Genomic DNA, 72089 nt, shown 5'->3' with positions numbered 1-72089 from the left:
GTTCAAGAGATAAAAAATAACATAACTAATAGACACTCCATGCCTAGGCTACTAGGCAAGTGCCTCACACTTGTGAGAAAACATGGATCTTGGACATGGCTGTAGCTATGGAGTTTGAAAAGTGGTGACTAGAATCATTGCAACATGGACAAATGACACTAACTATTACTTGAATGAATTAGGTTCCAAGATTGAATGCTTGGACTCATAAACACAATCTCAAGTAGGATGTGGCAATGACACAAAGTGTAGTACAAAGTATGATAGCATTGCATTGAAAGTGAATCAAGAACATGTCTTTATAGCATTCCAGCTTTGCCACTATCCTCATTATGCATATGGGATTCAAGACATCTCTTCTTGGAGTATACATCATTTGTTATTTCTCAATACCCCCCCTCAAATGATGAGTCCCTACACTTGCTAGCTTTTGCCCCCCCCTATAGATAACCTAGCCCGAGAGACTAGCTCATGGGCAACCTAGTCAAGATAAAGCTTGAGACTTTACATCTTTGGCAAGGGTTTTTACAAAGTAAATCCACTATGGGAACAAATTTCCTTAGAACAATCTATCAGAGTTGTTGATGGTAACAGAAGCATCTTCTTATTCTTCTTCATTCATGAATTGACTTTGGTGGTGGTCATTCTACATCTACTGTGCTCTTTTCTTATGAAAGCATTCACTAGAAATATGACTAGTCTTACCACAGTAATGACATGTCATCTGACTTTTGTTATCGGTGTTGAATCCTTGACCTCTTCCTTTGGGTCCAGTAGCTCCCTTGGTGTATAGGAGATTTTCCCTTGAGCTTGTCTCTTATACATCTCTGCTTTAAATTTGCTTTCTCCATCAAGTAGTGAGTGCTCAACATCTTTGAGTGAGAGATCGAAAACATTACTTAGTGTTGAAACAAGGTTCTCATACAGTTCATGATTAACACTAGCAAGTAGCACTGATATTGTCTCATCTTCATCAATGTTCTTTTTAAGAGTTGCTACCTGAGTTTTAAGGCTCTTGAACATATTGATGTGTATAGTCATAGATGAACTATCTTTTATATCCAACTTATAAAACTGCATAAGTAATTTTACATTCGAGTTCTTTGCTTGTGTACCAAAGATCTTGTCAAGTTCTTCCCATGCTTCTTTGCATCCCTGATGCCACAGATGTGGTGTAATACATCATCAGATAGACCCTAGGCAATAATACCTAGAGCTTTGTTGTTCATCTTCTTCCATGCCTTTGTTTTAGGCCAGTCTTTTGCAGCATCTTCCTCTTTCTCATTGTCATCGGCATCATCTTCCTCAAAGAGATCCCAAAGGTCTTTCCTCATGAGATGGTACATGGTTTTCTCCTTCCAGACATGAAAGCCTTCACCGTTGAACTTTGCTATTTGCTCAAAATTTGTCATGCTCATCAGCTTCAAACAACCAGCAAAAAGTTGTAGGTCAATGTGTCAAGAGACACAAGAAGATCAATGTCAAATGACACTAGTTGAGTATCAATGGATACTATTCTTGAGCTTAGTGATGGATGTCAATGCTTGGTCTACCTCTTGCTTGTGTTAATTTGATGTGATGATCTTGCTGGGAATTGGGTTCAGACTCAAATTAGAGTGCAGTGAGTTCATGTACTGAGGGGAGTGAGAAAATGAAGTGGGAAAGGAGCTTGATGTTGAAAGCTATGGCTTCCAGTTCTAGGGTTTCTACAACAGCCTGGTTTTTTACTTACAACAGATGGAGGAAGGGATCATTTGGCATGAAACTTCAATGGAAGGTAGCTTGGTTAGTGACCTTTGAAAGCCCTATGGTGGCTGCCATGATTGTGCTATGTACCATGAGCACAACTGTACGAACTGTCACGCCGTTGCAAACTGCGCTATTTCTAGAAATCGCATAAAGCCACCTTCTGGGAAGACCAATGTCGAGGTTCAACATGCCAGTGAGAAGCCCAAAGTTAGGAAGCTAGCCACATAAGAAAGTTTGTGAAGATATGGCCTGTAGTGTGAGATCCAGGAGCTCAAAGATGACGAGGTTTGGCTAGCTATGGCAACAGACAAAAGTAGAGAGTGTGAAGATGAAGTAGGAGATGAACTCAAATGCTTAAACTGAGTTGACCAGAGATTGTGATGGACTGAGAGAACAGTGAGGAAAGCTAGACCATGCCTACCATGGCTTTGATACCATGTGAGAAAACATGGATCTTGGACATGGCTGCAGCTATAGAGGTTGAAAAGTGGTGACTAGAATCATTGCAACATGGACAAATGACATTAGCTGTTACTTGAGTGAATTAGGTTCCAAGATTGAATGCTTGGACTCATAAACACAATCTCAAGTAGGATGTGACAATGACACAGAGTGTAGTACAAAGTATGATAGCATTGCATTGAAAAGTGAATCAAGTACATGTCTTTATAACATTCCAGCTTCTCCACTATACTCACTGTGCATATGGGATTCAGGACATCTCTTCGTGGAATATACATCATTTGTTATTTCTCAACAACACTGATGTTACTAATACTTAGGATGCCTCTTATCCTAAAAGGCATGCTTCATTTTGTAAGAGGGTTCACACATAAGCATTGTATTTTGATTTTATGTTACTAATAGTTAGGATGCTTCCTATCCTAAAAGTCATGCTTCATTTTGTAAGAGGGTTCACACACACAAGCATTGTATTTTGATTTTATGGATCACACATTAAATTAGATATATGTGCTCCTAATCATTACAAAGTTTACTTCTCACAATGTGATAGAATGACTACAATGCCCTTCACACATAAGGTGTGTGGCAAAAGAATCTCTATCTCTCCAAGAGGAAGGTGTATGGATGTATGAGTGCATGTGCAATCAAAAAAAAGCTTTTTCTAGAGAGTGGTCCAAGTACAATAGCTAAGAACGTTCTTTCCTTTATTGCTAATGTGTTGTTTGCATCTTCCCTAGGCTTTAATGGCCATGTTTTTATGTATGTGTGTGTGATCTTGCTATGCTCTTTTTAATTACCTAGCTTATTCTTCAAACGAGAGAAGTAAGGACTTTATATTATTCTTTTGATGAAAGGTAAGGACTTTAGATCGTGGTTCTTCAAGCACAAACATTATAAGGGTGAAGAATTTTGAAATTGATGGAGCAGCATAGATGAAGGCCATCTTTGACTAAAAATTGAAACCCTAACTTATACTATGTGAATCCCTTCTTTGTTTGTGTATTTGTTCTCTCTCTCTCTCTCTCTCTCTCTCTCTCTCTCTCTCTCTCTCTCTCTCTCTCTCTCTCTCTCTCTCTCTCTCTCTCTCTCTCTCTCTCTCTCTCTCTCTCTCTCTCTCTCTCTCTCTCTCTCTCTCTCTCTCTCTCTCTCTCTCTCTCTCTCTCTCTCATATCTAAGAGTGGCTTTAAAGGGGAAAACTTTGTCAATCGATAAAATTTGTTAAAGTAAACCTAATATAATTTTAAATTTGTGTATGCTATAATTTATGCTCCCCTTCATCCATCTCCTCCTAAAACCTATCGTGCTCCACGCCTAGGTAGTGTTATAGGGGTGGGAGGTGTAACCAAGCCAGCACAAAGCGGCACATAGTACCTCACCTAAATTGAGTACAATCACATTGTCGTGCGAAATCAAGGTGATTGCAACATGCCCAAGGTGCTAAAAATGGCATAGAGTGAGGTCTTCCTACCATCATAGTTCTCCCCTCATCGTCCTAGACTTCTCACCAATTAATCCTCGCCCTCAGTAGTTGAAAACTGTGTTTTGTGGTAGTATGGATATTTTGGACCCTGCCTTAGCCAGCCTCCTTAGTAGGTGGCCTAGCGACACCGGCCATAACCTCTATTATCTCTCAGCATCTCCTCTCACCTCATGGTAGCCTCTCCATGAGCAGCAAAACAGAGCCAAAATGGTAGCAAAGTAGGGTGGTCATGCAACGCTAGTGCGAGGGTAGTGCAAACAAAGTGGCAAGTGGCAAAGGTGAAAGAGTAAGGGGTGGAGGCAGAGAGGGCCAGTGGTGCTATAGGCATGTGTGTGTGTGAGAGAGAGAGAGTGTGTGTGTGTGTGTATGTATGTGCACGCATCTCAAATTTTGTTCGCTTTTAATTGGAAGGCACCTTTATCTAGCTTTATTTGTGATTGCCCTTAGCAATAATGTACACACATAGGTTGCTCACTTGAGCTCAAGGGCTAAATTATGGTGGATTGAAAAGGTGTTAACTATGGTGAAATCTCTATTTCATTGCGTGCACATGTAAATAGTTATGCAGACCTGTAAAATGAGCTAAAATGATTGCAAACAAAGCTTCAACTACCTACCAATCTTTTACACCAGGTAGTCATTGCATAGTTGAATTGTCTATGCAAGCTAACATAGAAATTTCCATGGATTTCAAAAGATATCACTATTTAACTATTATGGAGAAGATTCTGTTGCCATGTTAAAAAGTGCAAACTGTGGTAGCTTTGTTTTTCACCACAAGAGGTCATGTATGGAGGCTCACACACACACACACACACACACACACACAAAAAGCCATTATTATTTTTTTACATTTATCTAATTGTAGCTTGCCTAAATCTAGCCCTTTTTATTGTTTTTAGTAGAGAGAGAGAGAGAGAGAGGGAGGGAGAGAGAGAGAGAGTTACCACAATAGAAGTTAAACCATCTCCACACCCTTCAATGAAAACATTGCAAACCACACCTCTCTCCTTCTACTATATAATCTTGGGACATTTCTCATTGGTTTGGAATCCCCCAACCAAAGCTCTAAATAATAGCTAGAATAGATAAAAGAGGATATCAAAAGAAGAATAATAGCTAGAATAGACTAGAATAATACCAAACCTGCCTTCTTCTAAGATACGAGGCATTTCTCATTGGTTTGGAATCCCATAACCAAAGCTTTGAGTAATAGCTAGAATTAGAACTACAATAGACTAAGATAGATAAAAGATAAAAGATAAAAAAAGTACTCAAAAGAGATGCGTTCTAAAGCACCAATGAGTGGGAACAAGAGTCAGTGGGATCCTGGATTGTTTTAAGTCGCAACCCTCAGCACTATGCACCACAGGGTGGTGAGAGTTGGAATTAGTGATCGAGGGTGAGCGTGGATCATGGGGACGATCTAGGCCACTCCTTTTTTGCCAAAGTAAACCCGTCCACAAAAGTAAAACTAGCCCGACATGTAAACCCAACCCATCGGAAAGGTGGGATGTCGGAAAAGGTGGCAAGTCACATAGCACATGGATGGGCCCCGCGATTTTCGCCGAGGCACATTACATGCACTACAAGGGAATGGGGCAATAGCGACGGCCATTTGTGACGCAAAAAGGCGGTGTCGCTAAAAGCGTCGCTATTAGCGTCGCTATTTGTGTCGCTATTTGTGTCGCTAATATTAGCGACGCCAATAGAAACGCAAATAGCGACGCTAATAGAGACGCAAATAGCGACGCAAATAGAGACGCAAATAGCGACGCATATAGCGACGTCGGTCTGGGGAAAATTTTTCGAAAACCCGAGCGTAACATTCGTCGAGAGAACATTTGCGAGAAAGAATGAAAGAGAGAGCGAGAGAGCTTAAAGCTTTGAGAGAGAGAGAGAGAGAGAGAGAGAGAGAGAGAGAGAGAGAGAGAGAGAGAGAGAGAGAGAGAGAGAGAGAGAGAGAGAGAGAGAGAGAGAGAGAGAGAGGGAGCTCATCACCATGCCGCCGCCGCTATATATGAAGAAGAAAGAGAAGTGTGCAATGGAGAAGGGAGGGAAGGTGCAAAGAGAAGGTACAAAGGGTTTCATCTTCAAGTCTTTGAGGTAGGTACATTGCCTCTTCTTGCTTTATTTTTGTGTTATCTTGTTTTCTTTTTTTGTTTTTCTTTGCAAAGAGATACATGGAAAGAGAGGGAGGGAGGAAAGAAGGGAGAAGAATGAAGGGAGAGAAAGAGAGAAAAAGGTAGAGAAAGGAAATAAAGAGAGAGAGGAAGAGAGAAATGAGAGATGAAGGGAGGGATAGAGGATGAGTGAGAGAAACAACGAGAGAGAGGGGAAAAAACAAAGAGAGAGGAAACAAAGAAAGGGAAATAGAGAGAGGGGGAGAGAAATAGAGAGAGGGAGAGGGGAGGGGGAGAGAAATAGAGAGAGGGAGAGGGAAGGAAGAGAGGAGGAGGACGTAGAAAAGAAGGGTGAGGTAAAGAGAGGAAGGAGAGTGAAAAGAAGAGAGAGAGAGAGGGAGAAAGAGAGATAGAGAGAAAAAATAGAGAGCGAGAGAGAAATAGAAAAACAATGAGAGAATGAGAGAGAAGGTTAATAAAGAAAAGTAAAGGGAGAGGGGGAGAGAGAGATAAAGAGAGGTGGGGTGACATTTCTTTCAATATCTTTGTTTCTTAAGCTTTTTATTTTCTATATTTGATTGTCTTTGCAATGAGATGAGTCGAGTGAGAGTGGGGAGGGAAGGAGGGAGAGAAATAGAGAGAAGAATGGAGGGGAAGGAAGAGAGAGATGGAGAGAAATAAAAAATAGGAGAGAGAGGGGCTTCATAAAAATTTGTCAAAACCCGAGCATGGCATTTTACAGGTTTGTAAACAAGCAAGAGAGAGAGGCCGTTCCCACTGCCACCATCCATGAAGAGGGAGGAGACAAGCGTAAAGGAGAAGGAAGGAACTCCCGAATAAGAAAAAAATGAGAGAAGTACGAAGGGATTCTTCTTCAAGCTTTGAGGTAAGTGCATTATCTATTCTCTCTTTGTTTTTCTCTTTTCTTTACTTCTCTCTTTCTTTTTGTTGATGAGTGTATTGAGAGAAGAAGTGAGAGAGATCAACATGTACAAGGGAGATTGAGAGAGAGAGAGAGAGAGAGAGAGAGAGAGAGAGAGAGAGGCCACCGCCAATCCACCACAAAAAGAGAGGGGACAACTGCAAAGAAGAAGGAGGGAGCCCGTGAAGGAGAAGAAGAAGAAGGAGAGTAGCGTGAAGGGATTCTTCTTCAAGCTTTGAGGTAAGTGCATTATCTATTCTCTCTTTGTTTTTCTCTTTGAGATAAGTGCATTATCTATTCTCTCTTTGTTTTTCTCTTTGTTCTTCAAGCTTTGAGGTAAGTGCATTATCTCTTCTCTCTTTGTTTTTCTCTTTTCTTTACTTCTCTCTTTCCTTTTGTTGATGAAGAGTGTATAGAGAGAAGAAGTGAGAGAGATCAACATGCGCAAGGGAGATTGAGAGAGAGAGAGAGAGGTTGCTGCCACCACCAACCCACCACAAAAAGAGAGGGAACAACTGCAAAGAAGAAGGAGGGAACCCGTGAAGGAGAAGAAGAAGAAGGAGAGTAGCACGAAGGGATTCTTCTTCAAGCTTGAGGTAAGTGCATTATCTATTCTCTCTTTGTTTTTCTCTTTTCTTTACTTCTCTCTTTCTTTTTGTTGATGAAGAGTGTATAGAGAGAAAAAGTGAGAGAGATCAACATGCACAAGGGAGATTGAGAGAGAGAGAGAGAGAGAGAGAGGTCACTGCCACCACCAATCCACCACAAAAATAGAGGGGACAACTGCAAAGAAGAATGAGGGAACCCGTGAAGGAGAAGAAGAAGAAGGAGAGAAGCGCGAAAGGATTCTTCTTCAAGCTTTGAGGTAAATTTATTATATCTTCTCTCTTTGTTTTTCTCTTTTATTTACTTCTCTTTTTATTTTTGTTGATGAAGAGATGTATAAAGAGAAGAAGGGAGACAAATCAACACAAGGGAGATTGAGAGAGAGGGAGAGAGAGAGAGAGAAGCTGCCATTGCCACTACCATTGCCACCACATCCACTAAAAGAGAGGGGATAACTACAAAGGAGAAGCCAACCTCTGTCTCTTCTCCATCTTGCCCTCCTCGAGCTTGCATGGTAGGCACCAAGCAAGCATGTCCCCGTTTCTCGGCCATGGAGAGGCCTCATGCCAAAGCCTGCCACCTAGAGTACAAGGTGGAGCCTCCTCTAGTGCAGCAACAGGTACTCCCCATAGAGCACAATGACCACTAGAGAAGAAGAGGAGATGGAAACCAGGCACAAGTGTGAGACAGCTCACCAGTAGGAAGGTAGACTGCTACAGCTATGACGATAGAAAGAAGAGCCTACATGATGTACTACGTGTACCTTCTATTACCAAGAATCTATTGTCGATTGGACAGATGGCAGAACGAAATTTGCAAGAATCTAGTGTCAGTTGGATAGATGATTTCAACTGATACACATGGCTGTACATTCGGAAGTACAAGGATGAGGTACTCGATGTCTTTAAGCAAATGGGTTTATAAAGAGAAATGCAAGTCAGATGGTTCATTGGAAATGTATAAAGCCCGGCTCGTTACAAACGGATATGCACATCAATACAGCCTAGATTATGAGGAGACTTTCAGCTCGGTTGCTAAGATGGAAATGGTGAGAATAGTCATTGCATTAGTGGCTTCTATATATGGATACTAACTAGCAACCCCGTCTATCATGCTAGATCCAAACACATAGAGATTCATTACGATTTCATCAGAGAAATGATACTTGTAGGACAGATTGATCTACTTCATGTGAAGACACAAGACCAGGTAGCTGATATCTTTACCAAATCACTTGGTAAAGAGAAATTTGTTTGTTTCATGGATCTACTTGGAGTACAGTAACTAATCTGAGCTCAAGAAATGGAGTTTGAGAAGGGGGAGAATAAGTTGAAGTAAGCAGAAGATCAATGGGACTTATTCATACCTTAGGGTTCTGACTATAATGAAAGCTTGAAGTGAAGCTCTTCTTCTTGGGTCTAACAAGTGATAAAAAAGCTGCTTGATTAATACTTTTTTGAATTGATTATATCTAGCTTTTGTAATCACAATCTCTTTTTCTTCTCGGGCCTAAGCAAGTGATGAAAAAGCTCCTTGAGAAATACCTTTTCGAATTAATTATATCTTGCTTTTGCAATCAAAGGATTCTGTTTTTTTAAAATAATCTGATACACAATTTTTAGACATTAGATGTAGCTGACATTGGCAAATGAATTATGCAAGAATATTTAGTGCATATAGCTAGAAGGGTGGCAGGGCTGTATGCCCTGCCACCTATTTTTTTCCCCCTCTGTAACCGTCGCTATTTGCGTCGCAAATTTACTCTGCAACCGTCGCTATTAGCATCGCTATATGCGTCGCTATATGCATCGTTATTTGCATCGCTAATTGGATTAGCGACGCAAATAGCGACGCATATAGCGACAAATCGATCGCGTCGCTAATAGCGACGCGAATAGCGATGACGGGAATAATTTTTTCCATGAATAATTTCGTCGCTTTAAACGTCGCTATTGGGTCGATAAGTTGTAGTGATGGGGCAAGGTAATCACGACAACGGAAGGGGAGATGACAAATTCAATGGATATGGTGGGTCTCGAGTTATTATATGGTTGCTGTGGGGTGAATGGTGGATTAAAGACAAGACATTTGCGCATCTAAGCTCAATAGAATGGCGTGGGGAGTCCCTTGTTCATATGACTTCCAAAGTAGACCAACCCAGTTGGAATAGTAAAGCTGGCCAATGAAAACACGAGCAGAGCAGGAAACTGTCAATGCAAAAAATGCTCTCAGTATTACCCACATAATATCTCAGCATGCAATGCATATTGAAGGAATCTTTGTGTAGGAGTTTTGAGGTCCACGTGGCAACCATACATGGGCATCACAAGTTGAAATCTTTGCGATCCATTGGTCATGGCTTCCCCATCAAGGTACACATAGCTCTATCTCTTTCTCTTATGTTTGCAATGGATGCATTGTGACATTGTGATGATGTTCTCATGATATATGGGTGATATGTGCTCGTATAGTCAACGACTATGGATTATGGAGAGTGATCCTGAGATTGAGGAAGTTGACACCGATGAAGAAACATCAGATAAATCATCAAGAGATGAGGTTGAGATGATTGACTTCTTTGCTAAAGGCAACGATTCAACAATACAAGAAAGCAGTGGCATTGCACCAAGTGTGCTTAATTTCACCTCATCAAAGTACTTCTCATTTGATAGGGAGAGCTATGGTTTGATGGTAAATGACTTGAATGGAGAAAAAGCCTTCACATTGGGGGTGCTCAAGCAATACGACCAAAGGGAGCTATTAGACCTAAAGAAGTGGATAAGGATCAAAGAAAGTCTTTGCACGGGGAGAAACGATGATGGACAAGTTGTGCTAGCCCTTAAATTAGAGCCATCATTGCACATTGCATGTATAGAGGACTGGGAGAGTATTTTTCATGCAAATCAAATAAATAGGGTTACACGTGCTCATGCATGCATCAATGCCACAATTGACTCCATCAAATCCAATTGGTGTACGGACATGAGAAAGCATGGCATCCCTCTCGCGTATGTGAAAGAGCTCATCGGTGCTTGTACTTACAAGGCATCCACAAAGCCCCAATCTTGGAGCCTACCTCAAACATATCTCTTGTGGAGTTCCGACTTCAAGAGATCATGGTTCAACACAAAGCCATGCTAGTCAAGGTGCGCTCAACCAAAACGCATGGTTTAGGGAAGACAATAGTGGAATATGCATGTCATCGTGGTGGCAACGCAATTCCCAAAGGCTCCCAAATTCACAGATTGAGAACCTCGAAGAAATATGGTTGCCCATTCAAGGTGCAAATCGAGTATAAAGATGGTCTCCATGAGGTTACTCTACGGGTACATGCTCTACACGAGGGCCATACACCTGGTTCTCATAGTGATTTGTATCACTTGCCAGTGCATCCATGTGTGGTTGATTGTTGCAAGGACGGTCTGTTTGATGTGGGGACATGGCACCACATCGCCAAGATAAGCTTGATGAAAGAGCAATTTCATTTCAAAAATGTCTCTCCATTAGATCGTGTGACATGTAGGTTCTTCATGATTCGAAGAGAGGTGCAAACACTATCTTACCAAATGTGAAATGAAGGTATGTTTTCATCTTTTAAGCTATTGTTTGATGGTCTTGGGCTGCCTTGAGCATCAACGTTATTGGTATCTTGCAGGAAAACTTTCTAAGGATGATTGGACCTCGATGTACTTGGAGGTGATTCATCTACGAGACCAAAACAAGGTACTTGTCATATTTCTCTCAATGTTTATATCTTATAGTGATTAGTACATCTATTTGATAAAGCAATCTTGGGTCCTTTAGGTGCTATATTGCCAACCATATAATCCACATGCGAAAGAGGACAAGGATAGACCATTCATATTGGTTGTCTAAGATGAATGGATGCTAGAAATGAGCAAGAGGTTCTCAAAGAAAAGTACTTGGATGATTGATAGCACGTTTAAGACCAATGTGTTTGGCCTTCCTTTCTATGTGGTGGTTTTACCAAACCACCATGGAATGGGCATTCCTATTTGGTTTTGTGTTGTGCACATGTGACAATGGGTCGAACCAAGAGGTCATCACTTTGCAGATCACAATGAAAATAGTTCTCTCTAGAATGGGTGACATTCACCCTTCTGTACTTGTCATCAATAAGTCTCAACAAGAGTTGGAGGCACTCTCAAAGGTTGTCTTCGATGATCCTCATTGCTAGACCGCCAATTGCCTCGATGGCACTAGACACCAAGTTGCATGCCATATTATTCTCTGTTGGTTGTTTTGGTTTTAAGCTCTCAAAGGTTGTCTTCGATGATCCTCATTGCTAGACCGCCAATTGCCTCGATGGCACTAGACACCAAGTTGCATGCCATATTATTCTCTGTTGGTTGTTTTGGTTTTAAGAACTACTTTTTGTGTGTTTCAATGAGCTTGGTAGTGATTAATGTCCCATGTGCTTGTGGATCAAGGTTCCATCAGATGAGTGTGATCATGTATATGCATCCTTGTCCAATCTCATGCAATGTCCAATAGTTTTGCAATTTCACGAGTTCTTTCAGCAACTACTGCACTGCTACTCCTCTCATCCAAATGTGGTACGATACATTACCAATGAATGGTGTGGAAAAGATTGTATATGGTGTACAAGATGGCCCAATTTTGGTTGCATGTTTCTGCATGATAATGTTGACACCACCAATCTAATTGAGAGACTATGACAATACGTCAAGTACACTCGATGCCAAGATCAATAGGTCTATATTGGATCTATTGTACGCCCTTGTTGGCAACTCGTTTATCATGATCAAAAATGGGTGGAACCGCACTTGAGTTCTTCAAACAGAAGTAGGAGATAGGTAAAGTGCTTGATTTTGATTTGGAATGTTATTTATCATTTTGTTGTGATACATTATGTTCTTGAAAGTGACTATTTTCTGGCAATTGACTTTGAGCTCTTCAAAGTCTAAGGGTCAAGCAAGAGCCACACAACTAGATTGGCGGTAGGGGAGAGGATACTCTAGCAGTACGAGGTCAATCCCTTGTCTCTTCAAGTCATTAACGAGGGAACCAAACAAGACAAATGGTATAATGTAAGCGTCCAAGCAAACTATTGTGATTGTGCTGATTGGGTTGCAGATTGTAAACATCTCTATGGCTTGCAACTCATCTTGAGGAGATATTTTTCTCACCTTCATGAGGTTTTGCCCATCATCAATAGTGCACAAGCCTTTGATGACACACCACGTAGTCCTTATGGTGATGAAAATCCAGCCTTGGAGAGGCCATGCCCCGATCTAGGTGTGCAAAAAGAGGATCTTGTGTCCTCTATTGAGGATTTCAGAGGGATCCTCAAATGCATTGAGGTTGAGGTTTTGTCCTACACCTCAACACAAAGGGAAGTTTGTATGCACCAATTGCAAAGTGCGAGGGAGTCTCTTGTTTGCATGTTTGCCCCACATGAGATTGATATGCCTGCAAAGGGTGGAATCTATCAAGTCCAGGAAAATGTCACACAGACACACTTGGGACATGGCAAGAGTGACCATCCTCATCCAAACGAGGAATGTGGATCCTCCTTGCAATCCAAGTGTCCCCACACCACAGGTGTATTGAGATGCAAGCATCAGCGAGCGACGAGGAAGGGGCCGCGTGAGGTTCAATGCAAAACCATGCATATATTGTCCTCACTACTACACCAAAACATTCTTGGTGGACCCTTTGGCTATTTTTTCATGTCACACTTGCCATGCATTACTTCCCCTTACCGTACGGTATGCACCACATACAACAGCATCTTTCCTGATTGGCAGGATGGTGCAACTCTACGACAAGAGTTACATGGGCATCTGCACTATTTCTGATTGTGCATATAATAATGAGAATGAGGAGCACCCGTTCACTCTCTCATTTCCCAACGGGTCAGTGGTGACACGTGTGTTTGGCTTCTAGACTCAGGATGTTGGTATTGTACTCATGAGTAGCACACTCTTGAGCATGATGTAGTGCGATACTCTCTTTGGAATTTGGATAGTCCTCAATACACATATCCTTTGGTGTTTGAGTAAACCTTGCTATGTGGATCATTCACTTACATTGCAAATTCATCGCATATTTTGTTTTTATGACTCGTGTATAACAAATAGGACAACACATAATTTTTGGCATGACACATGTGTGTTTCATCTAGGTGGGCGAGGCATTCTAGTCAACATGCATGCTAATTTTGTTGCCTACTTGTAGTTACCAAGCATGCAAATGACATGTAAGAGTGAATACAATGTCATGGGTGTTGAATGTTTACAAGCTTGAAAGTGCTTCCAAGCAAGGGGGTGGCCAAGTTTTGGATACATAGTTAACCCTTGTGTAAGGATTTCAAGTGGGTTCTTAGTTCTTGATTGGTACCCCTTAATTAGATATGCAACCCAAAATGAACAAGACTTGAATGTACGCAATTATATCAAGTTGATTTTACACGGGGAGCTAAGCTTGAGTAAACATTCATTTCACACATTAAGCATGCAAGACACACTAACTTTGTGCAATCTTGAAATTGGCAATATAGTGGAGCATATGCATCTATCAATTTGAAGCATATTGGTACCTAGATTAAGTTACTTGAATGTAAAAATGAGCTTATTGGTGGGCTGATATAGCAATGTGGTTCCAACAAAGTAGATGGATGGTTAGTATTGATTAGTACTTGTCAAATAATTGTGGCATTGTTATGGATGATCACAAGACTTCTTCATGTGGGCGATGCAAGTGATCTTAACGTAGATATGGACCTACTGATTTGCACGGAATGATTAGTGGCAAAAATGTCAAAAGTGTGAGTAGCATGCTACATTGGACGCTACCTGACAATAGACTAAGAAATGTCTAATGTGAGAGACCACGGGCTTGGTGAGGAAGGCTCGGTTGCATGACAGAATTATTTGGAAGCAAGCTATTCTTGGTAATAGGGGCAACTTAAATGTTGAGTTGGAGAATACATGGAACTTGTTTAGGACAAATATCATAAAGAATAATGAAGTGAACTCTAACAAAGAGATACAAATAATCAATCATGCAAGCATTCATGTATCATAGGTATGCCACTAGAAACCAATTATTTTGCAAACAACAATTTCAACCACAGTGCTACCCCTCGTTTTTGCAAGTGGATGGTTGGAAATAACCTAGTTTTTAAAAGACCTTGAAGTCATTGGCAATCTTAGTGGAGCTTACTTATGCAAGGCGAAGCAAAGTACAAAGTTATAAGCAACATGTGCCATGTTAGGCTCCTAAATAAAGTTTTCTCTTCCAATGACAAAATCATCCAATGTAACTCATGTTTTGAATTAGCAAGAGATAATAGCATTTGCAAACTAACCTATGTAAAAAATGCATGGAGGAAATTACTAACTTGCATAGGTTTTTGGAGAATAAACATGTAAACTTAATGAAAATGTATGACATGGGAATGCAACTCCATTATCCATGTGAAAAAACAAAACCTAGATTAGAATATGTCAACTCTTTGCATTGATTAAATATCAAAAAAATTTCCCCAACCAAAAAACTTCCTCGAAAATGAATCCCCTCTTTGATTTCAATAAGCGAAGAGCGAGATGTTTTCATTGATGAGTTTTTAATCTACGACTTAAGCCAATGATGTGTTAGCTTTTTGCACATAATGTCATTTTCTTCAAAAGCTCTCCTCTTTAACATCAAATTCTAGGTTGCTAATAGGGAAAGAGAAGTATCCCTATGCAACATGTCAAGCAATTGACTATTAAGTAATACATTCTTAAGTTAGAGTTTGTAAATTCCTTTTGTGATTTTCTTTTTGCAACATATAAAGAGCCATATGCATTCATTATAAAATACAAATACTATGTCATTGTGCTAATGTTTGAATGAAGGTTCTTACTCAACCTCTCTGTTTGTTACCAATGATATTCTTAAGATAAGCATATTGAGGTTTATAAAAAATGATCAATTTTGGAAGCCAATAGAAGTTTACAAGCTCTTTATTGTGACCATCTCTTCCAAAGGTCTTTAGAGGTTTCCTGAACTTGCTTTCACAAGTATAAAGTAAGTCCTCCCTTTATATTTTAGAATGATGTGAGCATACCACTTTGCATTAAGGTGCCCTCAAAAAAACATTCACCCACCTACCAACATTTATGTAGACCATTGGACATAAAATATCAGTGCCATAATAATGAAACACAAGTAGTCAATATAAGTACGTGAACTTAAGCATTGTGGAGGACTATCATTGGCTTGACATTTATATCTAGGAGCACATGAGACCTAAACTGTTTATTATATACATAGAAAAGCTAGTATGTTAATCATGTTTTATTTATTCAAAGCTACAATCCTCTCCTCCCACTTACAATGACTAATATTTTTGTTGCAACCATGGTGTATCACATCTAAACAATGGCGTAATTTGCTCTACTTCTAAGTTAATACAACACCAACCCCATGAAAAGGACACAATTTTTTAGGTGAGAAGTCACTCATCATGTATAAAGAGCTAAATACAAAGGAATTATACTAGAGGAGGAAACACATGGTAGTTTTTGAGAACCGTCAAGAGTTCTACAAACCCATTGGGTCTCTTGAAGTTGAGAAGAGTATTGTGATTGTAAACTAAATAACTTTTATATGTGTTACATGTAACAAGCCTAAGTAAATCCTATGCATGAAGTGGGAGTAACATGCTGCATAAGGATCAAGAATGGTCTTTTCCTATAGTTATGAAACATGCAATCAACTATATCCACTGAAATGTTGAAACCCCATCAAATTGTACTTTCAATGCTTCCAAGGCATGCAACCATCTATTTTTAGGACATGTTAAAACTAATATAGTATTATTAGTTTCTCGAACAAAAGAGTTCTCAACCTTTTTGTAACACGAAGAGGAATTATTGAGGAAAAGGTAAGTTATTCCCAACTCTAAGCATTAATCACCTCAGGTAGCAAGCAACTCTCTATTGTTCAAGAATCATGTGCTTGATCAAATTATGTTCTAAATGTGTCCATCTTTTTGGGAGATGTGCTGTGTGTGTCAAAGATCCTATATGTCATAGAAATGGTGTGGTAGAAATGTACAACTCAGCCCATGTTCTCTCCATCATGCCCAAGTCACACAAAGCAATGTAAACACGGTGGCAAGACATTGCATAAGACAATCCATCTAAGCATGCCAAAAGACAATCCATATGAGCATAAGATAATGCCTTATCTCGAACTTCTTTATACACCTTGAGAGAAAAATGTCACAAAAAGTCACACCCTGCCAAACTTCTCAAGACACCATGAGAGCAAAAACCTAGAACAATACTCACCAAGTACATGGCACAATGTGAAAGAAACCTAGAACAATTTTCCATCACCACATCCTCAATTTGCTAGCATGTCAAGAGACCACTTGTGAAGGTCCTCTCTGATCTTGGCCACATGGCCACATACCTACTATCGAACTATGTCCTCCTTAGCTGCAATGAGCAAAGGCTAATGTAACTAAGCAAGGCAAGCTACAAATCCAAAAGTAAAAATATACTAAAAAACAAGTAATGCATACCTAGTTCCTCATTGGCTTCCCCACCACACCACCGTCAATAAAGGCCTTCATGTATGCCATCACATAAAACCCACAATCAACCGCATTTGTTTGCTAGGGGGACCTGTGAATGAAACTATAAGACGACGCCTTAGCGAAAAGTAAAGCAACAGACAATGTTGGTGAGCTTTATGCCATGCTTTAGTTGCAGGACCTTTATATTGATCAACTTCATCTCATCAATTGAAGATAATGTCTTGAAACACTCTACGTCTAGACAGCCCTTTGACAAGGCAATGATGGCCCTGACACGTAGACATATTAGAGAAAATATTCATCCATGACAATAATGCATGCTATGTGGATGTGTATAGGGTTGAAGGTACCTCTTCACGGTTCACAGACACTCCATGGCATCTGTACATCCCAAGGAGTCAAGGTACATGATCACACCTTGATCAACTGGATAGTCGGTGGTTCACTCTTTTGATGCATGGATTATGAACCACGTATAGGCTCCAATGCCCTCTGGAATTGAAACATATATTAACATTGCAAACCCTAAATACTTATGAAACCAACTGAGCCATGTGCAAGTAAGCGCAAGATGCAAGCCCTAAGCTCATATGTAGCCAATTGAGTCACGTGAATGTAAAAGCACATTGCAACCCTTAAGAAACATGAAAGTATTTCAATCACATGAGCCACGAGTGCAATTAGACCATGCAAAAGTAGAACGCAATTGAGCCATGTGCACCTCAAGACCATTGGCAGGAAGATAAATATCGCTCGCGTAGAGTCAGTGCCACCAAAGTAGTTCTGTAATGCCACATCCTCGTCCTTTTCCTCGATCATGTTCAAATATTGATACCAAAGAGAATCAATGAAGCAAACATAAAAAACGTGCTCTCTTGGGAGCACGTACTCCATCCAACTATGAAAGGAAACATAATTTAGTACCATAAACTTTTGAAGCCTAAAGCCGAAAACATTGCACTATGCCTAAACCCTTACTTACATGGCAAATAAATTCATGGTCCTGGTACTCACCTCTTTTGCACTCACCTATGCAGTTATCAAGCCATTGTCAATGTCCATGCGAAGCTTCGACACACAAGCTACGAACTCTGTGTGCACACCACGATCCAACCTGAAATGCAAAAAAACCAAAACTGATTACAAAACGGAACTTAGGCTATCGTAAGCAACATACCTACTAGGTACACACCTTGAAGTGGCACTCTTTTTGCCCCCATGTATTTGCGGGGGATCTATCCTTGATCATGTCAATGGTGCTACCCCTAATCGTGAACACACAATGGGAGGGGGGGACTTATCGGCTCGAGAGGGGAAGAGACAGTGATAGGGGATGGTCGTGGTGATAAGAGGTGTGATGTGTACTGCTTCTCCTCACCCTGCAATGCCATGCATTATATTTTCATAACACAATGCAACCAATAAAATGCAACATGATGCCAAAAAGTATTAGACCATTTCGAAAGCATAAGCAACACATTTCACAACAAACCTACAATGCAACATGCTCAATAGCGTGGGGGGACCCATCCTTGAGTAAGCCATCCAAATCCATCTCAGGGTGATGTTCCATCGTATGCAACTCACGATGAGGGTCGATGGCATGACCCTCACTGTGAGCCGCCTCCTCAATCTCAACCTGTGCCCTCTCCTGTGTGCGAGGTTGTTTCTGAGGCAGAGAAATTATTCACAAATGCATATATGTGAGAAGAAGTTATATCTGGGGTTTCAACAATATATTACACTATTCATGCAAGAAAAAAGAGATTAGACACTATTCATGTGAGAAAAAAGAGACAATCCATGCGAGACAATCCATATATGATTTTTAAAAAAATCACAATACTCATGCGAGATAAAGAGATTAGATACTTACATGCGCTCCATACGCCTCGACAATACACCTTTTCGTGCACTCGATGCGATGCTCTCTCTTCCAATTGTACTTGACTAATACTTTTCTCACAAATGCATGGACATACTCCTCATGTGTCACGGTGTGCTCTGTCTCCTCCAATAGGCCCACAACCGCTAGGCTCAGGGATATTGAGCTCTCTCATACTTTCTCCTCGCTAGCTCTAGCTTTCTCTCTAGATTGCCAATTTGTGCCTCTGTCTTCCATTGCCATGCACCGACAGTGGTGTGGGCACGCGACGTACTAATTGGGTGACTTGTCTTCCTATGGGGAATGTGGCACTCTATGCCATGCTCAACTCTCAGATGCTCAACCATCCGTGCCCTCCTTACAATGTTGGCGTGCTGCTTTGAGCACAAGATGTATGCATGGGATTGGCAGGCTATATTGCCGTCGGGTAGAGTAATGTCTACATAGGATGCATAACCATATGTAAGCACACATGTGTAGTGAGTGCCGCTGCTATCTTACACCATGAAAATTCAATGAAAAAAGAGAATCACACTTTCACAGCATTTGCTCTATAAGCATGCTCTTATTGAGGGGTTGGAGAGGTCAATATCGTCATTTGTTTGGGATACAGTGTCCCCGTGAGAACCTCTGCGTACCCGATGGAAAAACGATGAAACCTAAAAAGAACACAAATTGAAACACTTGAAATGGAAACAATCTAGAGAAACTATTGCATGCGATCCATATTCCAAAAGAAACAAGGGAACCTAGCCTCTTCTTCGCACGTATGATTGAAGCACCCACTGAGAACTGCGCATGCGACGAGGTCTGACTTCTCGTACTCGGAGCCATACAAACAACCTACCAAAAAATTAGTGTACATTTGAAAAACCATATTGCGAATGGGGGTTGGGTGACGTGTTAAGGTGCTCAAACTATCATTTATACTAGAGACCAAGAATGTATTGAATGTAAAGCAATGAAAAGAAGTGGATCATACTCAATTTTCAAACAACAAACAATGTGTACAAAGGTATCAAATTCACTTTCAACTATATGTACAACTCACATTATTAAACAACAAACAAAACTATAATTAAATTTTACATTTAGTATGCACACTAACCCAATTTCAAACAATTATGGAGCATTAGTCACTGCAAGTTGATTGCATTTGTGAGTTATATCGTCAACCAATTCAAGATGTGTGGAATTCATTCCTGCCTTCTCTATGAAAAGGAGTTATAAACAAACTTTTTGCAAAGCATAACATAAGCATATCAATTAGATGCACGTGGCTACTTCATTGGATGCACCATTAAAGTGTGCATGTACAACATCATTGTTAGATATCATTAAAGCATGGTGTCACTATTTATTAAATGTTGGAATGATATTTTTTTCATAAGACGCAACTAATATGGATCAAAATGGGGATTGCCATTATGTATCTAGACGAGATGCAAACTTCCAAAAGACAAGATACTGAAGCAAAGATTAAGTGAGTGACTATTACCTGAGTAACAATATAAAACTCATGCAAGAATAAATACATTGCTAGCGTATGAGAAAGCCCAAGTGAACAACACTTGTTCCATGTAGCTTGATGGTTTATGACTCCTCAACAAAGACATATTCAAAGATAAAGGTGCTCGATATCCTACGCATATCTCTATACAACTTGAAAAAAGAATTTATTTGCTAAATTCGAATCTTGTTCACGTGTGCTCTCTTCAAACTTTTAAACGGACCCTCGTTTCCAAGTGAGATGCATGAAGGTGTAGTTGATCATATTATACATAATTGGTTGTCCTAACGAAGAATGCACAATATCATTTAGAAAATGTCAAGCCAATCCAGAGTTTCGTAAGATGTTATCAAGATGCTTTGATGGTTTTAGTGATATATTTGCCATTTTGTGCGTCATAAATCACCAAACAAAGATACAAAGAGATCTTAGCTTTATTGTTGCTTGTCAAGATCCTTGATTCTATGAGATATTCTATGCCTTGAAAACAATTGAAAGTATCTGTTTTGATTGGATTAAATAGGATGACCACCTACGTCCACATGGTTTTCTTATGATTGTGAATGCATTGCCATGATACATATACATCTAAAATTACACATGTATAGCTTGATGCCTTATGCGTGATGAAATTGGTATGCATTCCATGCCTTGAAAACAATTGAAAGTATCCATTTTGATTGGTCTTAATATTGCTGATTAATACATTTGAAGTAATTAAGACATGCATGGGCATCGATACAATTGACACCTTCAAAGCGATCATCTATGCACAATTATCTCACCAATTCATGCATGGTTCTGAGATACCTTCGATACGCTCGGGGATGGCCTTTGAGGGATTGTCTTCAACATTGCACTTCTCCTCTCTGCGTTGTTGAGGTTGCACGATCACCCGTCAAGGCTTGATGATGTTGATCCCCTGGGCGATGGCTGCGCGATGACCCGAACCACCAACCTTAGAACCTCGTCAACTCGCTTAGGACCCTCCATAAGCACAAAAAAAAAAACACGCAGGACATGGCAAGGTAAACAAAGCCCCTCCAATTTTGGTTGAGGTGCAATTTTGGTCATGTAGAGGGGCAGTGGTTCTTCATATCCCCACTAACCCTCATTTTTGAGTCATCTGGCCTTCAATTTTGGGCAAGGTTCCAATCCCCCAGATGAGTTTACTTTGGCCAAAAAGCAGTAGCCCAACTCGTCCCTGCGATCCACGGTCGCCCTCGAGCGTCGATACGGACCCTCACCACCTCAGCCCGTGGCACATAGTGCTGAGGTCCAGGAGTCGCAACCTAGAACTGTTATTTAGTGTAAGGTGAATCTACCGTTAGCATCCGTATCCTCATACTGAACTCACGGTCATAGAGCAACAACATGATCAAGCGGCAGTTCTATGCGCTTGAGCATCGTTCTCACGGGGACGAAGCATCTGCATCCTCTTCGTCCTCTTCAGAAGAGAAGGACGAAATTTCCGCTTCATCACGTCCCGAAGAAGAAGAAGAAGAGGAGGAGGAGGCAGAGGTCTCGTCGCCAGGTACCCTTGCTCTTGCCGTTTTTTAAATATTTTCACAATGCAGTTCCTTCTTCAGCCTGTTTACGGTTCACTTCTCAGCTTCTAGTGAGGACAAGTTTCATGGCTCGGCTGATGAGGAGGACGAGAATGTTGCGAAAGTCTCAGGTATGGTATCCTTTTGTTTCATTTTTCCGTGTTTGATCAGTTTTACTAGTGTGCATTTTTAGACAGACATTCCATAGCCAGAGCTGCACATCGAGCTTCCAAAACATGTTTTCTCTGCATTCGCACCTCTCTTAGCAAGGCTTGAGTTCCCTTATAACAAAAGGACATTGAAATAGTGGCGTGTTTCGGTTATTAGACGAAGATGATGACAGGGATTCTCCAAAACATGTTTCAAAACAAACCTTCCAAAACAGACAACTCATTCCGAAGTCCAAGTTATCAAATCAATGGGCCGATGCGGTTGAAGAAACGATCAACGACAGAGTTGTTGATTTCAGTGAAGAATCTGTTATTGTCTGCAAGAATGTGTTGAAATGTAGGCTTTGCCCAAAGACAATCTGCCTATCAGGTGAAACCATGCAAGTGCACTTATCTTCCAAGGTGTGTTTCAAGTGGCCTCCTTTTTTGGAATTTTCTGTGTAGCTTATTCACTGAAAAATTTGTCCATTTTGAAAACATGCAAAAATAAGCCTAATGCAGTTTTGATATTTTTTCTACTAAAATAGAAACACAGACGGTCAGTCAAGCAACTAAATGAGGGAAAGCTGAAGGTCATACTAAATAGTGATGGAGAAGAGGAGGAGCAAGGTGAAACTCATGCTGAAAGATATGCGAGAATCATAGCCTTCTCAAAGGTTAATATGCACTTGTCATATATGTTTTTTGAAGTTATATGTATTTTTCTTTGAAAGATATCATTGTATTGTGGTTTTGTGTACATCAATGCTTTATTTTACTGATCCATCAATGACATATTTTTTTGGATGGGGGTTGGAGAGAGTGTGTCTTAACTATATCCCTATTTTGTATCCAAAAAATTGTCATGAAGGAAAAATACTTTGATATTTTTGTACTTTAGAATCATGCTAATTTTATACTCATTAATTTTCAGCCTTGTAAATTTAGCCCTTGCCTATGTAAATGTGCCCTTAACTTTAAAAATGAGTGTTGCCCATATTGGAAGGTTGTTCATGGTATCCTTGATGTTGTCCATACATAGGAATATTAAATGGTGGTTGCTGTCCACTGTTTTGTTGAGGCCAATCATGATTGGATAAGAGACTTGGTCTATTAGATTAAACTTGAGTATGAGAATTGTGTTGTTGCTGTCCATATGAGTTCGGGAGTGAATTCACATGCCCTTATTCATACCCACCAATATTTGGTCGAGGATAGAATTGTTTATAAAATGGATTGCAACCGTGGATGTCCTCTTCATGCCTAGAGCTTGCTTGAACCTTATCATGTGGATCTTGTCCATATGGCTGAGAATAGGCCTTGGATTGATGGGGTTGAGGTTGAAATGAAGTGGGCTGAATAAAATCTTTAGCCTTTGACAATTCCTTAATCTCAAATTGTCCTACCACCTTTGGAGTAGAGGGATTGGGTTGCTCTTTAGCCAAAGGAGGAATTTGGAACATTAGGACGAGTTGTAGGCAACATTTTTTTACTAAAGATAGCTACTAACTTGTCAATACCCATCCTCATACCATCAAGGTCTGATTTCATATCATTAATATTATTTGAGAGTTGTTGTAGACTGTTAGAGTTCATGGAAGCATGGGACATCTCAACTCCGTTCGTTGGTTGATTGATAAGAGAATGAGTGAAGCTTATATCAACCTTTTCATTCTCATAATGCATGCAGTGTATAGCTTCTTGAGGGCTTTCATATTCATGTTCATGTTGGTATTTTCTCAGCTCTTTATTGATGGTCTCCAAAATAAATCACTTTTCTTATTTCTTGCCATAAGTAACTTCCTGTCTTGTATATACAGCAGAAGAAAAACTAAAATATCTTGAGTTCTAGTGCTCCGAATAACAAACTCTTTGGCATTGTTTGAAGCTTGAGAAGTCCCCTTTTTAACGAGCTATCAAGTATTGAAAGTAGTTGAATATAGAAAATTCTGTAAGCAGTTTACTGTAGCTGTTTGGAAATTCCTGCAACATCTGTCAATACTGAAAATAACCCCCAATTAACAAATGCCAACAATAGTATTCATAATGCTCAGTATAACTCTGTCCACAATTGTCACTTGCATTGCATTATGTTGCTATGTATTTGCTTTTACATCATGTAATCGTGTACCAAATATACCATGATGAAGGCTGAATTGTTATTCCCTTGAGTGGTACCTGTATCTGAACTTAAATGCGTGGAATCCGAGACTTAAGGGGTGCGTAAATTTCCCTCTTAAGCTGGCTTGTGTTCCCCTTTAGGGTCCTTGTTAGTAGGGGAGGGTCACCTCTCTTTTGTCCTACCAACTCGCCCGGCATCCACTTTTTCTTGTGGGTATATACATGGTAGTTCAATGCTAGGCTCTAAAAATCAGCATGAAATACATGGAATGAAAATAATTTGATTGTCCTTTTATGCTATGCAAGAACTCCAATGAAATGGATTGAAATTTAAATGGAGATAGGTAAGGGATAATCTTAGTAGTGACTCATTGCTTAACAATTCTTATTCCACTTACCATTGGGTAAAATTTCACACTGACAATGAAACAAATAGGCAAACAATTCAATATCAGGGTTAGGTAAATGAAATGAGAATTTGAGGCACTTGAAAGTGATTATTTTAGTGAATGAGAGTGATTATGCAATGATCAATCCCTAAGATAGCTCTATAGATTTCCCATCCAATTCAATATCAGGGTTAGGTAAATGAAATGAGAATTTGAGGCACTTGGAAGTGATTATTTCAGTGAATGAGAGTGATTATGCAATGATCAATCACTAAGATAGCTCTATGGATTTTCCATCCATTCTATCAAATACATTTCATGGAAAATCCATAGAGCTATCTTAGTGATTGATCATTGCATAATCACTCTCATTCACTGAAATAATCACTTCCAAGTACCTCAAATTCTCATTTCATTTATCTAACCCTGATATTGAATTGTTTGCCTATTTATTTCATTGTTCTGAGTAAAATTTTATCCAATGGTAAGTGAAATAAGAATTGTTAAGCAATGAGTCACTGCTGAGGCTATTTCTTACCTATCCCCATTTAAATTTCAGCCCATTTCATTCGAGTTTTTGCATATCATAAAAGGGCAATGAAATTCTTTTCATTTCATGCATTTCATGTTGATTTTTAGAGCCTAGCATTGAACTGCCATGTATATACCCACGAGGAAAAGTGGATGCTGTGCGAGTTGGTAGGACAAAAGAGAGGTGACCCTTCCCTACTGACAAGGACTCTGAAGGGGAGCACAAACTGGCTTGAGAGGGAAATTTGCACATTCCTTAAGTCTCGGATCGCACGCATTTAAGTTCAGATGCAGGCGTACCACTCAAGGGAACAAGAATTCAGTCTTCATCATGGTATATTTGACACGAAATTACACGATGCAAAAGCAAATGTATGGCAACATAATGCAATGCAAGTGGCAATTGTGGATAGAGTTATGCTGAGCATAATGAATGCTATTGTTGGCATTTGTTAATTAGGGGTTATTTTCAGTATTGGCAGATGTTGCAGGAATTTTCAGACAACTAAAGTAAACTGTTTATAGAATTTTCTGTATTCAACTACTTTCAACACTTGATAGCTCGTTGAAAAGAGGACTTCTCAAGCTTCAATCAACGCCAAAGAGTTTGTTATTCGGAGCACTAGAACTCAAGATATTTTAGTTTTTTTTCTGCTGTATATACAGTACAGGAAGTTACTCATGGCAAGAAATAAGAAAAGGGATCCTATTTTGGAGACCATCTATGAAGAGTTGAGAGAATATCAATATAAACATGAAGATAAAAGTCCTCAAGAAGCTATACACCGCATGCATTATGAGAATGAAGAGGTTGATATAAGCTCCACTCATTCTCTTGTCAATCAACCAACGAACGGAGTTGAGATGTCCCATGCTTCTATGAACTCTAACAGTCTACAACAACTCTCAAATGATATTAAAGACATGAAATGAGGCCTTGATGGTATGAGGATGGGTATTGACAAGTTAGTGGCTATCTTTAGTGAAAAGATGTTGCCTACAACTGGTCCTAATGTTCCAAATCCTCCTTTGGCTAAAGAGCAACCACAACCCTCTATTCCAAAGGTGGTAGGACAATTTGAGATTGGGGAATCGTCAAAGGCTAAAGATTTTATGCAGCCCACTTCATTTCAACCTCAGCCCCATCAATCCAAGGCCTATTCTCAGCCACATGGGCAAGATCCACATGATAGGGTTCAAGCAAGCTCTAGGCATGAAGATGATATCCACGGTTGCAATCCATTTTATAAACAATTCTATCCTCAACCAAATATTGGTGGGCATGAACAAGGGCATGTGAATTCACCCCCAAACTCATATGGACAGCAACAATACAATTTTCATACTCAAGTTCAGTCTAATAGACCAAGTCCCTTATCTAATCATGGTTGGCCTCAACAAAACAGTGGGCAGCAACTACCGTTTAATATTTCTATGCATGGATAACATCAAGGGTACCATGGACAACCTTCCAATATGGGCAACACTCATTTTCAGCTTCAAGGACATTATTTTCAGCCACAAGGTTATGGTATGCAGTATGGACAGTAAACCCCATATGCACAAGGAACTTGAAATAATGAATTTCCTAGGCAAGGTTCAATTGGTAACTCTTTTGGACAGCAATACCATAATGGACAGCAGCACTACAATGGGCAGCCACCTCAATATGAGAGAGAGTATAAAGAGAAAATTGTCATTTCAAATTTCAAAGGAGAGAATCCTTCACCCACGGAGTTGGAGGAGTGGTTTGACAAATTGGAGATGTACTTTTTCCTTTATCCAAGGCCCAAAAATGCCAAAGTGAAGTTTGCAGCCTTTTATTTAGAAGGCTATGCACATACTTAGTGGAGATATATGACAAGAATCGGGCATGACTTCTTATCTTGGGAAGCACTAAAGAATGCTATGATTGAAGTTTTTGTCTCTCCCATTGAAAAAGAGTGCTTGGAAAAGAAATGGTATGCCCTTGAGCAACGTGGTCTCTCGGTTAGAGAGTATCCAAATCAGTTTTTAAACCTCTCAATGTATGTTCATGGAGTCTCCGATAGTGCCAAATTGAACAAGTATATATTTGGTTTGGAGTCTACCTTATCATCCGAAGTTGGAGCTATGAAGCCTACATCTTTGCAACCTGCCATTCAATTTGCTGAGCGTTATGGACAGAAATACAAGAGTTTCCAGCCAAAAACAGGGCATTTATTTCAGCCTACACAGTCCCCAAAGACATCAGGCCATTATGGGCATGTAAGGTCTGATTTTCAGCATGTTGGGAAGCTAATAAATGTTCATAGCAATACCTACAGCAAGATACCAACTTTCCCCACTGTTTATAGACTAAAGCAGGGCAACAATTTCAGATCTAATGCTGAAAATAAGTTTGATAGAAAAATGATTGATATTAGTGTCAAAATTTTAGCCCCTATCCAAGGCAAGCATATGTCTAATGACAAGCTCAAAGAAATGTATGCCAAAGGACTATGCTTTAAGTGCGGGGAGAAATGGTCATCGGACCATAAGTCCAAGTGCAAGGCTAAGAATTTGAAGGTTAGCATGATTTATGAAGATGATTCTGATGCTGAACCTATTGAGGGGAGTCTTGCACAGCTTGAAGGCTCTACTACTCAAGAAGAGATGCATGAAAATGAAGGGAGTATCCATTATGAGTTTGTGACCCAATGGATGGCTTTCCTTTTGATCCGGGCGGTCATTACATGGATGATTCTTGGACTGATTTACATCCTTCGCTATGTTTCATATCAAATGATGCATGGAGTGGTTCAAGATGGGACAATACTCTACGCCTCAAAGGCCAAATTAAGGGAATGACCGCTCACATACTCATTGATACGGGCAGCACACATAGCTTCAATTCCAAATCACTCCAATGGGCTGAAATTGAGTACACATGATATGCCTTATTCTCTCAAAATCCAAGTGGCAAATGGAGACTTTGAAAATAGCAATCAATGCCGCCCAAATGTTCCTATTACTCTATCTCCATTATGTATTACATCAGTGAGTTTGGTCGCATTAGAAATGGGTCCCATTGACATTATACTTGGCTACAATTGGCTGAAATCTTTGGGCAGATTTGCCATGGATCTTAACAAGCTGGAAATGGAATTTCAATGGTGTGGATGGCAAGTAACTCTACATGGTGTTGAGAAGAAGAAAATGGAGGTGATCAGCTCCAAGAAGATAAAAAAAGAGATAAATGCAAAGGCATGCATGTTCACTATTCTTCTTTCAAAGATTGATGAGGATCAGCCCTCTCCTCCTACCAATGACATAGATCCATGTCTTTGCAAGTTGCTGAAGGATTATGATGATATTTTTCAGCCACCTACTTCCCTTCCTCCCAAAAGAGAAGTGGATCATCCAAACCACCATATCGCCTCTCCAAAGTGGAAAGGGAAGAGGTAGAGCGCCAAGTGAAAGAGCTATTAGAAATGGGTCTCATCAAGGCAAGCCAATTGCCTTTTGCCTCTCCGGTCCTTCTTGTAAAGAAGAAAGATGGCTCTTTTCGCATGTGTATCGACTATCGCGATCTTAACAAGGTCACTATTAAGAATAGGTATCCAATACCTAGAATAGATGACCTCCTAGATGAATTGAAGGATGCTAAGGTGTTTTCCAAGATTGACTTGAGATCGGGGTATCATCAAATACGCATGAAGGAAGGGGATGAGTTTAAAATAGCCTTTAGGACGGAAAGATGCCTCTATCAATTCATGGTTATGCCTTTTGGTTTATCCAATGCTCCGGCTACATTCCAATTTCTTATGAATAAGATATTTCAGCCTTTGCTATTTCGGATAGTTTTGGTGTTCTTTGATGACATTTTGATCTATAGCAAGAACAAAGAGGACCATTTATAGCATGTAAAAGAGATATTTGATATATTGAGGAAGCACAAACTATTTGCCAAGGCAACTAAGTGTTCATTCATGACAAAGGAAGTTGAATACTTGGGTCATATAGTGGGAGAAGATGGAATCAAAGTGGATCCTAAGAAGGTGCAATGCGTCAAAGAATGACTTACTTCAACTAATGCCACTTCTTTAAGAGGCTTTCTTGGGTTATCATCTTTTTAATGTAGGTTTATGAAGAATTATGCTCATATTGCAGCTCCTCTTACTGATCGGCTGAAAAAAGAGGCATTCTTTTGGGACGAAATCGCCGACAAGAGCTTTAATGAGCTGAAGCAATTGCTTGTTTCAGCACCAATACTAGTTTGCCCTGATTTTTCCAAGACTTTTACCATCTATGCGGATGCTAGTGGTAGAGGTTTAAGGGTTGTTTTGGTTCAGGAGTATGGTGCCATTGCATTTGAGAGCAGAAAATTCGATAATAAAGAGAGGGAGATGCATGTGTATAAGCAAGAGATGCTTGCTATTCTACATGCGATCAAGAAATGGCATCATTATCTCTATGGAACACATTTTAAAGTCAAAAGCGATCATAGGGCGTTGAGGTATTTCTCTTACAGCCCAACCTTTCTCCCAAGCAAAAGAGATGGCTGGCTACCTTGCAGTCATATGATTTTGAAATAGCATACATGGCTGGAAAGGATAACGTTGTGGTTGATGCGTTATCTAGAATGTGGGCAAGCAGTTTATCTATAGTGTCTACAATTTATAAGGATTGGATAAACGATATCCAAGAAGAATATGTGCTGGATGAGCATGCTGTCTAGATTTTACAGAAATTACAGCAAGGACATGATGAAGAATTTCCAAATTTCAAAGGGCATAATGGACTCTTATGGTTTAAGGGTAAAGTGAACTTGGTTCCTAACAGTAAATTCAAGCTGAAAGTGCTCCATGAGATGCACTCATCACCAATGGGTGGTCATTTGGGTCTTTTCAGGACCTTTGACAAGGTCCATAAAAGTTTTTATTAGAAGGGTTTATGGAAGGACGTCAAGGAGGATGTATCTAAGTGTTTAGAGTGCCAACAAATTAAGGATTCCACCTTATTACCAGCCAGACTCCTTCAGCCTTTACCTATTCCTACGGGCAAATGGACCCACATTTCCATGGACTTTATAACGGGATTACCTACTACTAGTCATGGATGGAATAGTATCTATGTGGTTGTTGATGATTGACTAAATCAGCCCACTTTATTCCAACCAAAATACAATATTCAGCAAGGCAAGTGGTTGAGCAATTTATGGAAGGTGTGTTCAAGCTACATGGTATGCCAATGAGAATAGTATCGGATAGAGATATAAAATTCATGAGCAACTTTTGGAAAATTCTATTCTCTTCTATGGGTACTTTTCTCACTTCTAGTACAGCCTATCACCCCCAAACCGATGGGCAAACGGAGAGAGTCAATCACTTCGTGGAAGTATACCTTAGGCATTATTGTCATGACACACAAGCTTTATGAGATCGTTGGATCCACCTTGCTGGATTTTGCTATAACAACACGTATCACATGAGCATAGGTATGTCTCCATTTGAAGCACTTTATGGGTACAAAGTTCAAATTCCATCAGTTTTGTTTCATGAAGATATTAACCCCCAAACAAAGGAAGAGTTGGAAAGGATGGAGATGCTTAGGAGATAATGCAAGGACAGCATAAGGAAAGCACAAGAAGTAATGAAAGCTTATGCCAATGAGAAGAGAAGACATTTGGATTTCAAAGTTGGAGATTGGGTGTTTCTTAAAGTACCCAAAACACAGTATGCTTCATTGAAGGGTGGGAACACTAAGCTTGCTCACAGATTTTATGGACCATATTTGATAGTGGACAAAGTTGGAGAGCTTGCTTATAAGTTCCAACTACCTTCCTCCACTAGAATACATGATGTATTTCATGTTTCACAGCTTAAGAAGTATGTTGGACCTGATGTGCAGGTATTGGAAGAGTTGCCACCAATGGATGAAGCAGGATTTGTCATATATGAACCTGAAAGCATTATTGGAAAGAGAGAAAAAGTGCTTAGAAATCGTACTCTTACTGAGTACCTCATTAAGTGGAAGAGTCTACCTATAGAAGAATATTCTTGGCAACCATCCACTTATGTGAATGATTTTCCTTGGTTATTACAGGATGATACATGACAGACTGTGCATGGACTGTGCAGGGATAGCTTGCTGTGAGATATTACTGTCGGCAATAAAACTGTCCTGACTTTATCAAAAATTGATTTTGATGTTATGGGGTGATACTAGGGATTATATACTTCATTTCTATACCTCATATGTGTCATTTGGACCACTCTATCAAAAGTTATGACAGTTTTTGTTAATTAGCCCTGTTTAGACAGCAGCCAGTATACTCACAGTTTGGTATACATACAGGTCTCTCTTTCATGGAAAGTGCTTTCCTATCATATCGGAGCTACATGGGCATGATTACTATCATCCTTGGCATGGATTTGGTCCATTTATCCTTGGTTTTGAGGACAAAACCATCTTAGAATGGGATGGTTTGCCATGAAGGAAAATTACTTTGATATTTTTGTACTTTGGAATCATGCTAATTCCATACCTAGTAATTTCCAGCCTCGTAAATTCAGCCCTTGCCTATGTAAATGTGCCCTTAACTTTGGGAATGAGGGGTTAGGATAAAGAAGGCAAGAGGCTAGGAGAAGACATCTTTTGGCTCATTCACTAAGTTTTGTTGTTTACTTTCTTGATGTTAGCTTCCTTCTTGCTAGATGAAGCATCAGCCATGGCTATTATGTATTTTTGGAACCTCTCATCATTAACACATAGCAAGATGTCTTGGTGCAATATTTCTCTTGTTATTTTATGTCTGTTTCAGTTTATAGTTAGATTTCTTTTCTTGGTAGAATGCTTCATTACAGAAACTTCTCGTCAAACTTGTGCTTCAACATCATGTCAGCCCATTTCTAGAGATTCTTGTAGCGATAAAAAATCACATGATTTAAGAAGTCCTACAATTCTTGCATTCGACTTTGTCCATGTAAGACTCATAGTCCTAATGCACAACTCAACAAAAGATGAGAGAACATAAGAAAGGACAAAGAGATCCTCAAATCTTAATTACAAATTACAATAGTTTAATAGAGATTTATACGAGTATGAATCCTGAGAGTCTAAGTATGACCCAACATTTTGAACACAAAGTCTACTAATTATTCATTTGGCAACTTGTCCATTTGAAGAAGATACAAGCTTGATCCATGAACCACCACAACATCGAAAGAGTTCGGCTATAGCCCTATTTTGTGCAGTTTGACCATGCGTTTAGTCAACCTATCTGTTAGTTGCAATAAGCCAACCCTTTATTGTACTCGTCACTTGAATATTAAATTAGGTTGACTTTATAAAGTGCCATGCCAATAGATTTTAATGTTCACCTTAGGAAGGAATGTCACCTTAGCCAAGTGTAACTAGGGATGACTTGCTTTTCACAATGAGCAAGCAATGATCTATTGCCATGATTTGCCTCGAAGAGTCTTTATCTTGATCAAGCCACGGATACTCTGGCTTGCCTCAATCTTAGGTTTTGTTTGGCACATAGGTGGACTGACTCTTTGTTTCTCCTCGCAACTTGGCACAAACAAAATGAGCTGAAGATATGATCCTGATCCATAAATCATCATGGCTGTAATAGCTAAGCTACAGTTATGTTTTATCTAGCTTAATCATATGTGTAGCCAACTGGTTTATTAATCGCAATTAGCCAACACTTTATTTTAGTTGCCACTTGAATATTAAATCAGTATGACTTTATAAAGTGCCACATTAGTAACATTTAATGTTCACCTTAGGAAAAAATGCTACCTCAGCCAAGTGCAACGATTGACAAATGTGCCTTTCGCAATGAACAAGCGATGATCTACTGCCACAATCATGTGAGTGTGCACATTAGAAAGGAAAGTAAATACCTAGTCAATATAGAAGGAGACTAAGAGAAGCACAGTAGAATAAAGGAGCAAATCGGCAAAAAGATTGAATGATACAAGTTTGCAATCCTGCAATAGTTAACTTGGACTCGTAGCTTGGAGTGTCAATGTGGAGTGCCACATAAAGTTAGAAGATGAGACAGAAGAATGAGGATGGCAGGCTGAATGAACAATGAATGAATGGAGTGAGAGGAAAGGCTGCCTATATGTAGCTAGACTGATGCCATAATTAGCACATTAAGTGAACATGGGTCTAAATATGACTGTCTAGGTCAGCGTGCCCAAAGTTAGAGTGTCCATCCTCCTAGAAATGAAATGCAGTGGTGTGACCTCCACCTAAAGTGTTTAGGACACATGATGGAGAAACACGAAGTGAGAGCTCTAAATGCCCTTATTCAAAGTGAGAGAGAAGGAGCCCCAAATAGCTATGATAAGCTTTTCAAATGAGTAACTAATTGCTTCTTAATTAGATATTGTTTTTGATTACCGAGGTAATCAATGACTTAGTCATTAATCATAAGTGAGTTGCTCGTTGATCCAAACTTAAGCTCAAGGCTTACTTTATAACTTAAGTGCCCTAAGTGAGTTGCTTATTGGATGAAGCTTTCAAATGATCATTAAACCTAAGGTGCAAACTTTCAATTAATAAAAGGTTTACATTGCATTTGTTCCTTTTGTCTTGTCCTTGTACCACAGAGCATGTATACTTGTTTATTACATGCCTTGTTATCAAATCCTTCACTATTGGTGCAATGGTCATTGCGCTAAGAGGCAGGGGTGCCAGCATAAAAAGAATTCATTTTAATTGATCATTAAGTCCATTTCTCATTCTAGTGACATACTCATCCTCTTGAAATATTCCAAGCGATCTCGATTGCATATAGTTAAGATCCAACACAACATACAAAATGATGAATACATGTTTTCTAGCAACTAAGCATGTTGCTGTTACTTCATATAATTTCCATGTACCAATATCTAGATATGGTTTGAAGGAATGAAGCACACTATCGGCACTCTGTGTATTGGCAAATATATAAATGTCTATACATGATTTCAAGTAATCAAGCATGTAGATGTTGTTGTGCTAAGAAATGCACTTAGTCACTTAAATAGCCCCAAAACATGCTTATTTTATGCTTATTTTAGCCAAAATCCTAAAACGGGGAGTGGATCGAGAAAGTTAAGTGGGAGAGGATCTAGAACCCTAATTTTCTATAAATTGGCAGACTATCTCGTTTTTGCAGGTTTCAAGTGTTACCAGCTTGCTGCCCACACCCCGGTCACAGAGAACATCTTAGCCCTTGTTGTCCATCACTGTTCCCTACAGTCTGGCGTGTGTTTCCAGCCCTCCATATACTGATTGCTGCTGTTTCTGCCTGGCGACTGACTGTTGTTCATCTGCACTGCTGTCATATAGCTTGCCACGCTAGCAAACTGCTGCGTTTGCAAGCTCCAGTTGCCGCCCTGACAGTTTTCTCTCTTCTATCTGCAGTCGCTGCAGTCTTTCTCTCTCCTGGAGGTTGCCCTGTTTGTGTTTTCATTCTTTCTCTCTCCTGCAGGCTGTCTTGCTTGCGTTTTTAGTCTTTCTCTCTCCTACAAGCTTTGTTTTTAGTCTTTCTCTCTCCTCATCACTGTTGTCTGTATCAGATCTAGCTTCTCATTGTTGCGTTTGCTGGTATTCGACATCCGAAGAGTGCCTTGCTGTGATTCGGGATCCGTTCTGAGTACGACACACTCTCCAGCTCATTATCCTTGCCCTGATCCTAGAGATACAGGAGTTCGAGGTTTAGTATTCATTCACTGCATAGTGTGTTTGCTGCATGAGCATCGTATTATTAGTAGTCACATCATTTCATTTATTCACTGTATTCATTGTCTCTGAGTCACTCTAACCCTAACCCTAACTATGTTCTTTTTATCAGTTTGTGCTTTGTCGTATGGTCTCTGTTTATGTTTCTGTGTTAGGGTATTTTTTCTTTACATGGTATCAGAGCCTGGTACTCTTTGAGAAACCTAGGCCTTTGAACTGAAAGCTCTTCGCAAGAAGCAAGAACAACAGTAGGTTCAAATGACTTCGAACACATTAACACCGATTCAGTCTCCAGATCAGCCTATGCTGAGAATCGAGCGAGAGTGGGCTAATCAGCTTGCTCCACAAAGTTCCGACATGGTGAGAGAAACATTTGAGTACATGGAAGAAAAGATAGACAAGCTAACCTTTGAGGAATATAAATTGATCATAGCCTATCGATAAAAGAAGATTGAGGAGCTCGACCAAAGGACCTTTAAGAAAAGCTTCTAAATGAAGGTATGCATGGATTTTACTCTTCAGATGTTGTGCATAAGTCTGATGATGTTGCAGGTTCAGTCTCTAGATCAGCCTATGCTGAGAATCAAGCGAGAGTGGGCTGATCAGCTTGCTCCACAAAGTTCCGACATGGTGAGAGAAACATTTGAGTACATGGAAGAAAAGATAGACAAGCTAACCTTTGAGGAATATAAATTGATCATAGCCTATCAACAAAAGAAGATTGAGGAGCTCGATCGAAGGAGCTTTAAGAAAAGCTTCTAAATGAAGGTATGCATGGATTTTACTCTTCAGATGTTGCGCATAAGTCTGATGATGTTGCAGGTCCGTCGAGACCTCCATCAGGGATGGGCCTCTCTCTTGGAGAGCAAGATCCGAAGTATGTTCCATTTTTGTAGACACTTCCGTCCTCTCCGGTGCAAGGTACTTTTGATTCGTCTTTTGTGCCTTCTTTTTTTACCTCTTTTGTTTTGCAATATATTGGTAGAGATCATGTGGAAGAAATAGTCCGGTCTGTTGACTATGGAAAAGGTTCTCTAGAGGACCAATTCTTGTATGTTAACACACGTCGCGGGGATTATAAGAAAAAGCTAGGTAACTCTTCTTCTGTCCTTCCTTTTTTTCCGTCTACTTCACATAATCAAAATGAATTTGGTGTTCCTTTCACTTCATTACATGGTGTATCATCATCTTCACAGTTTTATTTTCAGTCTTTAAATGATAAAAATGATAAAAAAGAATCTGCACCTCATACACCTCACTTTCAAAACCGACCCATCCCACCACATTTTTCCGCTACTTTATCACTTCCATTTACACCATTTACATTTCCATTTCAGACACCTCATATCGCACCACATATCACACTGGGGGGTTATGGAAATATAGGCATATCCTTTAGGACCTCATCCTTCCCTCAACCGAGTGGTGTTCCGCCTACCTCATACACACTTTCGAGATCATTGTAGCCTGGGTATCCCACTCAGTCTCTCCCGAGTGTGGATCAACTGACTCCCTTGTGTTTTAGAATCATTGTTTGTCTTGGATCTTGGAAGTTCACTACTAGTAATCAAATTCAACGCTAGAGGATCCTTCATTCGACACATATGTATTATGCATTTTATTATTTATAATTGAATAGCTTACCTCTCGAGCCTTGTAAGTTGCAATTCAATTTCTAATGAGTAGTTTTAGAATAATGCATGATATCTTAAAGTTAAAACTTAAAATGATTTGTCCTTGTGGATTATATACCTTGGTTTTAACTTTTAATACTCCAGAGTCCACATGGATTATGAGTGAAATATTAAATTTTTTTCATGAATTTTAATTTTTTAAATGCCGTTCCCATCCCCGTCCCCGTTTCCGTTCCTGTTCCCCGTTTCATATTTCTATGAGTAAAACACTCTTGCACTACACTCCTAACATAGGAAGGAGAGGATTGAGGGACGCTACAATAATGGGTACTAGGTATGTTCTCATTTATCTTTTTTTCGTATTTCTTTAGCTTTTATTGCAAATGGATGGAGTACAACTAAGATTTCTTGATCTCCTCCACTTATCCAAGTGTCTCTTTGCTACCAAAACTGACTAGCAAGCTTCCAAACCAATTTGCCCCTTGGTTTGCTTGGGGATTGGCCTTCACCTTGCTCCTTGAAAGACAATTTCAGCCCCAAATTAAATACTGGATGGCTAGCTTCTTGAATCTTCTTGAAAATTTTCAATTTCAATTATTGGAATTCAAGTCTTGGGCCTTTAAATTTGAGCACACATCCCACGGTGGTTGTCAAATCCTAAATTTTGCTATGTAAATTAGGGTTTATAGTAAAGATTTTCCAATCTCTCCACGTTTGATGATGCAAATGATTGGATTTTGCAAAGATAGCTATAGGATAAGAGAATGCTATATAGAGAGATTTTAGAAATTTATCGCGAGAAAGACTAAAAAACTATTGTTGCTCTACTCAAACAGCCATGACAGCTTTGAAAAGCTATCACCTATAGCTTAGGATCACGAGAAAGGTTGATGTTCCCTCCTATATATTGTCACCTACACCAGAATGACCTTGGACCGTTGTCATCTGTACTTGGAGGTGGTTGTGCAATTCTACTTTTTGCTCTATAAAACAGGGTTTACAGCAAAGATTTTCCAATCTCTCCACCTCTGATGATGCAAATGATTGGATTTTGCAAAGATAGCTTGAGAGATGGCTGTAGGATGAGAGAGAATGCTATATAGAGAGAAATTTAAGGAATTCATACTGAGAAAGGCTGAAAAATTGTCGCTGCTCTGCTCAGACAACTATGAAAGCTGTCATCTATAACTTAGGATAACTAGAAAGGTTGTTGTTTCCTCCTATATATTGTCACCTATACTAGGACCTTGGGCCGTTGTTATCTGTACTTAGAGAGATCTAAACTGCTATTGCCTACTATAGGACTAGTCCTTGGTGGCTGCAAATCATATTAGCTACATCTCCTTGCTCTCTAATAGTCTCCTTCTCTCTCTCTCTTAGTGTTCATAATGGCTAGAATAGACTTTCACTAGCCTCCCAAAACGTTTTTTCCTCTTACATGGGTACATTTTGCTAAGTGATAGTCTTCTAATTGCATTCTCTAGCATTATCCAGCTTATTAAATTAATTTTTAGAATATTAATTTTGAAACTTAACTTAATAATTATTCTAGTGCTGGCCAAAAAAATTATTCCACCAGCCAATGATTAGAATGGCTAGGCTTAATTTGTCTTCCAAGTATTCTAGATCAATTATTAGCCCTTAGACCAACATTAATTAGTTAATTAATGCCTAATCTCTAATGTCACCACTGATATTAGTAGCCAATAAATTGATCCATGCCAAAATCTGACACTAGGTACCACCTAGTAACTTATTACAACATTTACCTTTGACACCAACTCCCATTTTGATGTTTTGGGTTCCACACTAAAATAATTAACTTACACCTCACACGTGCAAGGCACATTTGATTAACTTTTAATCAAATGCTAAACAAAGCAATAGAATCTTACATCCTTGTGGTAGAGTGGGTGATGGCTATCCGATACTAAGATTGATCAAAAGGCGTTCGAGACTTTGAGCCATGCACATTTCAATGTAGGTGTACATGCTGCCTATTCAGCCTCACAACTAGATGTGGCCATTGTAGATTGTTTCTTACTCGGCCAAGTAATACATGAATTACCAAGCATAGAATAACTAGCCCAATTACTATCTGTGAATGCATGCAAGCAAAAAGAAGTGCCTTTAGGATAAAGAAGGCCCCATGTCTGAGTGCCTTAGAGGTAACAAAAGATACATTTAATTGCTTGCCTATGTCTAGGGATGCAACAAAAATGGTAAAAGCATAGTTACAGGCTATAGCTGTTACAAAACATAGATTTTTGTAAATGCAACACAATTTTGGCGATAATACCATGTTAGAAGCAAGGAAGGAGAAAAATGACTTTGAAAATATTGTAGAGGAATGAAGGCCATTAATTAGTAAGTGAACAGATAAAGAAAGCTGATACAATGGTGACCCTTGAACAAGATACAATGTTTACTAGCAATGAGGGTGATAAGAAGACGAGTGGAAGATATGCTAGGGTTTGCACTGAGGAAACATAGCATGTAGGACCAAGACTGAAATATGAAGACTCAAATAGAGACGAGTAAAACTTAAACCTTAACTGCAAAACACAAAATGGAAAAACTCAAAGCTCAGACATAGAGACAAACACAGAGAGAAGAAACTTTGAAGTGAATGAATGCTGTAAATAAATGTAAGGATATACAAAGTGTCCAAGGGCAGAGCAATGGAGTGTCAGAGAGTGACGCCCACCGAAGACGGATTCCAAGTGCTGTAACCATCAGCCAGAGTGCAGAGTGCGGGAAACACCAAACATTGATTATCAAAGTGTCAGGGAATTGAGGCGACTAGAGAGGATGCTTGATCATGAGGGTGGCAACAGAAGGCTGCAAATGCAGCAGTAGAAGGGCGGCTTGGAGGAGGAAGAGCACAACCAACTATCACTTGTAGCTAGGAGGGCGAAAAGTAGGAGGGAGGAGGGCACCAAACAACGGGCGATAGCTAGGAAGGAAGGCGCTAGGCATTGCAAGGGTTGATGGAGGAGTGGCAGCTGTCGCGAAGGGTGGACCACTACGAGGGTGAAGTTTGATGGCTGAAATCTGTACAAAGGAATGAGGCTAAATGGTGGCAGCTTGTTTATTTAGAGATGTTGAAGGGTGTCCTGAAAAATTAGGGTTTTGGGGGACCGCTAAAACTCTCTCAAACCACACACCAATTTGCATTTTTATTAATAAAGCGTGTTTTGAGACTGTTTTAAAGATGCTAATCAGTTGTAAAGCATATTCTAGCTCAACACCCCCTTTGAGGCGCAAAATTCAGCCTAAAAGGGAAGACCGACAATGTTTATTCCAAGGCATCCCATCCCAAAGCAATCAAGGTATTGGACAAAGGGTGCATGTTAGTTGCCCAGTGCCCTACTAAGACTACAAGGGTGGTGGTTATCTTACCAAGGGAGTCCAAGTGGTCACACTAGAGAGGACATGGCATCGGACAAAGGATACTTGTTGGCTACCCAGTGGCCTACCAAGCCCTACAGTGGTAGATAGAACCACATTAAACTTTTTTTAAAGGGGTGGTAGCCGATCAAGTAATAGTGACCCAAAAGACCGGAGTAGGGATGGCATACCTAACATATCACAAAATAGCACAAGCTTCCCCAAGCACTTGAGGATATTGACGACAAAGGAAAGGTGATGAAGTAGGGTATATTCTACCGATGGAAATAACTTAGGATTCATCCAGTGGTGCTTTGCACAATGGGATGTATAGTGTGCTACATGCTAAAGAATGCTCATGCAACAAGTGCCACTTGGACATTGTCTCTCTTGGAAAAATTGTTCACTTGTCTAAGTGCCCTTGTACAAAGATGATAAAATCATGCAATGCATAGGGAAAGGTACAACAGGGGGAAGGAATGATGCCGAAGACAAGTGCCGAAACTTGTAGAATACCAAAAAGGGTAGGAACCTCCTTTGAACCTGGATATTGAGGTTCAAGAAAGAAGAGGAGCCAGAGGACGTGGGCCTTCGTGTGCTGCCGAGAACCATGGGGATGAAGATGATGAAGCATCCCTATAGGAAGAGCAAGGATAGAAGACACCACCATGATAGCGTCATGAGAGATGCTGGACGAGATCCATTGGGGGAGGGGAAGCCTCCATGCTTATTGAAGAGCAAAACTCCAGGTAGATGGAACTATGAAAGTAATGACGTGCAACTCCTATCTCCAGCTTAGGAAGAACAGGTGCAAACATGCATTTTAGCCCTTCATTGAAATACAAAACCTTGCAAAAGAGATTAAAATTTGCAAACATAGAGGTGAGTAGTGAGATGCTTCAAAAAGAAAAAACTAGAAATAAACAAAAGCATAGTGAAGTGCAATGCAATGAGTACGTAAGTATGTAGCAGAAGTCTAAAAAGAAAAAGGCAAAGTGTGTGGCCACCATTGTATACAGTGAGGTGAAGGGGTCATAGAAGGTGCGGTAGATACCCTAGGAATGGATGTGTAAAGTGCAATAGGCGAGCTACTAGCAGACCAATGAGCTAGTCTTTTAGGAGTAGTGAAGAAGATAGGTTGCAAAGGTTGTTTGCGTGCCATATATCCAGTAGGAGTAGATGGTCCAGTAGCGGGAGTTGTAGCTCCACTAGACTGGCGAGTCGGAGTGGAGGTAGTCGCAACAGTCTGCGGTGGTTTTCTAAGAGAAAGACCTTGGGTCTTCATACAACACTTCTGGTCCACATGGCCCGATCTATCGCAGTGGGTGTAAAACTTATTTTTCTTAGGAATTTGCTGTCAAAGAGATTGTGTTTCTTTGGTTTTATTGGAGGAAGTGGTGTCACCCTTGTTTTGTCTTGCTTTCGCATCTTGCGAGTTATTGCCATTGTTGGTTTTCCCTTCCAAGGAAGAGGCAACCAGCCCTTGCCCCTTTGAATGGATGTGTGTGGAGGACTTCTTGTGGACTTGATCATGTAGCCTTGCGTAACACAAAAAGCAGTTCTCAAACTTATAGAAGATTGGTAATCTAAGGAGTGACATAATGTGTTGGATAAAATGGAAGTATTTGTTGGGCAACTTGTTCAAAAAGAACGTGACCTCGTTTGACTTTGTGGAGCCAATAGTGGCAAACTCGGCAAGTACTTCCCGATATTCAGCCAACTTGGCTTTTAGATCGTTCCCTCTCTTAATGGAAAAGTCCTAAAGCTCAAAATCAAGATTGATACCTGGAGTGCTATCTCGAGCCGCGTAGCGGTGAATGAGATGACTCCAACACTTAGATGCGAAGGAAAAATGTTGTAATTGAGAGTGGAATTCATGAAGCAAAGGTGGCATTGACTTAACATTGGTTGTGGCATTGCAAGCTCTCCATTGACAGATATGATCAGGGTCAACTAATCGAGGGTTCGTCGGTACAGGCTTAGTACCAATGACAAAAAGTTGTACTTAAACTTGTAGAAGATAAGTAATCTAGGGAGTGACATCATGTGTTGGATAAAATGGAAGTATTTGTTGGGCAACTTGTTCAAGAAGAACGTGACCTGGTTTAACTTAGTGGAGCCAATAGTGGCAAACTTGGCAAGTAACTAGCGATATTTGGCCAATTTGGCTTTTAGATCGTCCCCTTTCTCATGTAAACTCTTGAAGCTAAAAAATCAAGATTGATACATGGAGTACTATCTTGAGCTGCGTAGCGGTCAATGAGATGACTTCAACACTTAGATGCAGGGAAAAATGTTGTAATTGAGAGTGGAACTCATGAAGCAACCCTTGCATTACCTTAACATTGGTTGTGGCATTGGAAGCTCTCCATTGACAGATATGATCAGGGTTAGCTAATCGAGGGTTCGCCGCTATAGGCTTAGTACCAATGACAAGGTTCTGAAGTCCCAGAGACTCCAACACTTGTTGCATGAAGTTTGACCAAGTGGTGAAATTTGGCTTGTTAAAACGTGTCTTACCCATTAAGGCATTCTTGGTTGTTGCAATAGGAGTGGTAGTGCTAGGAGATGGAGTTGTAGTGCTAGGAGATAGAGAAAGTGTGTAATGGGGGTAGAGTGAGTAGGGGAGATAGTGTGGGGATTGGAGTACATTTCCTGGAGTGCCCACCATGCATATGAGAAGTATGCATAGCGGATCCAAATGTGGACAAGGGCGGGTTGGCTATGGGCACGATAATCACGTGTGGAGCCCAAGGTGGAGAGATGGAGATACAGGGAGCAAAGGATGGAAATCCCTGCGAAGGAGTGACCCAAGGGATGTGCGGTGGTAGTCCATAAGTAAAGGATGTATATCTCTGTGCCTGAAGAGTCGTGCGAGGGGTTTATGCTTGTTTGGGGGTAGCATCCCCTAATGATGTACCAAGAGGCGGAGTGAATGGAGGGTAGGTAGATGGTGGAATGGAGAAAGAAAAAGTGCTAGGAGTGGAGATGGAAGATCCAACCCCTAGTGTGCTTGGAGGGAAAGTGAAGTGTAATTCAATATTTTGGAATGAAGATGTGAGTAGATCAAAGTATGGAGAAGATAGTGGTGAGATGCGAGGGAGTTAAGAAGTGTGGTTTACTTGCTCAAATGAACAAACGGTAGAGATATACTTGATGCTGTGAGAGTGCGCAACGGAAGAAGAACACGAACACAGAGGAGAGGAGAGAGAAAGCAGAGAATGAAGGAAGAAAGTCTGCACTGACTGAGATGAATGCTGAATACACTGGAATGGACAGAACAGTCCCTGCACGCAGCCCGGAGCGTCAGTGAGGGAACCAGGACAGACTAGAAGCAATGGCAGCACCAATGCCGGAGACGGAGCCGGAAGGAGCAGTGCTGTACCTGCAGAGCACACTGCTGGACTGACTGGGGGGGCTGATATAAATAGCCCCCAGGCCAGCAAACTGGCCGACCAGCCAAACTGGCCGACCTGGCCAGATTTGGCCGACCAGCCAGATCTGGCCGACTTTGGCCAGATCTGGCCGACTGCCCAGAAAATGGGCAGTCTGGACAAAAACAGCCCAGTTTGGGCTGTAAAAAACCCAGGGCTGCATGCTGACTAGGGCAGCCACAAAAATGCACTGACAAAGCTCCTCTGTCTCCTGTCAGACTCTGACAGGAGCTCACAACCAGGAGATGACAGACTGAGACTGAAGAGGAGCAGGCTAACACCCCCTCTCAACTCCTGGGAGAGTCTGAAGACCCAAGAACCGCATGTGATGAAGCAAAGAAGCCTGAGGCAACGGCTTCGTAAAGAGATCAGCTGCATTGGCCGCCGTAGGACAATAGACCACCACCAGCTCCGAATCCACGATCCGCTCTCGAACATAGTGATACTGAACCTCAATGTGCTTCGTGCGAGCATGGAACACTGGGTTCTTGGCCAGAGCAAGAGCACTCTGGTTATCCACGCGCAGCTCCGTAGGTCCGGTCTGGGAAAAGCCAATCTCCCCGAGTAAGCGACGGAGCCAAACTGCCTCCACAGCGGTCGAACATAGGGCCCGATACTCAGCCTCTGTAGAAGAAAGTGCCACAGTAGGTTGCTTCTTGCTGCTCCAAGAGACAGCACCAGATCCAAGGGTGAAAGCATAACCTGTAGTGGATCGTCTCGAATCCACATCACCTGCCCAATCAGAATCACTCCATCCAGAAAGGGTAATCCCATCTCCATACATGATCCCGAAGGATCGAGTCCCCTGCAAATAGCGAAGAACCCGCAAGGCCGCCTGCCAGTGATCCTGGGTAGGGGTCTGCATAAAAGAAGACAATAAAGCCACCACAAAAGAAATATCCGGCCGAGTGTGAAGCAGCCAGATAAGAGAGCCGACAAGGCACCTGTAACGGGTGGGATCGGCAAGAGGAACTCCAGCTGTCAAAAGCTTGGACTCAGGGTCCATGGGGCATGAGATAGGCCGACACTCAGCCATATCAAACTCCGAAAGAAGCTCGGAGATGTACCTGTGTTGCGAGATAAAAATGCCCTGTGCCAACTGATAGATCTCCAGACCCAGAAAGAAGTGAAGGATCCCTAGATCCGTCATGTCAAACTCCTGCTGAAGAATGGACCGTGTATGCTCCACCTGCTGAGTGTCGCTCCCTGTAATGATAAGATCATCCACATACAAGATAAGGAACACCGAAAGAGAATCCACAATCCGTAAGTAGAGGTTGGGATCATAAGCGGAGCGCGCAAAGCCACTCTGTAGAAAGAAGCGGTCAATCCGCTGGTACCAAGCACGAGGAGCCTGCTTTAGGCCATAAAGAGCCTTCCGCAGCCTGTAGACATGATCCTCCTTCCCCTGCACAAGAAAACCAGGAGGTTGTGAAACATAAATCTCCTCCTCAAGAACGCCATTCAAAAAAGCAGACTTGACGTCCATCTGATAGACAGGCCAACGGTGGTGAGCAGCAAGAGCCAAAAGAACTCGGATGGTAGACATCCTGGCTGTAGGAGCAAAAGTCTCAAAGTAATCCAACCCTGCACGCTGAGCAAAACCCTTGGCAACAAGCCTAGCCTTATGCTTGTCCAAGGAGCCATCTGCAAGATACTTGGTCTTAAAGACCCATTTCACACCAATCACCTTCCGTTTCGCGGGATGCGGTACAAGCTCCCACGTATGGTTTCGCTCGATGGAATCAAGCTCAGCCTGCATAGCCTGTCTCCAAATATCCTGTGCAAGAGCCTCCTCCACAGTGGAAGGCTCGGAATCCTGAAGAATCTGTGACATAAGAGCATAGTTCACATATAGTGAGCTGTCCCGCTGGGCCTGTAAACATGCTGATCGACGTGGACTTGTAGAAGAAGCAGGAAAGTGAGTAACACCTGAATCCTGCATGAGCCGGCGATACCATAAAGGAATCCTGAGAGACTCCTGCTGCGGTGAGGGAGACCGGGGGGTCTCCGGAACCTGTAAAACACCCAAATCGGAGAGGGACTCCCCCTCACCGAGTGAAGGTAGATCCTCCGCATCTGAAGAAGGCTGTACATCTCGGGAAGATCCCGAAGTGGCGGTAGAAGAGCTCGTAGTAGACGAAGGCACATCCACCAAAGGGGAAAGGGAAGCCGAAGGAGGAGGAATAGGGGGGGTGCTAAGAGGCATCCTGGACGGAAGTGAAGGGAGAGAAGGTGGGGGTGTGTCCGTCGATGATGAAGAAACATCTGTAATAGAACCATCAAGCGGATCCTCAGAGGCCGAAGCCTCATCAAAGATCACATCCCTGCTCACCTCAACCGTCCGCGTCGTCGGGTCATAGAGCCGATATCCCTTCGTGGTCGTACTATAACCAACGAAGATAAGCTTTCGCGACTTAGAGTCGAACTTCGTCTTCCTCTTCTTCTTCTCGACATGGACAAAAGCATCGCACCCAAAGATGTGAAAATGGGACACGGAAGGCTTCTTCCCAAAGAAAGCCTCATACGGAGTCATGTCCTGTAACGTCGAAGTCGGAGAGCGGTTGCGAATATGCACCGCTGTAGCCACCGCCTCACCCCAAAGGAAATGTGGAAGACTCCTATGCTCCAGCATAGATCGGGCCATCTCAATCATGGTCCGATTTGCACGCTCCACCACACCATTCTCTGATGGTGTGTTCGGATGGGAATACTCCACCCAAATACCATGATCCTTGCAAAACTGAGAGAAAAGGTGAGAAGTGAACTCGCCACCGTGATCAGCTCGAACACCACGAACCTTGGAAGTTGTTTGGGTCTCCACAAACACCTGCCACTCACAGAAATGGGAGTACGCCTCGCTCTTGTACTCCAAGAAATAAGGCCAAACGGGAGTACGCCTCGCTCTTGTACTCCAAGAAATAAGGCCACATATAACGACTAAAGTCGTCCACAATCAGCATCAAATACTTGGCCTTCCCAAGGGAGGCCGTGCCCATAGGTCCGCAAAGGTCGGTATGAACCAACTCAAGCGGAGAAGTAGCCCGCCTAGAAGCAACCTGCGGGTGAGGTTGCCGGTGCTGCTTGCCCCTCAAGCAGCTAGGGCACAAAGTGTGAAGAGGAGGGAAATCAGGAAGTCCCTCCACCATCTTCCTCCTAGAAGCCCGGCGAAGAGAATCGAGGTTCAAATGACCATACCGAGCATGCCAAAGCAGCCCAAGCTCATGGGAAGTCCGTGCAGCCAAGGCTGTGAGCGTATAAAGCCCACCCTCCTGTGTACCTGTCCAAAGAGCATCACCTGTAGAAGCATCCTCCACTGTGACTGCATCCTGTGTAAAAATGACTCGGGTACCTAACTGAGTAAGACCATGCATAGATAATAGGTTAAAACCCAAATCAGGAACATAGAGAACTTTGGCAGAGGAAGACCGCCTGTTAGAAAACATAGGTAAAGTCCCCACGCCTCGAACAGGAACTGTAGAATTGTCACCAATGGTGACTGTACCCCCTCTGGAACGAAGATCCTGAAGCCAATCCTGACGGAAGGTCATATGTGAAGATGCTCCACTGTCGACGAGCCAAGGCTTCTCCTGTGTGGTAGAAGCTAGGGCAGTGTCTTCCTCAACAAAGAGATGCACAAACGCAGATTCTGTTGTGGTTGGGGCCGCCTTCGAGTCCTTCTCCTTAGGCTTCAAATGGGGATATACTTCTGCCAACACTTCTCCTCGGGATGAGTGCCCTTCCCACAATGGGGACACTTGGGGTTCTTCTCCTTCGCATCCTTCTTGTCCTCCTCCTCCTTGTCCTTGGCCTTCCCCTTCTTTTGTTTCTTCTTCTTGCCTCCACCTGTGCCGGCCGTAAATGCCTTGGTGGAGCCACTGGCTCCCACCTCTTTAAGTCGCTCGTCATGCTCCAAGACAAGCGGGGAAAGCTCCTCCCATAGGAGTGTCTCACGGGTCCTCGAAGTGATGAGGCTGGTGTAGAAGACATCATAACGGGGTGATGGCAGCTGAGTCAACAGAATCATCGCCATATCCTCAGACGATATCAGACGACCAAGAGAGGCTAGCTCGCCTCGCATATCCTCCATCTTCGTGATGTGCTCCTTCATGGAAGAAGAACCATCAAGACTGAGCATCCGCAATTTCTTCTCCAGGGAAATCTTGTGAGCAAATGCCTTGTGTTGATACAAAGATGCAAGCTTTGTCCACACTTCCGCCGCGGTCTTTAACCTGTGAACATGTACAAGAACAGAATCATGTAGACTCATAAAAAGAAAGGAACGGGCTCGAGAGTTAAGCCTATCCCATAAGGCTGCACGGTCCATAGAGGTGCCATCGGACGAATCCACGAGGGGTTGGTCGATGGGCGAAGAAACAAGCTCCCAAAGGTCAAAGGTATCAAGGATGCAAGCCACCTTGCATGACCGTAGGGAGTAGTTGGAACCATCCAACTTATCTTCCTTCAGAAAGGAAGGGAGAATCGGCACCTGTATAGAGGGAATCAGGGAAGGCATCCGCACTTCTGAAGTAGTCTTCACTGAAGAAACCTTCGCAGTAGATGGAACCCTCTGAGATGCATGGACTGAAGAAGGATGAGTGCGAGGAGGTTCTTCCCGATGTCGAACTTCACGATAATCCCGCCTCCGCTCAGAGGAATGATGAGAAAGAAGCTCATCCTCTGAGTCTTCAAAGCCTGAAAACTGGTAAGACATCTTCCAATCTGCAAAAATACCAAAGAAAGTTGTGCCGCTGTCGATATAGGACCAGCAATGTGGTCACCAACCACCAAGACGCAGGCAGAGAGTGCCTACAAACACCTGGATCTGCAAAACGCAAAGAGAACTGATGTCGAACACCAGAGAAGAGACCACCAGCACCAGGAAACAGCCCGGACAGAGGTCACCAGCAGGAAAAGTGCCGCTTGGGGTGGAAGCGACCTACAGAGCAGCAAAACGCAGCCTGTAGGGAGGTCGCCCAGCAGCAGGAGAGGCCGCCTAGTGGAAAACGCAGGGTTGCTGCGTCGCTGGATGACGTGGCAGCCTCTGCAGTCAGCGTGGGCAGCAAACGCAGGCTGTACAGCCTCCTGAAGCAGTCGCCTGGCTGCTGTGGATCTGTTGGCAGCAGTAGTAAGGTATTTCTCTCCTGAAGGTATGTCCTCCGTGCTCTCAATCAGGCGATGATACCATGTGAGAGTGCGCAACGGAAGAAGAACACGAACACAGAGGAGAGGAGAGAGAAAGCAGAGAATGAAGGAAGAAAGTCTGCACTGACTGAGATGAATGCTGAATACACTGGAATGGACAGAACAGTCCCTGCACGCAGCCCGGAGCGTCAATGAGGGAACCAGGACAGACTGGAAGCAGTGGCAGTACCAATGCCGGAGACGGAGCCGGAAGGAGCAGTGCTGTACCTGCAGAGCACACTGCTGGACTGACTGGGGGGGCTGATATAAATAGCCCCCAGGCCAGCAAACTGGCCGACCAGCCAAACTGGCCGACCAGCCAGATCTGGCCGACTTTGGCCAGATCTGGCCGACTGCCCAGAAAATGGGCAGTCTGGACAAAAACAGCCCAGTTTGGGCTGTAACAAACCCAGGGCTGCATGCTGACTAGGGCAGCCACAAAAATGCACTGACAGAGCTCCTCTGTCTCCTGTCAGACTCTGACAGGAGCTCACAACCAGGAGATGACAGACTGAGACTGAAGAGGAGCAGGCTAACAGATGCAAGGTATTTGCTTTGAGAGGCTTCTCTATTAAAGTTAACATATAAAAAACCATCTGGATTTTGCACACCAAAAGGAGAAACAGAAGAGGGCTTTGGCTCATACAACTTAAAAGGGTTATATGAACCTGACACAAGGCCTGGTTGTGATAAAGGACATGGATCACCTTGTAAGCACTTGCTAGGATCGAGACAGAGTACAATGTAGGCTGACTGTAGAAAGAAGAGCGAGTTGAAGGAGAGTGCACAACACAATGAGTATTTGGTACAATAATGGGGTGTACCACTTGAAGTTTAGATAATATATAAAGTACAAGAGTGAAAGGGTGTATTCACACTCGAACATTGTAAAAGGCATGGTGAGTCTTTATTTCCAACAACCTCCCACTTAAAGGCATCGTGCTTGAAGATAGAGAAAAAGAATCAGCTAAGTCTATGTATGTACAAACATGAAATACATATATACTATCCAATCTCCATCTGGCAGCAATGAGCAAACCGCTCTGTCGGAAGACCTTTCGTGAGAAGGTTTGCAGGGTTATCATTTGTATGTACCTTGACAAGCTCAATGCTCTTGCTGTCAAGTACATCCTTGATAAAATGATACTCCACCTGTATGTGCTTTGTCTTTGTGTGAAAGGTAGGATTCCGTGCTAGCATGATAGTACTTTGACTGTCACAACGGAGGATTGGAACCTCTGTAATACCAAGCTCTCTCCCTAGATGTGAAAGCCATAAAGCCTCTTTGCATGCCTCAGTGACGGCCACATACTCTGCCTTTGTAGTAGAGAATACAACACACTTTTGAAGCCTGGATATCCAAGAGATTGCTCCATCTGTGAACATGAACACATATCCTAAAGAAGACTTCCTGCACTCAAGATGACTAGCATAGTTTGCATCTGTTGAGCCAACAACAGATAACTAGCATAGCTTGCATCTGTTGAGCCAACAACAGATGACTTTTGCTTATCAAAGCAAATACACAAATCCTTTGTGCCCTTAAGATATCTCATGATACCCTTCATTGCTTCCCAATGCTTTTTGCCAGGATATGCCAAGTATGTGCTAACCATTCCCATCGCAAATGCAATGCCAGGACGTGTAGGAACCACAGCGTACATCAAGCTACCAATAGTTGAAGTATAAGGTATATTGGCCATTTCAGCCTTTCCATCATCAGGGTTGTCATTTGCACTAAGTCTCACATATGGAGGCAATGGCACACCAATGGCTTCCCTCCCCTCCATATTGAAACGCTACAAAACCTTAGTAACACACTCTTGTGTGACAGATAAAGAAGACCCTTTGATTTGTCTCTGAGTATACGCATGCCAAGAATGTGATTGGCCTCACCCAGATTCTTCATATCAAAGCTATTGTGTAAACTTTGCTTCAAGGCCCAAGGCATAAACATCCTTGCTTGCAATCAGCATGCCATCCACATACAGAACCAAGAGAATAAGGCTGCCATCTGCTATCTTCTTGGTGTATAAGTAGCGATCAACTTGAGAGCGATGAAATCCCTAAGATTGCATAAATGTATCAAATTTATGATACCATTCTCATGGTGCCTGCTTCAGCCCATATAAACTCTTGTTGAGTTTATATACTGTGCTCTTTCCCCTTTGGAGCAAAACCCTCAGGTTGCTGCATATATATCTCCTCATGGAGATCACCATGTAAGAAAGCGATTTTTACATCCATTTGTATGAGCTCCATATCTTCAAATGCAACCAAGCCTAAGATGGTTCACAAAGTAGTCATTTTGACTACATGAGAAAATATTTCATCAAAATCAATTCCATGTTCTTGCTTGTACCTTTAGCAACCAGGCGTGCCTTGTACTTTGGTAGAGAACTAGAAGTGACTTTCATTTTGTAAATCCATTTGCATGGTAGCACTTCTTGCCCTTTAGGCAAATGCACCAAATCCCAAGTGCCATTTTTCATGAGAGATTCCATCTCTGATAGCATTGCCTTATGCCATTTCTTGCTGTCTTTTCTGTCCATTGCTTCTTGGAAGCATGACGGCTCACCACAATATCTCAACATGACGTAATCAGCCACAAATTGACACCAGGAACAAACCTATTTGGCTGGCTTTGCACTCTGGTTGACCTACATACCCAATGGTCAAGATTTGTTGGCTTTTCAACCTGCAAATCTGCATTAACAGCTTGCTGTTCTACAGATTCAGCATGCTGTACAGCTGGTTTTGGTTGTTCCAAAGGCATATGTTCTTAATGAATTTGTGGCACATGATGGGCAAGATCTTGCTGATCATTTTCAGCATTATTCCCTGCATTTTCAGGAACATTTATAGCAGGTATTTGCTGCTGTCTAATGGGCATTCTTTGCTGTCTTATCGGTACATCCTCTTGGAATACAAACCTCCTTTGTCTTTTCAGACTGTTTGTGCATGTGATCTTCCTGGAAGATAACATCATTGTTGCGTTCTACTTTTCTTTTCTCGAGATCCCATAATCGATGTCCTATCTCACCGTCATCACCATATCCTAGGAAAATACATTTACAGGACTTTGGTTCAAGTTTGATGCGTTTTTCCTTGCGAATGTGCACAAATGCCTCGTAGCCAAACACTCTTAAGTGAGCATATGAAGGTGGCTTGCCCGACTACGCTTCTTGAGGGATCCGGTCCCCAACAAAGATCTGTTTGGTGATCGATTAATCAAGTGTACGCCTATCATAACAGCCTTTGCCCAAAATCCATGAGATAAAGCAGCATGTGATAGCATTGTATGGACCTTGTCTTGAATGGTCCTATTCATACACTCTGCAATACTATTTTGGGGTGGATTATGAGGAGCAGTGAGTTCCCTTTTAATGCCTTTGTTGTCACAAAATTCTTGAAAGGCTTTGGACACATATTCCCCACCATTGTCCGAGCGAAGATACTTTAATGTCTTGTTGGTCTGATTTTCAGCAAGTGCCATAAATTTTTTAAATTTATCCAAGGCCTTGTCTTTGTGATGGATTGTATAAACCCATACTTTGCGTGTGGCATCATCATCAAAGGTAATGAAATACTTCTTTTCCCCTAGTGATAACCTTGGTATTTGATATACATCTGAATGTACCAACTCTAAGGGTGAAAACTTTAGAGAGAGAGATTTCTTATGTGACATTTGAGCATGCTTACTATAAATACAATGATGACACTGTTCAAAATCGGCATACCTCAAAGACGACAAATGACCCAAGCGAGAAAGCACTTTCATTCCAGTTTGACTAATGTGTCCCAATCGGGTATGCCACAGAAACACTTGGTTGCTTGGTTATGGCGACTACATGGTCATGCACGCTAGATACATGCAAAGGATACAAAGTATCACTTTTGGAGCCCTTGGCAACAATGCGAGAGCCCTTACAAATTTTCCATTTGCTATCCCCAAAGGTGGTGTGATAGCCTTCATCATCTAGCTGCCTTGTGCTTATCAAGCTCTTCTTGAGCTGAGGTACATGTCTCACATCACGCAAAACAAACACGGAGCCATGCTGAAATTCTAGTTTCACACTGCCAGTGCTTGTTATTTTATATGCATAGTTATCCCCCAAGTTGATAACACCACGTGCATCACCATTGTAGTTAGAAAACCACTCATGATGTGGTGTGACATGAAAGGACATGCCTGAATCAAGTCTCCAAGTGTGCATGTCATCCTTAGAATCTGCAATCAACGCATGTGCACTTGAAGAAGCAAGAAGTACATCACCGTCGCTGTCATTCTCATGAGTGACTACATTGACCTCTTCTATTTTCACACTACTCTTCTTCACAGGTTGGCTGTCCTTTTTCTTAACCTTGTTGTCTTCAGTGTTTTTGTTTTTGCCTTTCTCTTTATTCAATTGAAAACAATCCCGTTTGTAGTGCTCTTTTTTGTCACAATGATGACACTCCACATTTTTGCCACGAGACTTGTTGTGTGCTCTATTTTCAGAACTGCCCTTTTGTTGAAATTTGCCTCTAGTGTGCAATGCATTAGAAGACTTGTTTGCTGAATTATTTTGCCTAATGAGTTTTTCCATCAATAAAAAACTCTCCACATCAGAATATAACAATTGAGCATTCAAGTTACTGAAAGCTGTCCTAAAAGTATCCCAACTTTCAAGCAAAGTGCATAGCAAGAAACTAGCCTTGAACTCATCATCAATATGGAAATCCAAAGCAATTTGTTAACTGAAAATTGAGTTGAATTCGTTCAAATGTACAGACATGGTTGTACCTTCTTTCATGTGAAAGTCCATTAACTTTTTCAGCCAATAAACCTTATTGGCTGCACTTTTCTGAGCATACAATTCTTCAAGCCTTTTGCCACATTGCATATGCTGAATTCAGCTTTTCAATGTTAAAGAGCAAGTTGTCTGACACTAAGAGTTCAATGGTAGAGCGTGCAAGCTCACCCAAGTCATCCCACTTGTCTTGTTCCATGTCTGCTGGCTTTATTCCCTTGGTTTTGATGGGCTTCACGTGATTCTTCTAAACCAAGATATTGTAGCACTATTTTTGCCATATTGCAAAATTATGTGCACTCTCAAGCTTCTTGATGTGCAAAAGATTGCTGCTGTCAGCGTTTCCAGCCATAATTTGTAGTACTAAATCAACTCAAAAGTCACCAAATGCAAGCCCAAATGTCACATACATTGCAAGTACCAACCAGTAGTGATAATCCAGAGATAGCAGAAATTTCAGATCTGCAAATAGATTTCCAGAATTAGAGTGTGTTATTGCATTCCTCAAACAATTGCAATTTCTGCTCCAAAAGCATTCTTAGGCACAAATTTGACAATTTTGGTCAAAGGCCCCAAATTTTCAGAAGGAAATTTGTCTTCGAGGAGATTGCATCAATACATGTACCCGAGTGCATATACCAGACAATTGTTGCAAAAATTGAAGGAATTTTGCAAAAGCCCCAATTTTTTGGATTCGGTGTACACAAATTTCAGTGAAATCAAAGAAATTTTATTAAAATGTGAAAAGCCCCAAATTTCTTGGGCAAAAGTGCACCACATGTGCAATTTTTGAGTTAGATTGTCTTATCTTGCGTTGAAGTCCCCAAACACGGGAAAAGCCCAAATTTTGGATTAAAATTGCACACTCTACTTGTGCATATGAACGCACGACAAAGGGGAGAAGGGAAAAATTGCAGAAATTAAAGAAAAAGAAAGACAAAAACTGACGTGTCTTGGTGTTGACCAAGACTTGTTGTCTCTTGCCAGATCTGTGTTCATGTCGCCTACCTGCGTTCGTGTCGCCCTCCTGACACCAGCCTGTAACTCTTGCCTTTTGTCAGACCTGCGTGATGCGTGTTGACCTGTCGCCCGTGACTCCTGCCTTCCGTCTCTGACCAGCGTGTTGCATGTCGACCTATCACTTGTGACTCTTGCCTTCCATTTGACTAGTGATCCAACCTGTCACAGCTCACACGGCCTGACCAACGTGTTGACCTGTGCCATTGCTTGCTCGCTTGTCTGCTCGTGCAACCCGTCAGCTGCTCGCTTATGACAGCTGACCAGCTCGTCTACTCCCACTTTGATACCAATTTGTAAGCACTTGCCAGGATTGAGACAGAGTACAATGCAGACTGAGTGCAGAAAGAAGAGTGAGTTCAATGAGAGAGTGTATGACATAATCAATATTTGGTACAATGACGGGGTGTACCACTTTAGGTTTAGATAATATGTAAAGTACAAGAGTGTAAGGGTGTGTTGACACTTGAACACTGTAAAAGACACGATGAGCCTTTATTCCCAACGCGCCATACACCGAATGTTGTGGTCCCTTTAAAATCAAAGAGATGGCTAGTCTCACCAATTAGTTCAAACGGAGTAGTAGCACTTGTTGGAGTGTAAGCCGAACTGTACGTGATATGTACAAGTACTCCTCAAACTCTTTCTTTGTAAGATGACCAAAATGGGAAAAAGAAGACGGTAAAGGTAAAGGTGCATCTACCTCCTCCTCGAGACTATAATGCCTTCTTAGAGTCTCCAATGATGGAGAAGCTTGATAGGGCGTCATAGGATACAAAGAAGAAGGTGCATGAGGTAGTATGAGTCAGAATCAAGTTGTGTGTGAATCTCACACAAAGAGTAGGCTCCACAATCATTGCAAGATACTCTTTAGAAGAGCATTGGCTTTGATACCATGTGAAGATATGCTAGGTGAGGAAACATAGCATGTACGACCAAGACTGAAACACAAAGACTCAGACAAAGACAAGCAAAGCTCAAACCCTAAACATAAAATGCAAAACGCAAAACACAAGAACTTAAAACTCAAACATAGAGAGAAGAAACTTTGAAGTGACTGAATGTTGTAAATGAATGTAAGAGTGTACAGAATGCCGAAGGGTAGAGCAATGTGAAGATATGCTAGGTGAGGAAACATAGCATGTACGATCAAGATTGAAACACAAAGACTCAGACAAGCAAAGCTCAAACCCTAAACATAAAATGCAAAACGCAAAACACAAAAACTTAAAACTCAAACACAGAGAGAAGAAACTTTGAAGTGAGTGAATGTTGTAAATGAATGTAAGAGTGTACAGAATGCCGAAGGGTAGAGCAATGTAGTGTTGGAGAGTGACATCCTCCGGAGATGGATCCCAAGTGATGTGACCACCAGTCGGAGTGTGCAGTGCAGGAAACACCAACGCTACTCACTAGAGTGTCAGGGAATTGGGGCGATTGTAGAGGATGATGCCTAATGATGAGGGCGGCAATAAAAGGCTGCAAATGCAATAGTAGAAGGGCCGCTTGGAGGAGTAAGAGTACTACCGGTTATTGCTTGTAGGTAGGAGGGCCAAACGCAATAGGGAGGAGGGCACTAGACAGTGGTTAACACCTAGGGAGGAAGGCGTCGAGCATTGCAAGGGCTGATGGAGGAGTGGCAGCTGTCGCAAAGGGTGGACCACCATGAGGGTGAAGGCTGATGGCTGAAATCTGCACTGAAAGAATGAGAAACTTGCACAAAGGGATGAGGTTGAATGGTGGGCAGCCCGCCTATTTATAGATGTTGAAGGGTGTTCCAAAACATTAGGGTTTTGGGGGACCATTGAAACCGTGCACCAAATTTGTGCTTTTCATTAATTAAGGGTGTTTTGGGGCTGTTTTAAAGATGCTAATAAGTTGTAAAGCATGTTTTAGCTCAATAGGACGAATGTCAATGATTCTTAACGTTGTGTGACCATGCTGACAGACCAGCCTAATATAGATGCATACAAATCATTGATCGTTTAGGACCTTGACTGGTATCCAATTTTCAAGGCCTTGAGATTGAATAATACTTTGGCACAGTGTGTAAATGTTGAGATGGAGCACAATAAGAATCAAGATTAGAATGCATGCATTGGGGCTCTTCTTTTGAACAGCCCTTGCAATTTGCATTGAGGAGTGCTTATTTATTGTCTACATTTGGGAGTAGTTTAAAATGAAGAGGTGGTTCATGAGGATGGTTTGGGCCTTTACTCAAGTTAATAGAAGAGGTCTGAGTGGAGGGCTCACAAGAAAGAGATGCCACCTTCTAATGAAAAAAGGGGTAAGCCAATGACTCTTGGTGGCTAGAGGCCATTGCACCATGATTTGGAACTTGTTGCTCATCCACACGAGCATTGAACCCAGTACAATGATCTTTAAATAGCTTTAAAGAGCTAATAACTCTTGAACATAGTACGTGGTAGGCCAAAACAATAATAATAATTACAAAGCCAGTCAATCATCAAAACTGACTTTCAACATTGAAGTAACAACTGTCTAAAGCCATTTTTATTGTCCTAAACTTTGGTCAATGATGTGCCCATGGTCTGGGAACCTTTCAGATATGGTTTTGGCTTCATTCTATTGCTTGGAACTATGTTCTTGTCTTGAATGAAAACACAGCCACATTAGAGGTGTGCTACAGCCTCGTTGCTGCACGATTGTTCTCAGCTGCAGGTTTTACCATCTATATGTAGTGTGATGTGTGTTAGTGCTGCTCTTGCTGTGTTTTATTTGGCTACCTGCTCATGTGCCTTTGCTGGTTAAGTTTTTAGCAGTCTACTGCTATCTTTCTGTGCTTTGAGTCTTGATAAGCGGTTCAAGTCTCTGTTTTCAGGCTGCATTTTTATGCATATGAAGCTCGCAAGTCGCATGATTAATTGATGAGTCATGATCTGTTATTCCAATGTAGTTAGTTCAGCCCTGAGAGGCAAGAGTTGCTGCTGTGCAGTTCAGTTTGACAGGTTCTGGAGGATGAATTCCTGCGCATTCTCTTTTCTCCAAGCTCAACAATTTATTTGAAGATATGAGCTCTCTACTCATGAGCTGGGTCCATTCTTTTTCACACTGGTTGCTCTTTTAAAGATTAGGACTTGTGCAAGCCAAAATTTTAATTTTGGTTCTGTTCTGGTCACCTGCCCGTGATAAAATTGGGCTTCTCGTTTGCCAACCATGAATTGGCCATGCTCTTTGATTATGTGGTTGGGGTCTCTTGGCTTCTCATTTGGGCCTACCTTCCCATTGACTATTGCTAATCAGCATTTGTGCCTGGCTGTTTGCAGAAGTGTTTGAAGAATTTTGATACCACAGATAAGTTCTTTTGGGTTTTCAATGACATCTTCTTTGCACTTATCTAGTACTTTTTTCCATTCTTTTTTCTTTTCATCTTTGACAATGCTATTTAATAGAAAGTCTCTTTTTCATCATTTGAGGCTGCATGCTTGGTGCATCTAATTATTAGGGCTTTTTCTTCAGCCATCAAAACATATAAACACACTAGTATTGGTTGCTAAGACATAAGACATGGCTAAAGCTTGTTTGTGTGGGGTAATGTTCTGACCTCAACTGATGTGTCGACGATCTCATATCTTACTCACTACTTGTTCATCGGTTGGAGTTTCAGCCTCTAGAGCCTTTTCACTGGTCTTGTGCATCCAGTTGGAAATTTCCATTGCCAACAGTCAATGGTCATTATAAAACTTTTTGCCTTGAGTACATTTGATTGTGTCTGGATTGGAACACATCCTATAGGGTCAAACAGTTCATGCAGTAGAGCAGGGAACCCCCTCCTATTCAGGAAAATTAGAGACTTTATGAGATGGAACAATATGTTGTAGTCCCTGCTCACAAAAATGAGACAAATTTTCATATCCTCTGAGGTACAGTTGTTGAAGGAATGAATGAGCCAATGGTAACAGAGGGCTATGAGGTTCATGAGGCCTTGAGTTCAAGCTCGTGTGGCAGCTACAAGGTTGGTTTACTTGTACGGAATGGTGCATGGTACCTTGATTATGTGACAACACGATACTAAAAAAAAGGGACAGGCAAACTTTCCATTGAAGTTCCATTTCTAGGTTGAAACTTAGCAAATAAGAAGCTTGTATTAGATGCATTGTTTGGTAACCTAACATGGAATTGCTTCAGGAAAAAGGTGTAACATGGACAAGTTGCTCTGGAGAATCTAACAACATTCATTTAGAACTCTTAACACCTTGTCCTGAGCTTCTGTTGAAGCAATCTTCTCTTTGGATAACATAAATGTTCTCATCTGTGCAAGTATGTACATTTGCAAAGCTGAACTATTTGGCTTAAGATAAGCTATAGAAATCTGCAAACATAACTGAACTAGTTTGACTTAAGATTAGAAAATATGATCTACACCCTATTTGTGGTGAAGTTTCTGCTGCTAGTTGAGCTTATAACACTTGAAATGCAGTTTCTATGTTATTGAAGCAAGTGTTAATACTCTAATGCATGCCAAATACTTAGAAAAATTCATGCTGATCAGTTCTCCATATTTTTGCAGCAAGAAACCGATCCAGGAGCTGTGAAAAGAAAACGGAATTCAGGGCGTCAGCGTCAATGCAAACGTGCAAAACGGAAGGTACACAAGGATATTCTCTGCTTTGATGTTTGGGCTTTACACCTTGGATGCTGAAGATCTATGGTTGGCAGGGTTTATTGGCAAAAAAGGAAGAATCTACCACACACAACAATCATGAGGTAAAGAAAAAGTGTAAGCCTAGCAAGAAAGCAAAGCAAAGGAATGTCTGAAGTAGCCTTCATACAGTCTCGCAACCAGAATATCATGGGACAGGGTACCTTTCTATCTTGTGTTTTTTGCTGTCCCACACTTTGACAAGTTCTGAGCAAACAAGGAGACCCCAAAAGAAGAAGATTCTGTTGCACAAAGAAACAGTGTGCAAGAAAGCAAAGCAAAGGAATGTCTAAAGTGGCCTTTATACAGTCTCACAACTAGAATATCATGGGATGGAGTAGCTTTCAATCTTGTGTTTTTGGCTGTCCCACACTTTGACAAGTTCTCAGCAAACAAAGAGACGTCAAAAGCGGAAGATTATGTTGATGTTGACCTTATATTGATTGATAGTGGAAAGGGTTGCTTGCTAGTATTTTCTTTAAATTTCAAGGTGGCTACTCTAAGCTGTATCAGACAGGGTGTCAATAGGCCTCTGCCAACTGGTAGTTGTAGTGCTTACTCTCAGCTGTAAATAAAACAGGTGGTCAATAGGTCTCTGCCAAACTGATAGTTTTAGTGCCTACCCTCAGCTTTAAATTAAACAGGGTGTCAATTTGCCTCTGCCGTCATACACAAATCTGGTGTAAAGTGCGCATTTGGGGTAGCTATCATGGTCTGCAGCCTGAGATTATAGATGCTTGTTCTCTTATACAGGTGGTTCCCCACTATTGAGGGCTTCTACTCTTTTCGTTTTGTGCTGGTTTTGGGAGGGTTGACCGGAGGTATTAATGCTGAGAAAGTGCTATGATGCCTGTAAGGAGAACTTATGTGCTTGGTGCAATGCTTGCTACTATGCCCAGTTCTTTTTGAAACATGTTAGTTAAGTTGGTCAAAGAAAGGAAAGAAAAGGCAAGTGGGAAGGTGTCAATTGATCCCACAATGTTTCATCGCTTGGACACCGATCTGCTTTAAGTATGATGTGGACACATACAATTACGATTCTGAAATTGAACTCTTTCAAGGGTGTGCTTTCTGTGCTCTAATTTGGGCTCCGAGAAATGGTGGAGAGGTGACAAACTGTGTAACATAGGTTGTAGAAAGTTTGTTGGTAGATAAACCAATATCGTCCCCTCTGCAACATTCAAGGGCTTCTGAGAGCATAGTTAATACTAAGTGCTTGCAATAGCATAATCAGCACATACAGGGAGGGTAGCTTGTCACAGATGTTGTGTTTATACAGACGTGCGAAGGTATATGATATGGGAGTGTAAACAATCAGGAAAATTGGGTTTTAGTCGGATATGGTTTACCAACAAGTTAAATGGTTCTTTTAGATTAACTAATGAAGTAACTTGTGCTTGATTTTGGCCCTTGCAGTGCAATCCTGAGGTCAAATATGCATGCATCTTTTTGGCAACCGTGGCTCTGTTGAATGATTTCAATGTTTGTAAGTGGGTATTGTCACCACTTGATTTTAATGTTTCTGTGACCACTTGCGTGCTCCACCCAAAGTAAGGAGCTAATATAATCACTCTTTTCCGCTTGTGGATCTTCGATAGACGTTATTCCTGTGGCTAAGAAACAAATCATCGTTGTAGTTAACACCCTGCAGATATGCATCTATACTGAGGATGGCTACATGTACTCAATTTACTTCATGTTTGGCATGTCGACGGAGAAATTTAGCAATTGAATTTCTTTTAAGAAGAGGGAACCTATATTTGATGAATGGTTTTATGGTTAGATATATTATAAAAAATTATTGTAGACTCGTAAAAGTTAATAAAACTGAAAAAGAAACAAGCTAAAGCGACAAATAAAGCAAGGCTTTATTTTCTACTACAGATTTGTTTTCGAACAGCCAGGGCTTCGCTACGTATGTCCTCTCCAACTTTGAGGTTTTTTTTGGTACAAAATGTCATCCGGACGGCATGCTTAAACAAGGTTTGTACGAGTGCTCAGAACTAGTGAAATCCTTTCTTGACCACCTCCTTTGCCTCTCTTACTACTATCGCTGTAAGTCTTTAACCCTTCACGTTTCATTTCAAAGCATTCCAAGATTGAAGGGACACTCAACCAGGAAGAGATTGATGTAATACAGTCAGAGAGTTCTTAGATAATGTCAAATATTTGTCTATTACTACAGGGTGATAGAGGGTGCTTAAAGACTTTGCATATGCTTACTTTAATGAAATAAGTACGTGGAAGAAGAGAAAATGATAATTTTTGTAGTAAGATAGTTGGAACATAAGGTGACACTAATTTGCACATTGCAACCTTCTTAAAAACTGCTATTGGCTTTAGATCGTGATATACAATCGTTTTTCAAGATGCGAAGACATTTTGAATAATGTAAAACTATGTTACAAAAGGGTGAGACCATGAGCCAATGGGGTTGTGGTGTACCGGTTTGAGTGAGGGTTGAGTTTTGGGGCGTGTGAGTTTTGTGGTGTACTAGTTTGAGTGTGGGTTGAGTTTGAGGGGCGTGTGAGTTTAAACCTTGTGCCTTCCATCTCCAAAGGTACAAGTTTTGCCCAATTTACGAAAGAGACTGATACTATTTAACTCTGAATAGTACTTCTACTTTGGGTTCTCCTTATGAATATGAATTTGAGTTTAGTTTCTAGGGTTGGTTGAAGAGCTCAGATTCCAGTGGTAGCACACATCTATGCTTTCTTTGTTATTATTGTGCTAATTTAACTTCTCGAAGATGGCCCTCCATAGACTAGCTACTATGCATCCTCTCTAGATTAGGTGCTTCACATTCTCTTCCTCCCCATAGCTAAATTTCCATCACACAATCTCCTTAAAATTTCACATGTGGGCAAACAACCCATTATAACTTTTCATGCGAACACCTTATCTTTGAAAGGTAATTTGAGTGCCAATAACTTCTATAAGCATCTTCCGTTTGCCCTTCTAAAATGTGTAGTCCCTAGATGTTCTACAATCTTTTAGTCTCCAAACTTTGTTGAGTTAAAATTGACCTTATAGCCTTGCTATTAAGCTTTTGCTCAATACTTCTCATGGCCTCCCTCCCTCCCTCCCTCCCTCCCTCCCTCCCTCTCTCTCTCTCTCTCTCTCTCTCCATAGTTAGATATCATTTTTCAACATTTGGTATTAGAGTAGCTTGTACGCGCAGATTTTGTTCAGCCACGATCAGTCGGTGCCATCCCGTCCAAGGTTCTTCTACTACCAGCTTGGTTCTCAGCTCAAGGAAGAGTTTTTAGCTATTGTGAGATGTTGAAGTGGAGGAGCTGTAGTTGAGCCATCTCGTTTGTTTCACATCTATCTGCTCGAGATTTGTCCAGTTCAGCCATCAGCTTCAAATTTGTCCATTTGCTCCAGATTCGTCCAACTTAGTTATCTGCTCCAGATCTGTTGTTTTTAGCTTGCGTGTAGCCTTGCATGCAATTGAGAAAATAGCGGGTAGAGCTAAGAAAATGGCGAGCAAAGCTGAAAACAACCGCTCTTCCAAAACGACAGCTCCTCGGATTGCATGCACGGCTGTGTGTGGGACTGCGCGCTAGATACAAGCTGCGTGTAGGGATGCGCGCTATCATGCAGTCTGAGGAGTTGCCGTTTTGGAAGAGGGGTTGCTGTCCAGTGTGCAGTTCTACATGCAGCCTTGCACGCAGTCTGAGGAGCTGCGTTTTGGAAAAGCTGTTGTTTTCAGCTCTGCTCGCGATTTCTTAGCTCTACCTGCCATTTTCTCAGTCCAACGTGCAGTTTCACATGCAACCTTGCACGTAGTTCGAGGGGCTACCATTTTGGAAGAGTTGTTTTCAGCTCTGCTCGCCATTTTCTCAGCTGTATCCGCCATTTTCTCAATCCTGTTCGCTAATTTTTGTAAATCTTAAAAAGTGCAAAAATCCTAATTTTCAGATTTGGGGTTTTCTCAAAATTTTTGGTATTTCCAATCTATTTTAATTATCTCTTCTCGAATCTCAACTCTTGCTGGCGAAAAATTTGGGGCTTTTGCTAATTTTTGCTCTCGGAGTTCGAATTAACAACCAATTCGAAAAAAATTCTCAATTTCTCGGATATTTTTACAAAAAATTTGGGGCTTTTTCCCGATTGGAGGCCCTTTGTGTAAATTGTTACCAAACTCATAGACTGTACAAATTCTTTCACATTGGCTCAAGAAAATTTAAGGCTTCACTTTTTTGGATCCAGCATGCATCACAAGGCAGATTTCAGTTGTTGTTCACTGTTGATATGCATTCGGAGAGGCAATATATTTGCAAAAATTCAAGCTATAAGGTACAAATTTTTTCAATTTCTTTGAAATTTTAGAAAGAAATTTGGGGCTTTTGCTCGATACGCACTCCAAGGTAAGCAACAACCAGTACAACAACATTTAATTGTTGTTATAGTCAGATTGGGCACAGAATTTTGGAAAAATCTAGTAAATTTTGATAAAGTTATTGTATTTTGTACTTTTGTGGACACACATTTCAAGGCTGGTGTGGTACAATAATATAGTGCTATAATTTATCGGCTCAGTGCTAATTTGGGTGGCATTGTGTACTCTTTGGTATTTGAGTGACAATTTGGTACTTATTTCTTAATCCCGTGGGGATTTTGGTACTCTGAGGAGTATACTCTATACTTCAGCATTGAAGTATTTGGCTGGAAATTTTTTTTCTATCATTGACAGCATGGCACGCCAGGGGAATAATGATCAGAGCAACATCCTTGGTATCCTCACTCAGGAGCACATGCACTTTCTTTGATTGCCTTGTCAGTGAAAGGGCAATTATTCCACACATTCGGTCTTGTAAGACCTCAAATCAGCATGGGATGTACTTGAGCGTATGTTTGCAGCACACAATGAGGCCAATATATCCTATCTCTGCAGAGAGTTGGCCAATATGACCATGGATGAAGGTGATAGCATGACAGAGCATCTTACATACATTATTTGCATGAGTAGCTACTCAATGTTGATGAGGTCATTTAGGATGCTGAATTGGTAAACATCACACTGAACTCTCTTCTAGAGTCATATCTTGGTTTCCACACCTCTTTGATGTTGTCTTTGGGGGGGGGGGGGGGGAATGCAGAAAGAGATTGACCAAAGAGAAGAAAAAGAACTCCGGTTTGGTTGTCTAAGAAACATGAGCTAGCAAATCTATTGATGATGATACTTCAGCCAACTTTGTAGAGGACTATGCATTTCTCACATGCCGTTATGATTCTTCAATGGTTGATTCAACATTTAATGTTGTTGAAACGCAGCAAACATGGTATTTTGACAGTGGGGCGTCAAAGCACATCACTTCTAGGAAGTGTTTGTTTACCTCTTTGCATTCAACCATAGTTGTTGGGAAGCGTGTTACATGTGCGAACAACAATAGTTATGATGTATGTGGCATTGGAACAACCACTATTACAACTGCAGTTGGTTGTGATTTCATGCTTCTAGATGTCTTGTTTGTACCTAGCATTACAAAGAACTTGTTGTCTATCTCTGCTTTTAATAAGCATGGCTTTTAGGTCATATTTGAGGATGACAAATGCATTGTTAGAGATAGAGAGATGGATTATGCACTTAGGCTGTTCGACACCCTACATGAGGGTCTATTTTTGTTGGATACATATGACAGACAGTCTCATGATGCTTTAGTAGTCACTACTCTTTCACTCGCTATGCAAAATGCAGAGCTATGGCATGGCCACTACGGACACATGAGCTTTGGGAGTTTGATGACCCTTCAGAGGTGTCATATGGTAGATGTATTGCCTCCAGTGGAGACTCCACCTCCTCATGCATGTGAGGGATGCATTTTGGGCAAGATGCATAGGTTTGCCTTAAAAAAGGATGGTGTAGTGTGTGCTATCCAAAAAATGCAGCTTATTCACTCTGATGTTTGTGGTCCCATGAGGACACGTGCACTTGGAGGTCATCAATACTTTGTTACATTTATTGATGACCACTCTCGGTATACATGGGTGTATGGGCTGAAGGCAAAATCCGATGTGTGCATGCATTTTAAACATCTTGTTGCAAAGCTTGAAGTTGAAACTGCCTTAAAAGTGCAGACACTTCACACACATATAGGGGGGGAGTACATGTCTCGTGGTTTTGAGACGTAATTGCTTGATCATGGCATTACACATCAAGCCATTGTTAGCATGACTCCTTAACAAAATGGTGTTGCTGAAAGGAAGAACCAGACTCTTATGGAGATGGCTCGTTGTATGCTAAAAAGCAAGGGGCTACGCCTTAAGTGTGCAAATCATGTGTTGAATCGTGCACCCACTAAGACACTGAAGACGATCACACTGTTTGAAGCTTGGCATGGCAAGAAACCTAAAGTAGACTACTTTTGGGTGTTTGGTCCAAAAGAGCTTCGTGGAAAGCTTGATGATAAGGCTGTAAAATGCATATTTATTGGCTACAGTTCGGAGAGCAAGGGCTATCACTTGTATGACCCATGCACGAAGAAAGTCTTTGTTAGTAGGGATGTCCTATTTGCTGAAAATGTTGCATTTTCACATGATTAGTTTCAAATGCTAACCACGCATGACATTGGTGATGTCTTTGAGGGTATTTTTCCAATTACTTTAGAGTTTGTGCCTGCTGCAAATGGCAGGACGACAGACTTAATATAGCAAGCTGCTGCTGCACCATATCCTCCTGAACAGTAGGGTATCGATGATGGTTTGCCACATGCAGTGGAAGAAGCAATACAACATGAAAGGGCTGCTATAAATGCAACCAAAACAGTCCCAAGATGGCTGTTACAAACTCTCTAGGAGAGTAAAATGGATGCTCCTATACGTAAACACACTAGGATTGCCAGAAATGCAACAAATGATGCAGGGGGGCATAGTTGATTGATTTTATAGAAGTAGATGATTGTGATAAGCATGTGTTTATGAGCTCACTATTGGATGATGATGAGCCTACTTCCTTGGACGAAGCTCAGCAAGATGTACATTGGGTGTAGGCCATGCAGGATGAGTTAAACTCTACTGCCACTAACTCTACATGGGATCTCTTGGATTTACCACTTGGAAGGCCATTGGCACAAAATGGGTTTTTAAACTCAAACGCAAGGCTGATGGTACAATTGACAGGTACAAGGTACGGTTGGTAGCAAAAGGCTATGCATAGAAGAAGGGCATAGATTATGAAGAAACTTTTGCTCCTACATCCCGTATGAGTGCGGTGAGATGTGTGATTGCTATGGCTACAAATTATCGTTGGAAAGTACATCGGTTGGATATTAAGACAACATTCTTGAATGGGGATTTGCATGAGAATGTTTATGTGTCAAAATCTCTAGGGTTTGTGGTTAGAGGGAAAGAGCACATGGTATGCAAGGCATAAAGCTCTTTATGGTCTCAAAAAGGCTCCTCGTGCATGGTACTCCAAAATTGATGCTTGTTTGGCCTGCAAAGGGTTCAAAAATAGTCCAACTGCTCCCACTCTATACATTAAGAATTGGGGGGGGGGGACTTGCTGATTATCATTCTTTATGTAGATGACATGTTGCTCACTGGACCTACAGAAGAAAAAATCATAGATTTTAAGATTGAATGAAAACATGCATTTGCTATGTCAGATATGGGTTGCCTACACTATTATTTGGGGATTCAATTCACCCAAAATCAGTATGGTATCATCATGCCACATTCACAATATGTGGATAAGCTGTTACATAGGTTTAGTATGCAAGATTTCAAACCTATGTGCACTCCTACGGAGCTAGGCTTAAAGCTGTCTATGCATGATGGTGAAGAGATGTCTGATGTTGCAATTTACAGCGCCAGGCTGTTGGCTGTCTTATTTATCTTTGCAACACATGCCCTAACATTCAGTATGCAGTATCTCAGGTGAGCACGTATATGCATAGCCCACGGACCATACATTAGCAAGCTGTTAAGTGGATCTTTAGCTGTTTGCAAGGTACTCAGTCACATGCATTATTATTTCCTAGGGGGGGAGGCTTGCATTTACAGGCTTACATTGATTTAGATTGGGATGGTGATGCAGACACTAGGCAGTCTACTAGTGGACACTGTTTCTTTCTAGGCCATTCATGCATTTCATGGCTAAGTAAGAAACAAGGTACAGTGGTTACCTCGCCTTGTGAGGTTGAGTACAGGGTAGCCTTCACGGCAACAATGGAATGTGTATTGCAGATTGTTGGTTGATCTACATTTACCATTGGAGGGTCCTACACCCATTCTTTTGTCATAGTTAGAGTGCTATTGCAGTAGCACGAAATCCTATGTTTCATGCTTACACGAAACACATAGAGGTGCATTACCATTATGCTAGAGAGAGATGCTATGCAGGAGAGATCAGCTTGATGTATGTACCCACACAGAAAAATGTTGTAGACATTTTCACCAAGGCACTACCACGCGATAAGTTTGAGGCTTTTTGAAAGTCCTAAAAGTTGTTACCCTTTGGTGATTGATCATCCTTGTACTTCATCACATTGGCACTGTAGGGGGGTGTTAGAATTTGCCGATTCTATGGGCAGCGCACCCAATGTAATTTGTGTGGTGTGGACACTTATTAAAGTGTCGATGTAAGGTGTGTACATCTAGTGTTTTAGAAACTTAAAGTAGTGACACTAGGCTCTAGAGTGAAATAAACCTAACTCTAGTTAGTTGGTGGAAGGTTAGTTAGATCAACCCTTGACCTAAACATAAGTTGTACTTTCACTCTATCTTTGATTCTAGCAAGTACACTCTTCTTTTTTTGCTTCAGCTCACTCTCTTGCTGTTATTGTCTCTCCTCTCTCTCTCCATAGCTGCCTACCATTTTCCAACATCATTGATACACTACTCTTCTCATTTCGAATGTGGACTATTGAGAATCTAACACACTTGCATATGACAAGTTTTCAATAAATTTTGGTAGACTTCTTGAGGCTCCATTCTTCCCTCTCATCAAAGGAAATCATGATGCTATTGTGATCAATCCACTAAATGGTGAGGCTATTGTAATTAATCCACTTGTTAGTGATCAGTGATTTGCTCCTTTTGATAGCAATAGAAGGAGAAAAAGCCAAAGTCAAGAATACATTTTCCTAGGGTTTAAGACTTGTATATCTTGGCTTCTAATGTGTCTCTTTCAATGGCGTGGTCACTATGTCTTCCTTGGCAACATTCCATTCTTTACACCTTCAAAATATCATAATGGATAATGTCTTCTATCATTTCACACCTAGGTTTTTAAAATTCCAACAAGTAAGCAAAAGTTTTGTTGTAAGAGTTGCACTTTCTTCTTGCAAATTTAGAAGATGAAGATCTCCACACAATCAAGTCTTCTTGTAATGCTATTCATGGATATAGGTACAATATGTCTTGCATTAACCCATTGGGTTTTCCACACAGAGGGATTTGCCACCATAGAGTCTTGTTGTATTTCTAGTTTGGTATTTCAACATGTTAATAGAATGTAGCATTTGATAATCGGATATATGAAGCATTATAGGATCTTGAGGTTGATATAGAGTGGCCATGATATTTGATTCTGATTTCTTATTTTCTTTTTCAACTTTTCAATATCCATTGCATTTTATCAAAATTTATTAAAATTATCTCCCCCCAAGGGACTACTCACATGAACCCCCCACAAAGGAGCCTGATATTCTTGTTAGTGCTATCATGGTGGTGGAACAATCTTAATATGAGCAGTTTAACAACAAGTTCAACTTAATCATCTATCTCAGGCAAATACTTCACACGTTCACTCTTCCTTTAATGTTTTGAGTTGTTTCCCTCAAGGATATGGACTTAGGGGATGAGCCTCCCATTTCTTCTACTTACCAATCTAGTTGACTTCAACTAAGGAAATTGCTATCATTTCTTTGATTGATGAATATTTCGACTTCAATACTTTGCCTTATCACTTTTGGACCCAACTTGGCCAACCATCCTTGACTCCTATCAGTATACTCACTTGAGCCTGTATGGAGGCAAACCCTATTTTTTACTTGGGAAATGCAAGCTCATGATTACAATTGAGACTCTGAGCAACCCTATCCTCTTCTAAGTTCTTTCAAATTGAGAAAATGTTGGGATCGGAATTCTCTTAGGGCACCCCTTCAAGCACCTAGTATAGTGCAATGTTGGCTATATTCACAAGCACATTCATATTTAGTTTCTAGGTTCTCAAGTTAGTTTTGATTTTACTTGAAGAAACCTTGCTATATGATACATTTAGACCTATACTTTGATCCCTTCTTCTAAAACTCCAACTGGCAAGAAGAATGGCATCCTCCTTAAACAACCCTTGGTTGCACAATATTGGAACCTCTTGCCTATTAGCTAACTGAAGCTACCTTCTAGACCCTCAAAATCTACACACCTTCAATGGTGACCCAAGGCTTAGACCTACACCAAGCTACAGCCTTCTTAGGCTTCTAAGCCGATCCATAGAAAAGCCAATTCAAAAAAAGGGACATTCCTTAAGACCTTATGCCTCACTCCTTTGAGTAGCTAAAGCCCTCTTGGAGTTACAAGGTTATCATTGTGGAAAATTTTCTATTTGGATCCCTAAAAGCACTTAGTTTAGTTGCAAACTTGAGGCAAAACAATTGGATCCAACACTATAATAGTAGGTGCTGTGTTGTTGCTCTCAATTGAACTCCAGATCCATAGTGTCTCACTAGAAATTCTTCCAAGCCCTTTGAAACTTTTATTTGTTCTCATTAGAAATGCAACCTTTCCATAGTTACTCCTCCTTCCAAGACCTAGGGGGGCTAGCCTCTCTTCTAAGTCTACCTCCACATTGCTTGACCATCCTCTAAGACTGAGGATAAAAATGATGACATAGATCACTTTAAGCCTAAGAATGCTATGTATGCGACTTCTTCAATCGAAACCCCACAACCTCCAATTTTTTGGTCTCCATGGCCATTGATAATCATATGCACCATTTAGATCAAGTCAAGCAAGAAAACTCTAGCACAATTGTAAGGAAGTTGCCTAAGCTCATCTCTAGTACACCACTACCAAGCCACTCCCTCATGTTGGACTCAAGTTCCCTACTAACCCACTCTTTTCAATCGATTTGCAAAATGGTTATGGACTTGGCTAAGCAGACCAATGTGTTTGAACAAGAATGATTTATCTAGTTGGACTTGGTGTTTTGATCCTTTGTTAGGTCTTGGCAATGATTGACCTCGGTCTTATTGATGAACAAGTGGCCATACTAATTTCCCAATGGCATCCCTGATGGGAGGAAGGTGAGCATATATTTTGCAAAAGCTTTCATTTGCAAGAGGAATTCTTTAAGTATTTTCTTGATAAATGATTATAGTCATGTCAACTTATACCATCTTTTACCTTTGTCATTAAAAGTAAGGATTTGCTCAATATTGATGAGCTTAAGTAGTAATGCAATCCCTAATTCCTTTTGTCAAGAAGTGGATGAGATCACCTAATCATGTTATAACAATGATTGAGTAGCGCCACACTACTTGTACCCTTTATAACATGATCCCACATACTTTGAGACCACTCCTTTTCAAAATATCGTTCTCGCCTACAATCTTGAATCCCTACTGGGATTGAAACATCATCAAGTGTTGGATAACATCTTGATGGAGGAGGAATTGCATTTTACTAGTCTCTTTGTAGGCCCATCCTTTCTTTGTGATCTCACCACTTTACCTTTTTGGCCTAGTAAATCGACTTTTTGACTTGGATGCTTTTGCAGAGTTGGACTAGAATTGTAACTTCTACAACTAGTGGCTCTCTAAAACACTTTCCCATTAACCTTGTACAATTATCTTCCTAGTTTGTTCATGTGCATACAATTTGATTTTTTCTCTCCCAGATGCACAAATCCTAACCATGTGTGTCTTTACCTCTCACTCTTGCAAGCTAGGAAACATTACACATATTTTTTTGCAAGAGGGAGTCACAATATGGTAACATTTTTTGGAAGGTAATAGGTAGTTCCTTTTGTTTTTGTTTTCCTTTCCCTACTAAAAAATTCTCATGATGATTCTTTTTTTGTTCTTTTATGTAGATGATAGATTTTTAAGGTTCCCCAAGTATAGAGAGTTGCAACAAAATCACCAATTTCCATCAAAGACCACCCCCATAATGATGATAAGATTATGTTCACAATCTAATAGTGCAATGAATTTAACCTTTGACCATCAATGTGGGGTATTGATAATTTGAAGTCTTGGTTGTTGAATCATTTTGAGAAGACCATACACAAGCATGACATGTCCAATAAGCTTTTGGATTAGTGCAATCTCTAGATAATTCTAAGATAATCAGCGAATGTGTTGAAAGGTGGAAAGGGTGAGCAAGAATGAGAGTACACAATAAGTGCCAATTGGATACCATTCATAGAGTCCAAATACAATGTAGGAGTCATATATGTGATGTCAAGGTTTGCAACCAAGTGGCATAACCATAGGGCCTCCTTGCAAGCATCAATGGTGGTCGTAATGTACTCAGCCTCGGTAGTAGACAAGGTAATGCATTTTTGCACCCTAGACATCCAAAAAACAATAGCTCCAATAAGGATGAAGACATAGCCAAAGGTGGACTTCCTACTATCCACATATCCTCCCTAATGGGATTCTGTGTAACCCATGACTCCAAAGTCCTGGTTGCCATAACAAATGCATAATGCTATAGTACCCTTAAGGTATCTCATGATACCCTTCACGATGTCTTCATGGCATTGCAATGTCATTTGCCTAATTTTGCCATATAATGAGCTACAATTCCCAATGCAAATGCTATGTTAGGTCTAGTGGCTATCATGGCAAACATTAAGCTGCCCATTGCAAATGCATACATGATCTTGGCCATCTTGGCTCTCTTATCTTTTGACTTGCGATAATTTTCCTGACTCACCTTCACATGTGAAGGTAGAGGGCGCCAATCAATTACCACCACACATATGAAATCACTCAAGTAAATTTGAATGTACTCATTTTGTGACGAATAGAGGAGTCCCTTAGAGTGATCGTGCATAATGTGCATACCAAGTATATCATTATGGGAATATAGCCGTGAATGGATGAAAGCATCAAACTTGTGATACCATTCCCTAGGTACTTGCTTGAGTCCATAAAGATTCTTCCTCAACTTGCACACTAGGTGTTCCCTACCCTTTTCCAGAAAGCCCTTAGGATGCTGCATATTAATGTCCTCATATAGGTCCCCATGTAAGAAAGC

At 41.1% G+C, this 72089-nt stretch overlaps 1 protein-coding gene across 2 annotated transcripts; it reads left to right on the top strand.

Moving 5' to 3' along the window:
- The first annotated feature begins 21443 nt into the window (after positions 1 to 21443).
- Positions 21444 to 60160, top strand: LOC148027823 (uncharacterized). Of its 2 annotated transcripts, XM_087689532.1 has the most exons (6): positions 21444 to 21851; positions 21930 to 21995; positions 22192 to 22436; positions 22562 to 22690; positions 58743 to 58820; positions 58892 to 59955. In XM_087689532.1, the coding sequence occupies exons 1-6, from the start codon at positions 21692 to 21694 to the stop codon at positions 58988 to 58990; spliced, it is 777 nt and encodes a 258-aa protein (XP_087545658.1). In that variant the 5' UTR covers positions 21444 to 21691; the 3' UTR covers positions 58991 to 59955. The 2 variants fall into 2 exon arrangements, with proteins under 2 accessions (XP_087545658.1, XP_087545659.1); XM_087689533.1 differs by lacking the exon at positions 22562 to 22690 and having other exon boundaries at positions 58892 to 60160.
- Positions 60161 to 72089: the final 11929 nt, after the last annotated feature.

The sequence above is a fragment of the Lygodium microphyllum genome, chromosome 12 (genome assembly GCF_053477565.2).
Source record: "Lygodium microphyllum isolate KBCC chromosome 12, Lygodium_microphyllum_v1.1.10, whole genome shotgun sequence".
NCBI lineage: Eukaryota > Viridiplantae > Streptophyta > Polypodiopsida > Schizaeales > Lygodiaceae > Lygodium > Lygodium microphyllum.
This window is presented reverse-complemented; position numbering and strand designations above follow the sequence as displayed.

Coding starts and splice junctions, on each gene's coding strand:
- LOC148027823 (XM_087689532.1), top strand. CDS start 21,692: ATGATCAAGCGGCAGTTCTATGCGCTTGAGCATCGTTCTCACGGGGAC. Junction 22,437..22,561: donor AAGTGCACTTATCTTCCAAG/GTGTGTTTCAAG, acceptor CTACTAAAATAG/AAACACAGACGGTCAGTCAA. Junction 58,821..58,891: donor GCAAACGTGCAAAACGGAAG/GTACACAAGGAT, acceptor TATGGTTGGCAG/GGTTTATTGGCAAAAAAGGA.